Here is a 63,780-nt window from a genome sequence, read left to right as displayed (position 1 = left end):
GTGTTGTTATTGCTTCACTCTTGTTTTATTTTATTTTCCTTGTGTATTCTCTGTAAGTAATAGTATTATCGTGTATTTAATATTTCATTTATATACTAAATATGTGACAAAATTAAAACTCAATTAAACTTCTCATATATTTTTATTTTTTTAGGAGTATTTTTATCTTTTAAATATAATTCTATCTCCATATCTCACCTACCAAATAAAAATAATACAAAGATCTCATCTATTTTTTTTAACATATTAAGTATATTTTTGAAGCTCAATTTTATTTTAATTTTAATTTTAACTATTCAATCATGCCAAATAAGATTTTAGTATTTATTTATAATTTAGAAATGTTGGCAAGTAATTCTCTCGTAAGATTCTACCAACCCCCACCATACGACGGTTACCTGCTTCTTTGTGTGTTCTCCTTGCTTTGGGAATTGGTTTTCCATGCTAATCATACGACCATCCGGATTCACAAGTTTTATTTTATTTTTATTTAATATTTATTAAAATAAAAATTATAAACATTTTAATAAATCTACCTTATCCGCTATCTAGATAATACATATTTAATATGAATAATTTAATTTTTATTTTTGATACAAAAGAATATAATCACCGTTCAATTTAATAATAAAATTTTTATAATTTTTATAAATTTACTACATAGGTGTATGTAGAATAGTTTAAATTTAACATTAAATTTTTTATTTTAAAAATAATATTATTAAAAATAAAGATAATCTCTAAATTGATACTTTAAAAAATTTAGAAAAAAGTTGTGAGTTAAAAATTTTAAAACCGAACCATTCAAGGCAGTACTGTATGGTTAGTTTATAAAAATTTAAAAAACAGTCCAATATTAAATTGGGTCATAAGATTAAATTTATGTTATTCAAATTGATAATAACATAAATTTATTACTTTTTATTTTAATAAATATAAAATAAAGATAAAATAAAACTTGTTAATTTGGACCATCTAGATCTAAATTGCTCATAACACGATGAGCATCACATGCAATTAACACTATTGCTTTAGTGTCAAAGTTTTTTTTTTTTTTACCCACAAAGTTATTATTATAATAGTAAGTAAATATTATAAAATTATTATTTTAATATTTAATAAATAAATAATTTTAATTTATTAAAGATTGACCTGGACAGTTTAGCTATAAATCTTAACCTGAATAGCTTAGAACTATATTGAAAAATAAAAAAATAGCCTGAACAATTTAGGATAGTATTTGGGTTTAGTGAAATAAACTAGTTTCTCATAACGTGACAAATCGGTGTTTAAATTCATGTCAAGAAAAGAGCCTGTATTTAATACTCAATTGTACCTTGAATGATATTACCTATTTACAGAGCTCTATAAATAATAAAAATAATAATAAATTTAAATTAAATCATAATCTAAAAGATGACAATAATGTATCTAGCTAGTCTAGATATCTTATTTCATTTAAAATGATACTTAAAAATAAAATAAAGTCTAAAGTATACATTTAGTCTTTTAATTTTATGCAAAGTTTCATTTTAGTCCATTGATTTTATAAAATATTTTTTTAATTATTTAACTTTAATACTGTAAGTTTTTATATTAAATTTTTAAATATTGATATATTAAGTTTAATTTTTTTAAAATAATGATTGACACAAAAAAATGATCATTTGAAACCAACAATATTAGAGTTGAATGATTAAAAGTATAATTTAATCTAAAATAAATCCAAAATACTGACAAAATAATATCAAATCCAAAATACTAAATCAAATCTTAAATCAAATCAAATATATTTTTTGTTATTACATTTTACATGCACGAATCACAATCACAAGCGCGCACTTAGTAGGAGTCGCCTATAGCATGTTGGCGTGTACAAATCGTCACCCCCGCCCTACAAAAAATAAAAAAATAAAAAAAAATCCACTTGATGCAATCTCAGAAGACCGACTTTTCTGGGGTGAGGAAGCTTCTTTAACGTGTGGAATTGAAATTCCCAATCGTTTAACTTTGTTTCCTCGCGATAACGTACGATATTTGGATACCCATACATTGGTACCATGAGCAACATGCATACACACCTTTATTTATTTATTTTATTAAAATTAGAAAAGCCCTCATTCCTTGTAAAGAGCTAGCAGTGGCGCAAGAATCTAAAAACATTGGTTGCGTTTCGATTAGAGTTTTGCACATACACTTCCAATGCGCACGTCGACGCAGAAGCTTGTTCTGAGCCATTTCTGCGCCAACTTGATGCAACTCCAACCACAGCCTTCGTCTTGGTCTTCGTCGTCTTCCTTGGTTCTGTCATGTAGCCAGCAAGTTTATAAGGTGTTAAGTTGTATGAAAATCACGATAGCACAGCTAAATCTAACACGTTAATACAAGTCAATGCCTGGCCATTGCCGTAGCAAAAGCATGCAGCTGCTGTGTGCGTGTGTACCTGCATGTAATTTAAGTTGTGAGAGCCCCTGGGGCACAAACCTTAAAAACAAGAGTAAAACAGATAGAGGATATATGTGGGAGGAGATGAGGAATAAGGCCGCAAAAGCTGTGTACGAGAAATTTTGTCATACAACTTATTTTTATTCCTGTTTTGAGTCAATGTATATTTACAACTTATTTTTTAAAAAGTTTAATTTGTCAAGGATTTAACTATTATAAAATTTGAAGTTTTAAGATTTTATTATCATTCTCCTTATTTTTAGAGCAAACTCATATTTAAGTTTAGGGCTCTTACTTTTGCTTTCAAATAATAAAACATTTCATGTGAAATGGTAATATTTTATATCATGAACTCTCAACCCAGGACAAAAGCACTCTTGATTCTTCGAGATGATGCAGCCATTTCATTATGCAATATCATTTTTCTTTCAATAAAATATAGCTGAGGGCTCGGTCAATCATTCTTTCATCACTTGTTTTTAAAGAGATTCGTGTATATTTTAATCTAGCAGTTTATATAATACAAACTGCCATCTCAAAAAAAATTATACTCCTCCTTTTAAAAATCTAAAAAAAATAGTCTTTTAAAGTATAATTATTACTTTTTTAAAAAAATTTCCCCCATTAAATAAATTATTTTAATTTATTTTTATTTTAGGGTGAAATACTTTATCAACTAGGGGTAAATATAAAAAAATAGGATTAATTTGTAAATAAGTAACTATTTTATTAGAGGTAAAATTTAATTAAAAATAGATTATATTTTTGAATGAAAAGAGTACTTTGTATCTATAAACACATGTATAATATAAAATGTATATGAAGTTATTGTTGAAATATTTATTTATAGATTTACATTAATCAATAAGCCCAAACAAATTGATCTTTATGATTTTGTGTAGGTCGTGATAGGTGGATCATACAAGTAAGTCTAATGGACAAAAACCCAACCTACAACCTAATAGCTTTCAATTATTTCCTATCTCTTAATTGACTGAGTTAGAGATAATGAAATATAATTAATTAATTAAGTAGTTACTGATTTGGTCCTTATAAACCGATCAGTCAATAACTATTAAATACACGATAGCTTTCATTTACTTCATTATTTCTACACTCTTTGAAGACTACGAGAGTTTAGTGGGTTATGTGTTTGTTTATACTCGAGGTAATCGAAATGCCTTTAGCAAGCGATCATGAATTTTTCATATACGCACATATTACTATACTCAATTTTATTTGATACATGAATTGAGATATAAAATTAGCAGTTATATTATTCATAAGCAAAGTGTTGCTTCCCTTAACTATCATGTGAAGTTCAATCTAATCGGCGAAAGACAAAAAATTATAGGTCATCGGTCAACCATTTATAAACTGACCGATAATATTTCATACGATTTAATCTAAACATACTATTTTATAAGATGAATAATCTCCGTTTTTTTATTAATACAGATCTGATTATGTCACATTCAGGCATGGTTAAATTTATTAATTAGAAATAGCTCCCCGAAAAATGTATTGTTGGCATTCAGACAAGCATAAATTTGAGAATTTATATTTAAGCATCATAATTATTTTTACTAGGATCAATGCATGTTGGTGGATAGTGGCCAACTTAAGTTATATAAGCGTCATAATCGGTATGTGCTTATATATATGTGTATATATAATCTATTCAATGGTCAGTGCTTAATTAAGGCATATACGGCGTGTATACCTTTGCTTCCTCCGAGCCAGCAAGTTGTTAATAAGGTTAAGTGTATCAAAATCACGACAGCAGCTAATTAAATCTAACATTAGTACAAGTCAATGTACTGCATAGCAAAAGCACGCTGGTGTGTATATATACTTGTAAGTTGTGAGCCCCTAGGGAACAAACCTAAAAAACAAGAAAGAGTGTGTGTGTGGAGGAGATGAGGAAGGCCGCAAAGGCTGTATTAATACTCAGATGAAGAAAAGAAAGAGATGAAGAAGCTGTTTAAGATAATGGACATGCAGAGACGGAGATGGCAAGCAGGGGCAGAGCCAAAATTTAAGAATGAGTGAGAGTCAAGATTAAAAAACATATATACTGCAAAGTTTTCATAAATTTTAAGAAAAAAAAGTATACAATATTTATATAATACAAAAAATTTGAGGGGGCTGCGCCCTTGCTAATTCCCCCTCCCTCCGCCACTATTGGCAAGATAAGACTTGCAGAGATGGTGAGGTACACGGAATCCTCTGATCGATGCCCACACACGTGCTCTCTTCAACCTCGCCAATCGAAATGGTGATGGCTTTCTGCAGTTTGACAAGTTATTTCATCTCGTCTTACGTTTGTTCAAGTGGTAGGCCCCTCTGTGATGCTTGCGGTGTTTTTATCATTGGCTTGTTTTTCACTTGTATGCACTGTCGTTTAACCAACTGTTTTGAGTCTCGTGCTTGTGATCATTGTATTCCATGCTGCTGTGAGAGAAAGTTTGAGCATAAGCATACTGAGTTTGACGATAACTACGCGCTCGTACTTAAGATGCAACACTTGCCATTATCTGCACCCCATATATGTACATATACATATGTGTGTGTTGCTCTCACAATCACCTTTTTTTATGTTTATATTCTTAATTTTTATATATAATTGATATGATTGAGTCATCAACAATAAGTCACGCTTAGATACGAAAAAAGATCATTTTCTTTATAACCATGTTAACTAGCCCCTGAGAGGATTAAATAATTTTTAAATGTTGAGTAAATGAGAAGCACTTTATCTAGGATTAAAAAACATTTTTACTCTTTATTTATTTATTCTGAAATATATGATATCCTAAACTTTTCATGTGATGCAATTTTTTCATTTAAGAATGGTGTGTTAAGTACTATGCCATTAAACAAAATTAAAATATTGGTTGACTTAAAAATTATAAAAAAATGACCTAAAAATTTATAAAAAAAAATGACCCATAAAATTACATATAAATATCCTATAAAAAATTAATATTAATTTAGTCCCCTAAACTTCACATGAATAACATAATACAAATGTTACTTCTTATCTACATAAAAGGTCAAAATATGATGTTGATCAACCATTATTTGAGAGACTTAATTGATAGTAATTTTCTTATAATGTAATTATTTGCAATTTGCACGGGTCTCTTTTGTCCTTTTAAAGCCATTTGTTTGTAATATTTTCAGTCAACTAAACTAATAATAAAAGTTAACTCTTTAATGTTAGGATATTCAATACACTGCTTTCAAATGTTGAAGAAAAAAATAGCATCAAATATAAATTTAATATATCAAACACTTTTAAGTGAATAATTGAGTCTGACAAAAATACTTATTAGCCTTTTTGCCTAATATACCATGTCTAAAATTTGCTGTTTTTACGTGTGTGCCATTGTTATTGTTAATTATTAGAGTTTCCTTGTCTGGCAAGTCCTTCACAATCATGTCAAGCATCAACATCCTGTACTAGTAAATGGAGTATTTTTTTTTTCAAATTATTTTTTAGATAAGCAAGAATCCCTCTCTATTAACGGATCACTAATAGAGGAGGGTTTTTGTTCATGCAAAAAATGGTTACAGAGAACAATGTCTCACTTGCTAGTATAAAATATCTAGTGCTCTTTAAAAAAAGTACAAAAACAAAAATGCACTTGAACCCATTTATAAATGTGCTGCCATAGAATTCAAATTGCCAATTATGCATCCTTTCTCTTCTTTAATTCCCTTACTGATATTAATGTATAATTCCGCCTACATAATTCGACCTTAAAAATTAATGACACCAACTGTTAAAAGCTTGATCTTGATGAACACGTTTATATATTAATTACACTTGTTCTCTACTTGCCCGTGTTCAAATTAAAGTATCTTTTGTTAAATAACTCGCAGTTTTTTTTTTCATTTCATTTCTATTGTATCAAATAAATTATATACAAATAAATTATTATTCTTTAGCTGATAAATACAAATTTGGAGTAGTATAGCTTTTATTTTTGAACTTTCTCTTAATTAATTATTGATTTGATAACTCAATCATTGTTCAAATTTATTGAGTTAACCAGATGGGTCATTGTAAAATGTCTTTTGCTTACCACGGCTATTGTTCACTCAGGTAGTTTTTGAACTGATGAATTTAAAATTTAAAATCTTGCATCTAAAATTTGTGTGTTTAAAATTTTTTATTTGAATATTGTAAAAATTTTTGAAGGTAAAAGAGCAACGTTGAAGTAGAAATGAAAGATTGTATTGCAAGTAATGGGCTTATTTCTATTCTTTGATTGGTGAAAAACAAGAACGAGAGATAAGAGAGGCAGCAAAACTAATTGACAGAAATACTCATATTGAAAACATGAAGAAAACAAAAAGGTTAGAGTAGGTTATATTTAAATATTTAGAATCCAAGGAAAATTTAAAATTACAAAAAAGGTTATAATAAAATAAGGATTTATTGGACTTGAATCCAAATTCAAAGAATTTTATGTAACCAAATCAAAAATCTATTTTAAAATTAAATATAAATGCTCATGCATCCAAATGTATTATTATGGTTAACTTAATGTTGCACTTCGAGAGTTTGAAATATGGACGAATTGAAAATTTTGATTCCTGGAGATGATATAAAATGCCAAAGTCAAGCAGTGTACAATGAAAATCTTTCAAAAGCTCTGACCTTCCAATCTTCAGACTTGATTGACACATCAAGAAATTGTTATATTGTGTCGTTAACAATTTTGATCATGGAATATTGCTTTAGGTTCATTTACTTCCCTGATTATCTTGTGTCACTTCACATTATTTCTTTTGACAAATATGTAAAATAACTCGTGCAATGTAGTAGACTGTATATAGCATGTCCAGATGAGAGAACAGAATTAAATAATGGAGGAAGTAAATATAAGAAAAAATAATGATTAAAAAGAATTAATTTTTTTTTAAACTGCTACGCCATAAACTGAAAGTATTTTTCAACAATGCTCCCATTAAAAGGTTAAACCTCTGCATAATTTTAAAGCTCATCAACATCTCCACTAATTGCTTTATCGTATGGTTAATAAGAGGCATTAGTGGAAAAATAGTTTTTAGTTTTATATTTTCATATCTATAACTTATTGTTCACCCTCCCCCTTTGTCAAGAGTAACTCCCTAAGTATTTTTGGTGGAGCGGAAAATGGGACTCTCTTAAACCCATTTACTCAAGCGGATATACATGGTAATACGCCATCATCATGCCTTCCCAATAATCAAATTTTCAAAAACTTAGCATAACGTTCACCCTTAAAATTCAATCCTACAACCTTTTATATTAACAAAGAAGTGAGCATTATTGGTACCACACTGAGTTGATCAGCTCAGTGATATTAATGTTACCTATTTCTTTACTTTATAGGAGAGATTGTAAGATTGAGGAGTGTGTATCACGCTAAGTCCTTGAGAATTTAATATTAAAAAGGCTTTAGGATGACCGTACCATCAGTTTACCTTGTCTTAAGTAAATTATGTTCAAAATGGTCCTACTATCCACCTTGGCAAGGATATCTGAGAGTAAACTTTAAGAAGAGAGGGCGAATACTTATACCTTGAATCATGTAAACAACTTTTCGCAAAGGTAACGTGTGTGCAAACGTGCTTACAAAGATAGGTGTAATAGAACAAGTGTAGAATCCTGTTCGAGCCTCACAGAGATCGTAAGCTAGTGTTTCTTTTCCTCTCTCTATTACTATTTAAATAATATAGTTGATTAACTAGAAATGGTTCTTTAAAAAAAAAAAAAATTGACATCTATACAAATTTAAATTCCAGGGCTCATACTCACGCAAGATTCGCCCTTTCACTGTTCAAGATCCGCAAGCGGACAAAGGCCAACTTGATGTAATGAATTGCTTTTTCGGGCCTAGCTAGCCTGCCACTAGCCAGCCAAAACTCCACTTGATGCAGTCAGACGTCCGATTTTTCTACTAGGGTGGAGGCTTCTCGTTTTTTGTTTTTTGTTTTTTTGGACAGAAGGGTGGGAGCTTCTTTAACGTGTGGAATTGAAAGTCACAAGTCAATAACGTACGATAAATACTCCATTAGTCCAACGAACATTGGCGGCGGAGAAGCCTGTCAACTATTTCTGCGCAGACTTGAAGCTCTCGGATGCAACTCCACCCACCCTTCGTCTCGGTCTTCGTCCTCGCTTGTGTCCCGCAGCCCGCTAGTTGATAATAAGGTTAAGCGTACGAAACGAAAATCACAATAGCAACTAAACACGATAATACGAACTCAACAAACGGCGTGGCAAAAGCAGTTAAGTACACTAGGTGTGTATTTCTGCTAGTTCTATTTACAAATTATTGAAATTAAAAAAAATTAAATCTTATTAACACTATTTTAAAATTTAAAAATACTCCAACTCTACTCCTGATAGAAACAAACAAATTATTTTTAATAATTTTCTGTGCAGAAAGGTAAAGACAAACATAAATTGAAAATAATGAAGTGCCTTTAAATAAAATTAAAATTAATCTTCTCAATTTGTCTTTTAAATAGAATCAAAATTAATTTTTTTATCCTCCATATAAATAAGGCAAGAAGAATATACATACACACATATATATAAATATGCTTGATGTAAGTTGTGAGCCCTAATTAAAGCACGAGCCTGAAAAACAAGAAAGAGTAAGGCAGAGAGAGGATATATGATGGAGGAGATGAGGAAGGCCGCAAAAGCTGTATATGAGAAGTCCTCATATGAAGAAAAGGAAGAGCTGAACAGGCTGTTTAAGATAATGGACAGAGACGGAGATGGCAAGATAAGCTTTGCAGAGTTGGCAAGGTTCATGGAATCCGCTGATGCCCACACACGCGCTCTCTTCAACCTCGCCGATCAAAACGGCGATGGCTTCCTGCAGTTTGATGAGCTTTTCATGCTGTCTTACCTTTGCTCAAGTGGCAGGCCCCTGTGTGATGCCTGTGGCGTTTTCATCGTTGGCCTGTTCTTCACTTGTACGCACTGTCGTTTAACCAACCTTCCTGAGTGTCGTAGTTATGATCTCTGTATTCCATGCTACCGCGAGACAAAGTTTGAGCATGAGCATACTGAGTTTGACGATAACTACACACTCTTGTTCAAGATGCAACACTTGCTATTATCTGCATCCCAGGTACACAGGCGCGCGCGCGCGCGCATATGCATGTCGTATGTTTGTATTGCTCTCATAATCACCTTTTTTATATGATTGTATTCTTAATTTTATTCCATACTTTATTCTCAAGGTTATATATAATTGGTATGATTGAGACATCGATAAGTCACACGTCAGATACAAAAGGAGATCATTTTTTATAGCCATGTTAACTTAATAGTCCTAGAGATGATTGAATAATTTTTAATATCCCGGCTGTCTCTAAAATTTGCTCTCTTTTTGCATGTGTGTCCTTGTTATTGTTAATTATTGGTGTTTCATTTTCAGGCATCAACGTCGTCTGGTGTTGGAAAAAAGGTGAGTAGCAGAACTCTCTCACCTTATTTTAAAATTTGAATAGCTATTCCTATTAATTCATTTCAGCAGTACTAGTTATGTAGGAGTTTTGTTTTATGATTTATTTTTTATGTCAAAGTTGCAAATTATTATTCCAAAAAAATAACTAAATTTCACACAAGCGCATATATCACAAAATGCATGTCTAGCGCGAAACACTGTGAAATTTGTCAAATATGTTTAAATTAAAATAATAGTGTTTTTGTTTTCATGGTGTAATAATCTGTCAGGGGCAAACGGAGGCGTTGGAGACATTAAGTAGTATGGCATCTATTGTGTCATTTATGGGGGATTTGGCATCCGTGTTTCTCAGTTAATCCAAACTGAATCGATCGAATTCCTGTTCGCTTCTGTGCTGTGTCATCCGAACTACATATTCTGTTTGAATGTGATGCTGGGTTGTTTTTGTCTTATGTTTTCTGGTGTGTCTGTTAGCTTTTGATTTGGCAGAGTAGCATCTGTCGACTACGTAGTGACAACTTTATAAACGTGCTGCCCTAGAATTCAAATTGCAGTTATGCATCTTTTCTATTATTTAATTCCCTTACTGATATTAATGTATACGATTCCACCAACATAATTCGACCTTAAAAATTAACGACACCAACTGTTAAAAGCTTGATCTTGATAAACACATTTATATTTTAACTAATATGTGGCCCGTGCAATGCATGGAGCGTGAAAAAATAAAAAAATTTAAATAAATAATAATAGTTAATAATTATTCATAATATAAGATGTTATTTGGTGGAGATAAACTTTTTAGTGCTAGCTATGGACACTTACAAAGGACAAGCTAATTTTAAACTAAAATTTATAAATATCACAATAATGTTTCTTATTAACAACAATAACAACAATAACAACAAGCTTTTATTCCACTAGGTGGGGTTGGCTACATGGATTGCAAGACACCATTGTGCTCTATCATTTATCAAGCTTTTAGGAATATTATTAATTAAGAGATCGTATTCAACAACTTCTAAGAGTGTTCTCTTAGGCCTTCCTCTACCTCTCTTGATCGGACTTAAAGTTATATGTTTCACTCTTCTCATCGGTGCCTCCCTTGGTCTTCTTTGTACATGCCCAAACCATCTCACCTAATTTTCTAACATTTTTTCCTCAATAGGTGCTACCCTCACTTTTTCGCGTATGTGCTCATTTCGAATTTTATCTTTACGTATATGTTCACACATCCATCGTAACATTCTCATCTTTGCTACTCCAACTTTATGCTCTTGTTGTCCCATTAGAGCCTAGCATTTACCACTATATAACATTGTCGGTCTCATAGCAATGCAATAAAACTTTCCTTTAAGTTTATTAGGCACCTTACGGTCGCAAATAACTCCTTTAGCTTTTCTCCAATTAAACCAGCCAGCTTGAATCCTATGTGAAATATCTTCACTGATTTCGCCATCATTTTGAATAATGACTCCCGAATATCTAAACTTTTCCACTTGAGGTATAATTTGATCTCCCAATTTCACTTCCAAATTATTGTCAAATAGTCTCTTGCCAAATTTACAATATAAATATTCTATCTTACTCCTACTCAGACGGAAACCTTTCAACTCTAATGTCCTCCTCCATAACTCAAGTTTGCAATTAACCTCTTCTCTTATCTTTGCTATAAGAACTATATCATCTGTAAAGAGCATACATTTGGGAATTTTTCCTTGAATATATTCCGTCAAAACATGTAGGATCAAGTTGAACAGATAAGGACTCAGAGATGATCCTTGATGAAGTCCAATCTTTATAGAAAAATCCTTTGTTTGACTACTAGGCGTTCTTATATTAGTTTTTACCCCTTCATACATATCTTTTATGGCTTTAATATAAGCAATCCATACTCCCTTTTTTTCCAACGCTTTCCGAAGCACTTCTCTTGGTATATGGTCATAAGCTTTTTCCAAATCAATAAAAATCATGTGTAAATCTTTATTTTTACAACGATACTTTTCCATTAATCCCCTTAATAAATAAATCGCTTCTGTAGTTGATCTACCTGGCATAAAACCAAACTGATTCTCAGAAATACTTGTCTCCAATCTCAACCTGTGCTCAATTACTTTCTCCCACAATTTCATGGTATGGCTCATGAGTTTAATCCCTCTATAGTTAGTATAATTCTGAATATCTCCTTTATTTTTATAAATAGGAATTAATGTACTTCTCCTCCACTCATCAGGCATTTTCTTGGACCGTAAAATCATATTAAATAACTTAGTTAACAATCTCACTTCTTCTTCACCTAAACATTTTCACGCTTCGATAGATATACAATCAGGTCCGTTGGCTCTACCATTTGCCATTTTCTTAAGAGCTTCCCTTACTTCCTTATCACGTATTATTCGATAGAATGACAAATTTTGTTCTCCTTCGCCAGTTACTAAATCCTCCAAGTTATTAGATGAACCCTCTCCATCATTGAAAAGTTTGGAAAAGTAAGTCTCCCATCTATTTTTAATTTCATCATCTGTAACTAAAATTCTTTCCTCTTCATTCTTAATACATCTTACCTGTTCTATATCTCTTGATTTTCTTTCCCTACTCTTGGCAATCTTATAAATATTTCGTTCTCCTTCCTTCGTCTCAAGGCTCTTATAAAATTCTTCAAAAGTTTTAGAATGAGCTTCACCCACAGCTCTCTTAGTTTCCTTCTCAGCCATACGGTATCTCTCCCAATTTTCCTCATTGTTACACAAATGTATGGCTTTAAAACAGTTCTTCTTATACTTGATTTTGTCCTGTACACTATTATTCCACCACTAAGTCTTCTTATCTCTCGGACTAAAACCTTTTGATTCTCCCAAAACTACTTTTGCAATCTCCCGTATCTTTTTAGTCATATCCTCTCACATGATGTTAGTACTTCCTTGAAATTTTCAAATTCCTTTATCCAAAAGATTTCGCTTAAAAATATCTTGATTCTCACCTTTTAATTACCACCACCTAATCCTTGGTGCTACTACTTGTTGACGTTTTTGAATTTTACTCATAATACACACATCAAGGATTGGTACCCTATGTTGTGTCGTTACAGCATCTCCGGAGATCACTTTACAATTTTTACAAAGTCTTCTTTCTGTGTTCCTAACCAAAAGAAAATTAATTTGTGACTTTGAGGCTCCACTTTTGTAAGTGATGAGATGCTCATCTCTCTTCTTGAAATAAGTGTTGGCAATCTTAAAATCATACGCCAATGAGAAATCAAGAAGAGTTTGTCCTTCATTATTTCGCTCTCCAAAACCAAAACCACCATACACCTTCGCATACTGACCAGCCTTCCTCCCGACATGCCTATTAAAGTCTCCTCCAATAAAAATCTTTTCATTCTATGGTATGTGTCGAATCAACCCCTCCAGATCCTCCCAAAATAATTCCTTAAGGCTGGCTTCTGTCTCGACTTACGGCGCATAAGCACTAACAATATTAACAGTCTTACGTCCAATTATTATTTTTAAGGAAATAATTCTGTCTTCAATTCTACTAACTTCTACAACATTTTTCTTCCACTCCTTATCCATAATGATGCCTACTCCATTGCGTGTGCTTACTTTTCCTGTATACTAAAGTTTGAAACCTTTAATATCCTTAGCTTCTTCTCCACGCCATTTTGTTTCTTGCAAGCAAAGGATATTAATTTTCCTTTGAATCATAATCCCTACAACCTCTACAGATTTACATTTTAATGACTTAACATTCTAAGTACCAAATCTAATTTTGCTCTCATGGACTAACCTCTTTAGCCGCGCATGTCCAGAATGACGCGGTAGCCCTTGCTCATTTAACACTACATCCGGACGCTGATGCAGCGGCTCTAACTCATTATCACTGTACTCGAGCCCCGCAGCGCGTTACTTACGGGCAATGACCTAGCATTAACATTATAACATCTATTGTCTATGTTCATGATAGATTCAACAAAGTTTTACATTGGCTGTTGATGGCCTAACACAACCCTCCTCCTTTTCCCGGGCTTGGGATCGGCTATAAATATAGGCAGAGTTAATGTTTCTTATTAACTTTTAAATAAAAATTTTTTTTAGACGCATGATATTTTTTGTATACTTTTTGTAATTGTAATTATGATATAGTTAAGATAAATTAAATTTAAAGTAATATTTAAAATAAGTTTGAAAATGATAAGCCAATAATTAATCTTATATTGATTTAAAAAAATTGAAAATGGTTTAAATAATTTACACCAAAAATTAATTTCATATCGATTTATTTTTCACTAAATTTTTTGAATGATTATTATATTTTATTTGTCTTAAAAAGAACTTGCTACAAGAAAGAATGAATATAAAGAATAAAAGCTCACAATCGTCAAAAAATAATTTAAAAATCTAGAATCTGTACTAATTTAAATACATTCAACTATTTTTATATGTTATATACTAAGTTATTATTTTACTTTTAATATTGACTTTATTTCTTATAATACATAGACAATTAAGAGCATGAGAATTGATTAATTAATATATCTTAAATCACATGCTATGATGAGAGGTGTCAAATGTTATTTAAAGTCAAATTACACTCACATAATTTAAAGCATGTAAAATACATTTTCTTTAAAACATTACATTCTTTTCATTGCACATATAATAAAAACTTGTGACTAAATGATATTCAATAGCAAAAATAAAAGGGGCATCACCTAATTTTCTCACGCTTGTTTTGGAAATAAAATAATCACAATAATTCAACCATAAAAATATACAAAAGAGAATAATATTATAATGTATTTAATCAAAATGGCTTAGTCATAATGAATGAGAGATAAGATATTGGTAGACAGAAGAATAGAGCTAATTATCAAGGTTCAAGTAGATCTAGAGTTTTTATTGTAGGACTTCTGGATTATTCATCATCATTGTCGAAGCAATCTAAAACAACTCTTCCTAAGCATTTGATTAGACACCAATGAGATGATAAATTTAAAAATTTTGTAAGAATTTATGTGGATGCAAGTGAGCACTCTAAAAAAAAGGAAGAAGAAATGTGGGCACAAAAGCTACAATGAAAAAGTAGTTTTATGAATTACAAGGCTTGACTTTGAATTTGAATTACAGTGAAGCGGGAGAAGTGAAGAAAATATAGTGAGGTGAAGATATGGGGTGGGTTATCAAAAAACCCTTGGGTCAGATTTTAGTTTTTCACTTTTCTAGAGATTTTGATTTCTTTTCCATTTTTTTAAAATTGGATACAAATATTTTACTTATTATTTTTAAATTAAAAATTTAAATTTCATTTTTTTATACAATCAAAAACATGAATTTTGTTTATTATTTTTAATTAAATGTCAAGTTATGAGTAAGTTAATGAAAAGTTTAGATAGTGGGGAGATATTTGGAATAAGGTAGTTTTATTTATTTTTAAAAATTTAAAAATAAATAAAGCAAAATAGAATTATGGACGTATGTCATCGTCATCAGATACTATTTGAGTGCATAATTTTCTTATTATTTTTAATTGAAATTTTGAAATTATAAATAAATAAGTTAATGAAAAGTTAAAATAATGTAGAAATATTTGAATAGTGGAGTAGTTTTATTTATTTTTTAAAATTGGAAAATGAACAAAGAAAATTAGAATTAATGGCACTGTTAGATGCTATTTGCAGCATATAATTTCCTTTTTATTTTTAAATTAGAAGCTTGCAAGTGTAAATAAATAAGTTAATGGATGGATAATTTTTTCATTAATTTTAACATTAGAATTTTGAATTTTATTTATTATTTGAAATTATTTTTTGGAGATAAGGTAGTTGTACCTAATTTAAAAATTTAAAATTAAAAAAAAAAGTAAAACAGAGTTAGAGATATGTGTCGTCGTCAGATGTTGTTTGTGGTTCTATCATTTTAAAAAGTTGAGATAATGAGGTGATGCTTGAAGGTAGAGTAGTTTTTTTTATTTAAAAAAATTAAAAAATAGAGTAAAACAAAATCAAGAACATGGGTCTTCATTAGATATTGCTTGTAGCTATAATTTTTTAGAAAGTTGAGATAATGGGGAGATATTTGAGGGTAAGGTAGTTTTTTTCTATTTTTTAAAATTAAAAATAAAAATAAGTAAAATATAATATAATCAATGACATGTGTCATCATTAAATATTGTTCGCAGTTCTACTTTTGTATATATATAGATATAGATTAAACTTGTTCTTTGCTTGCCCATTTTCAAAGTATACTTTGTCAAATAAGTCGCAGTTTTTTATTATTATTTCATTTCTATTATGTCAAATAAATTATATATAGCTAAATTATTTTATTTTTAGCTAATAAATATAAATTTGGAATAGTGTAACTTTTAGTCTCTAAACTTTTTTTAATTAATTATTGATTTAATCACCGTATTTTAATTCAACATAACTCAATCATTGTCCTAATTTGTTGAGTTAACCAGCTAGTTAGTGACTATATAATGTTATCTTTTATTTACCAAGGCTAGTATTCACTTAGGTAGTATATCTTGTATCTAAAATTCATATATTTAAAATCTTTTATTTGAATAATGAAAAACATTTTAAAGGTGTGAGAATGACGTTAAAATAAAAACGAAAACTTACATTACAAGTGATGGTCTTGTCTTTGTTTTTCAATCAGTAAGATGCAGGGACAAGAAATGAGAGGAGCAATAGGACTAATAAAGACACCCATAATGAATATGTGAGGAAAATAAAAGGGTTGTAATATGCTATATTTCAAATATTTAGGGTTAAATGGGAATTTAAAATTACAAAAAGTTATAATAAAATATATATTATTGGATTTGAATCTAAATTCAAAAGCTTTTAGGTATCCAGATCAAGGATTTGGTTCAAAACTAAATCTAAATCCTTCTTAACTTTATGCTATGCTTTTGAGAGATTGAAGCATGAGAATACTACTTTTAGTTTTCATTCACTTCTCTTATTACCTTGTATCACTTCACATGATCTTTTTAAGTCAACGTAATGTGGAGTGTATTTGATTAACAAATATATAAAATAACTTGTGTAATGCATTAGATTGTGTCTAGCATGTCCAGATGAAATAACAAAAACATGGAGGAAATAAATTTAAGAAAAATTGATTAAAAACAATTAATTTTTTTAAACCACTGCGCCATAAATTGAAAGTGTTTGTCAACAATGCTCCTGTTAAAAGGTTAAAATCTCTAACATAAATTTAAAGCTCATCAAAATCTTCACTATCTGCTTTATCACATGGTCAACGAAAGGCATTAGTGGAAAAATAATTTTTAGTTTCAGATATTCATATTCATGACTTATACCTTGAATTATTTAACAACTTTATTCTAAATTCGTCATGCTTTGGAGTTTATGGAGGATGGTTGGCAAGTTGAGGCAAAGCATGTCACTGGTAAAAACAATATGTGTGCAAAATGCAAATGTACTTGCAAAGATGGGTGTCCAACAACAGAGCAAGTGTGAAATCCCGTTTGAGCCTCATACAGAGATTTTAAACAAGGCGTGTCGATACATGGAGGGCGTTTCTTTTCCTCGCTCTAGTACTATTTGAATAATATAGTTTGAGTTTTGTCCAGATTTTTACCCCAGCAAAAAAAAAAAAACACTTTATTCCAAATGACATGCATTCAAAATCAAGGGACGAAGACAAATAAGAAAAAGCTGGAGATCAAGAACATGTGGAAGACAGGTAGGAATGGCCGAACACTGATGTAATTAATTAGAGATGTTAGCGTTTTTTTTAATGTTAATATTTTTATTGATATATTCCGTCGTTTTTAAATATAAATAAATTTTAACTAACTCGGGTAATTTAAGAAATACCAGTCTTAATAATTATATATTTAAAGTTGAAATGTTTAGGCTAAAATACTCTTGTGATTAATTATTCATTTGTCATAATTTAATGATACTCCCATTTAATGAATGGCAATTAAAGCAAGATGTCATGTAAATACTTATTAAAAATTATTGTTTCACTTGAGAAAATCACGTGGAAAGTTTTTATATATTTTAAAATGGGGTAGCATAGCATGTTGAATAAAGCCGGTAATTTAAATTAAACTCGAATCTTGCCTACAAAATTTTAAGGTCAAACTTATAAAAAAGAAAGCTTTTAATGTTTGAGCCTATTCAAGCTATTTAAAAAAAATATATTCCCTCTGTTGAAAAATATAAGGCATTTTTAGGAGTTGAATGTTAAAAATGTAAGATATTTTTACTCTTTTGAGGTGTAATAATTATCTTTTTTCAAAAGTGTTCCTATTAATAAACAAATTTTTATTTATTATAATATTTAATAAGGATAAATATAAAAAGATAGGCTTAGTTTAAAAGTATATAATTATTTTACTGGGGTGGGATTCAGTTAAATATGCCTTATATTTTTGAACAGAAGGAATATATATATATAAAATATAATAAATATTAATTAGTTCTTTAAGTTTTAGTTCATTTTATATTAAAATATCATATATTTGAGTCACATATATCGTTTAAGTATTAAAAAATATATAATTTATATTTTTATAAAGTAAAATAAATTTAAATTAAAAAAATTAATTGAAAATAATTTTAAAAAATTTAAGTATTCAAATCAAGCTTAACTATTCAAACTTTTTAAAAAGTTGGCTCATTCGGATCGTTCAAATAAGCTGAGACTGTCTGAATTCTTAACTTTAGTGACAATTGTAACCTCTTTTGGACATGAACCATGAAAAATTAACTACTACAGTGGTTCAACTTTGAGGTTGCAACTCGTTGTCTAATGGTGACTTGGACATTGAACCCGTACTAGCCATGGTGCGTGTTCTTGCGCGCACGGCGCACCAGCAGACCTTGAAGTTAAAAACCAATGAATGGGGGCCTAAAATTTCAAACAAGTAAAATTTAGGGGCACAAAATGAAATTCATTTAAAATTTCAAAGCAAGTTAAACAACTTAGGAAGTTAAATTAGATTAGAAGGTGTGACGAAGATCTTGAGCCCTGTGCGTGTGGGTGTGCATGGTTGGAATCGCATTCAGTGCTTATCAGTCGCATGCTTCATCACCACTGGACCAATCTAGACATATTAAACAACTTTTTTTATTTTAAATAAAAAATTATAAAATTTTAGATAAATATATTTATTATTAACATATAACATTCATATTTAATCAGATGAGTTTAAATTTGATATTAATTTTTTATAAATTTTTTTAAATTGATCATATAGATTTAATTTGTACTGTTCAAATTTAAAACAATTTAAAATAAATCTGTATCATCAATTTATAAAAATTATAAAAAAATTAATATTAAAATTTGACTGATCTAATTAAATATGGATGATGCTTGTTAATAATAAACATATTTATTTAAAATTTTATTTTTATTCTAAAAAATAAAAAAATAAAAAAATAATTTAGTTTAAATAAACAGTTTAAATTGATTCAAAGTGATGGGCACCGCCCCTATGAACACCGAACGTTGGTTGTATATCCATTAATTAGAAGATGGAGGAGGAGTTAGAGTTCAGGCTAGGCATTGTCTGGAAACCGCACATCGTCAAACAATGTGGTTGTGTTAATATAATTACCAGATAAGGTGGACTGGTCTTATTTCTTAATTTTCGCGTCAGAGATATCTTGAATTTTTTTTTTTTCCATTTTTATCATCTCTCTATTGTCTCTGACCATACTGAACTCAATAGATCTCATACGAACATCATTTTATTTTTGCGAGTACATCAAACATTGTGACTTTGTTCTTATTTCAAGTGTTTTTCTAATATTTCCTATTCATTTAGCCATTTTTTCGGACGCCCTAAAACGTAATCTGACTCTGACAGTCACCCATGTCTTTCTTTCTTTTCTACTTTTTGTATTTTTTCCTCTTTTCTTTTCGATGGCTTTGTGGTACTATGTAGGATGATCCATTCGTAAAGGTGAATGCTTTCCTGTCTGTTTGTCGAATGTAACGTTGTTCCTCGTTTTAGTTTCCCCGTTGTCCTTTTGACACTTGCATTCTGTCACCCTGTGACTGACTGGCGGGAACCTGACCTCGGGGTTTTGATTTCAGAGGTGAGTTCTTGCAGAAAACTCTCAAACCCTAATCTTTACTCATTTAGCCGGAATTGCTATCATATTTCGGGAGAAATCAAATCGTTCATTAAGTATTCCGCAATGTACTGGCTAGCAACCAGAAGCATGGTCGTTTCATCACCTCGCTGGCGTTCCCTTGCTCTCTTCCTTCGCTCTCCGGCGCCCAGATACTGTTCATTCGTCCCTTCACGGGTCCTCCTGTAATGCCTCTCTTTCTCTCTTGTTACTGAACGTGTTCATATGCCCGTAAAAGGTTATGTTTGATTTCTTATATAAAATACCGTGCATTATACGTATCTTTGGTTCTGTTTCATTTTGTGGGAATTCCTACTGAGGCTTTGAATTTCGTTGAAGCTTGAATCTCGCCGTTCTTTCCTACCTTTTCCCCTCTCTTAATAGATTGTGGGTTGAGTAAAATGTTTCTTGCTCAGGCCTGGTCGGGAATATATCTTTTATCTCTTGGAACAACTTGGTGCAGCATTTGAGCTTCTTATCTGTCATTTTCGATGCAACTACCTGGCATTTGGTCCCTAATTACCTGGCGTTTTTGAAGAAATCACAAATTATAGGCTAAATAGATATTTGTAGTGTATTACATGGATCATTTCATGCGCAGTGAATTTTATGAAGTTATATGCACTAGTTCGAGAATTTGAAGTTTTTACAGCGATATCTGCAATGTCAGCTAGAACTATAATGCTTAAGATCAGTTCATGATATAATTTGAGACGGATTGTCTTTTCTACTCTTTCAGCGTTGATAAAATATATTATAAAATCATCAATCCAATTGTAAATATAACGATCCTATTTGTCAGTGTTGGTTTGATTGAATAGTTTCTTAGCATGACAAAATCTTAATAGTGGGAATTTAATGTTTTGCCTTGTATATTACTTTTTTCTTGGTATATCGTTTAAATCGTGGAACTTGTTGAACAGAAGAAATGGATACATTCAGAGGATATCTTGCTTCAAAGATGGGAAGATTTTGAGGGGGAGTGGTAGAGCAGCCAAGAAACATAAATCTCCAAATAATAATTTAGATGATAAAGATCTTTCTCACATATTTTGGTGGAAGGAGGTGCCAATCATCTTCACGTTTAATGAAATTTTTAGATTATGCACAATTTTTTAAACTACATTATTTTTAGTGAGATATTGAATTGAAAGCTATCTTGCATGTCTTTTTTGTACCCCTCCCAAAACTATGGCAGAGGATGCAGATGTGCAGAAAACCTTCAACTGCTCAGCTGGTTAAAAGGCTTGAATATTCCAATTTGCTGGGTTTGGATCCCAGCTTAAAAAATGGAAGGTCTGGACTCGAAACACTGATGACATTACTTTTTCCTTTTTCTTCAGTCTTTGTAACTGCCAGATGAAAACATTGATAGCTGGGTTTTTTCCTTGTAAGACATTTTTTCTGAAACTTTAAATACACAATTTTAAGGCTTTACAATGTACATACGAACCATTCTTTAAGGTCTCTTCATTCAGTTGGTTTAATTGTGTCTAGACATCATGTACAACTTTTGCCTTTAATATGATATAGTGTTATGGTCACATGATTAATGATCATCCTAATTGCTTCATTGTGATATGAATAAGAATAGTAGATGAAAGGAGTGAGTTAAGAAATTATTAGGTTGGAGGCTCTAGATGTAACAAGGGGCAATGAAGACATGTATGTTGGTTAATGGAGATTCTTTTTCTCTAAATCCCCCCTCCCTCCCTCCCTCCCTCCATCTCTCCATCCATCTCTCCCTCTCCCTCCTTTTTCATAACAAATGGAATTAGAGCAGCAATCCACCAACCGACAAATTGCAGATTTGATGGAGAAAAGACTGTCAAGAATGGAGCCAAAGCTGTCAAATTTTCAAGAACTGGCAGAAGGGATGCCAAAACAGATGACTCAGCCAATGCAGTCAATAGAATCAAGTGGAAAGGGCATTAGGCATTCAAGAATGGGTGGAGATTCTTACTCACCTGATCCTTCTGCAAAGGAATTTCTGAAATTCAGCTGTGAGGAAGTTCTTTGCTGGATTTTAAAAGGGGAGATGTACACACTGGCAAGCAAGAGGAGGTTGGGATCAGTACATAAAAATCCAAGGTGAAAATTGACGCAGCCAAGACAAATTGGAAGTTTTCAAGAATATCAAGGAGCTTTTGATTTTCTCTTTTGCAAAGGAAAGATGTCTGAAAATCGAGTGATTGCTTTCCAGCTGAATCAAAGGAAGATATAACTAGAAGTATAAGCCCATCTAGGCAAGATCATTATTGGACACCGTGAGGGGTTTCATTATCTGCATGTTCTAAGGATAATTTCATTGTCTATTCAGTCTTCAAGCCTTCAACTCAAGGAAAAGTTGACTCACTGCTCTTATTAGCTTAAGCCAACTTTATTCTTAGGCGTCCATATAAATTTTTTATTGTTCTGGGAAGATTGAAAAATGTTTTTGACACTCTAATTCTAGCAATGCTATTATTATTGTTAACTTGATTCAAGTACAAATTCTCTTTTTATGCAGTCTTAAAGAAGGAACACTCAACTGGGAGATGTTGCAGTTCAAATCCAAATTTCCACGTGAAATTTTGCTCTGCAGAGTATGTTGTGTTTATCCCAGTTTTTTTGGAGTTTGATCAGGCATTGGTAGGACAGTTGCCTTGTCTAATTAAAGCCTTGTTCATTCTTTCACTCACTTAAATGTTATACATATTTTTCCTGATATTTCCTCACCAATGTTTTCAATGTTTGCTCAGGTTGGGGACTTTTATGAATCCATTGGAATAGATGCTTGTATTCTTGTTGAATATGCTGGTTTGAACCCTTTTGGTGGTATGCGGTCAGATAGTATTCCAAAGGCTGGTTGCCCTGTTGTGGTAATGACTTTTTACTCTTGTGCATGTCACTTGTTTTAGTGACCTTGTGCTTGCAATGTTTTATATTGATAGTCTGGTTGGTTACCTTTATGCTCAAGAAGGTTGGATTTGTTTGTTGGACTCTTTTTTTTCAAAAAAAGTTATATTAGAATGAGAAAAAGATACTGGAGATGATGATAAGAAATCGTTACAAAGAAGGGAAAAACAGAAATTATCTTCCAATAGGAAAAGGGGCAAAAAAAAAAAGAAGAAGAAAATTAAAGCAGATCAATACAATGTCTTAAAACATGTAACAAAAATATACAACTTTCTGCCTATCTGACTGAGACACACATTTTCAAGTCTTTCCATTTTTTCACCCTTAAAACCTTGAAATTGATATAGAATTGAGTAACAAACTTGGCTTTCACCAAAGACCCTACAAACTTTTTTCCATAGTGAAATCACCACTTGATCGGCTAAAAATAAATGAGATATGGATTCCATTGAACCCTTTTGTTTTTGGTGGAGATGATGCTGCTTTTGTGCTTCCACCATCGTATCAAAGAAATTGGTTCACATGTCCAGCTCCTTCAGAAAGGGTCTGAAGTTATTATCTTATCTTTTCTCTTTCTATTTTCTATTTATTTTTGATTTATACTATTGATAGTGAATGAGTATGGTATTATATGTGAAAAAGGATATATATTGCTCTTTGTATGCAGCAATGATTCTTTTTCATATTCGTTCTGTTTTTAAATATTTATGCGATTGTTAGTGAATGAGAATATTATTGTATATTAACAAGGACAAATACTAATCTTTTTGTGCAACACTGATTATTTTTTTATAATTGGTTTATTTTATATTTAAGCATGTCTTTGGTTGCAGAATCTTCGACAGACTTTGGATGATCTGACACGTAACGGGTTTTCAGTGGTGCGTCTACGACTTGCATGACTTCATAGTATTCCATGCCTAGACATGTTGTCTTTTGTTGCCTATGGCATCCATTAGGATGAAACCTGAAGAGACTAAACTTTTATTTATGCATAAATGCTGAATTATCTGGCGATGCAATTCAACTAATTTTATTTTAGATGTTTATTGAATGCCTGCATTTTGGTTGTTACAGTGCATAGTGGAGGAGGTTCAGGGTCCAACTCAAGCACGATCTAGGAAAGGTCGCTTTATATCTGGGTAATTGCAAATTTTAACATTGTCTGAATGCTAGTAGTTTTTCCCCTTTTTTTTTCCTTTCTTATTTTGTTTCATTGACGGAGCCTTCTTTGGTTAAAACTCCAGGAAGATAAACGTCTTTATGGCTAATGTTTTTATTTTCATCTTTTGGGGATATGACAATAACTTATTTTGAAATAAAGAACAAGATTCTGTTGCACATATTTACGAGTAATGGATATGTAATTGTCAAGAACAATTTCAACTCAAACGTTAAAGCTGATAAGTAAAGGCCTGGGCTAGGTGCCATTTGTATCTCTGATATGCTTCTTTACACTAAAGAACTTGGGACTTGAAGGGAGGAGAGAGGAATGCGGGTAACTAGAATCAAGCTCTTCACTTCTTGGACTTGGCTCAAAAGCTAAATTTGTTAAGTCAAGGCCCATGATGGATATTTCTAAGAGTGACTATTTGCTGCAGTAATAAAGACAATTTAACAACAATAAGGGCTTTGATGCTTGACTTAATGCTTGCTACAAATCATCTTGATTTGGTGCACAATTATGAATTGTGGTTGCTCTACATGACTTTCTAGATAGACTTAAATTACATTGGAGATACTATTTGCTACAAGCAATGTCTGTGGGCTCTATTAGAAGATTTGGAACAAAAAAGTCTCTAATAACACTTAAATCCCTCTTGTAGAAGATTTTGGTGCCTCATGTATTAATATGTTACTTAACTCAATCTGGGTTTTCTAGTAGCTCTTTACTGAAGCCAATACAACAACAGTAGTAACAATAACAAGCTTTATCCCATTAGGTGGGGTCGGCTACATGGATTACACAACACCATTGTGTTTTTCATTGAAGCCAATAATTCATGAAATGTTATTATATAAAGAGTTGTGAGGAACTGATAATTTTATCAAGTTTTCTTGTGATGCCAATTAAATATGTTTTAAGTTTTAATCTGAAGGAATTAATGCCACATCTACTTTTGTGTAGATATTTATGTAGTTGCATTTAGCAATGCTTATATCACCTTAAGGTGGTATGCAGGTAGCAGCTAAGGGGAATGAATGATTCCTGACTGAAAAATATTTTCTGTGATGATTTATTTTGGATTTTCAACGTTTGTTATTCCTGAAATCCAATTCTTGTCAAAGTCATTTTAGCTTGTTGATTCAAAATTTCAGGCATGCTCACCCAGGAAATCCATATGTATATGGACTTGTTGGAGTTGATCATGATCTTGACTTTCCAGAACCAATGCCTGTAGTTGGTATGTAACTTATTTTTTTCCTTTTGTTAATATTAGGGAAATGGTCTGGTGAATACTATCTTTAATGATCCTCTGAGACTGTATTCAGTGTGAATAGCTGTTCAGCATGCTTTAACATATTGCCATTTATCTTTATGGGGTTCTGGTTATCTGGTAAATGCTAATTTCTTCATTGGGAAATTAATATTTTTTCATTTATTTTTAGGATAGTGATATCCTCTTGATTACTGGAATAATTGCTCGGAGCTCTGATTATGTTCTATTTGATTGTCATATAAATTTACTGCATATTCAGACTCAAAATTCTTCATTGATATTGCTGTTTTTTTTTTTTGGGTACCACTTTGAAACTTTGAAAGTTTTGATTCTGATGATAACTGGTTGTTTTAGGAGTATCTCGTTCTGCAAGGGGTTATTGCATAAATTTCATCCTTGAGACCATGAAGACATATTCTTCAGAAGATGGTTTGACAGAAGAAGCAGTAGTTACAAAGCTTCGCACTTGTCAATACCATCACTTATTTCTGCATACATCTTTGAGAAAAAACTCTTCAGGTCTGCTCTCTTCCTGTTTATTTAGTGATTTGTTTGAAGGCCAAATTTTGGTGAATCACGAATGCAGTGACATGGCAAAGTCCATTATGATTGCAAACGAGTGTCTTGTCACTCTTGCTTCATTTAAAAATTATAGTATTCTTGAAAGGGTTGTCTGATGAAAATGGAAATTGCAATTGCAATGGGAACATACTATGCGGCTATGAGCATATGGGTAGCTGTTTGAAACATGGATGGTTACCGTGGTTGTCAGAAGTTGAAATGCTATAGATATTGGTTTAAAGTGGATGGTGTTTACACATTTCTTGGAGAATTAGAAGGCTGATAGATGAATGACTTTTGAGACTCTCAAGGTGTTTAAAGTACCTATGTTTCTATTACTAGAATATAGACCTTGGGCATTTATTTCTGGAATGGCCTAATTTGTAGGAAATGTAAAAGTTGATATTATTTTTCTTTATTTCATTTGCATTATTATGTCTGGGGGGACATATGTTGTGGACAGTTACAAGTTATGCAGTCTTAAATTGTATGAGTTACTAATATAAGTATGGTCTTTACAGAGACATTCCGCTGGGGAGAATTTGGTGAGGGAGGCCTCCTCTGGGGAGAGTGTAGTTCGAGATGTTTTGAATGGTTTGATGGCCATCCCATCTCTGACCTTTTGGTTAAGGTTTGGATCTATAAGAGGCCTCTTGTATTTCTAATGCATGTGTGTATGAATGCAAGTGTCATTAGAAATAATCGTGGGTTTCATTTTTCACTGTGTTAGGTAAAGGAGCTTTATGGTCTTGAGGATGCGGTTATTTTCAGGAACACCACTGTCTCTTCAGAAAATAGGCCTCGACCTTTAACTCTGGGAACAGCAACACAAATTGGTTAGTTTAAATTTCAATGAAATTTTTTTTGTTCCTGAATATTTACTTTGCCGATAATTTTCTTGTACTTCATTTTGCAGGTGCCATTCCAACAGAAGGGATACCTTATTTGTTGAAAATACTACTTCCACCAAATTGTACTGGATTACCTGTACTGTGAGTTAGAAATTCTTATATCTTCATTATTTAATTAATATCTTCGGAAATAATTGTGGTTTATTATGGGTCGCCTCTCCCGTTTACTTTGGTGCTGAGTGGTTTGATGACTTTTACATTTTCGTGAGCATGGAAAAACTATTCCTGTTCTTTTTCATTATTAATTATTCATTTTTTATTTAATTTTTGAACTACAAATGAGCTAGGGAAGCATTGTTTCTCATGCTAAATGTTCCATTGTTCTTTTTGTGATTTTTTGCTCTAAAAAGAGTCTGTGCTTAGAAAAAGTGAAGGGAAAAAATCATGTGCTGCCAAGTTATCCAGGCTGTTGAACGGATTTATTTTGTCATGCTGATTAAATTTTTGGATAGTATCCTTTTTAATTTTGACCATGCAAATAGTTGTGTAATTCAGAATTTTCTAGATTGAGTCGTTGAGTTTAAATTGCTCAGTGAAGTTCTTTTTATTGCTCTTTGGTTCAACCTCTCGTTGTTTTTAGTAATTAATCCTGAGTCAATTGCAAGTTTCTTCTGTCTTAATTTGTTTATTTTGGTTCTCAGGTATGTTAGGGATCTTCTTTTGAATCCTCCTGCCTATGAGATTGCATCAACAATTCAAGGTGTGCTGCAATATATTTGATTCTCGTTGGCATCTGCAGTATAACTCAATTTTTTCTCCTGTACATTTTATCTTGTTATGTGCTATAACTTAATCCTTTACTAATCCCTGTCCTTATCTGTTTTGCAGCCACATGCAAACTTATGAGCAGTGTAACATGTTCAATTCCTGAATTCACCTGCGTTTCATCAGCAAAGGTTGTATTTAGACTGCTTCTATGAACTGTAGATGAACCTCAGACTAAGCTCATTGCTCTTAACAGCATTTGCATCTTACCAATAGGATGGAGAGTGATTGTTTTCTTAAGGAAGATCTTGAGCACAATAAGTTTTGATCCTTCTGCAATGGTAAAAAACATGTCAGAAACAAACAATGATTAAATTTCTGTTGAAATGAAGCCCATATCAGTGCCAGGTAAACATGATTCATGGTAACAAATATTCAACAAGCACATAAAACTTGAAAGTTGTGGTAAAATTTAAGGTTAAAGCAAAGGTATGGTTGCAGAACGTAGGGGCTGCAGAGCGTAGGTTAAAGCATAGTACATTAGCATGGTCTCAAACACTGAACCACCATTTATAGCAAAGCTCTCCTTTGGGGCATTATGAGTTTGGCTTTGAGATTGATTCTATATGTCAAGAACGTGGTATCAGGATGATAAGTCCCACAATAGCTGGGTTTCTGACGTATAACTCAAATTTATATTGAAGGTTCTCTCCATTAATCTGCCTGGCTTAGGATTGGGCTCTCCTCTATATTGAGCTTGTGATGTAGGATGTAAGCTATTGGTATTTCTCCAGCAGATGGCCCCGTTAGAAGCCTTAGAATCTCCCAGGACAGAAGGAAAATCCTTGGATATATCCATTTATAACTGAAAACGAATTTTGTCTTATTTTACACATAGGAGGCCCAGAAATACAAAGCTTGATTAATAGGTAAACAGTCTCCTAGAACTTTCTGATCACTGGCTCCTTGCTTCCTATTTTTTGATCACTGGCAAGCTGGAGAGGGAAGAAATAAGTGCAGTTGATTGTATGCATTGATTCTATTATGGGGAATCTGGTGATGAAAGGGAGGAGATCCATGAGGAGAATGGAATGTAACAGGGGAAAACAGTAGTGTGGTGTTTCTGAAAACCATTTGCTTGCTCATTATTAATAACAGTATGGAGACTTACGCAGGTACAATTTTTCCACACAAGGGAAATATAGGCTGTTGTTTCATATAAAAATCAGAACTTAAGTTTGCCTTTGATAGAGCAGTGAAAATACTGTGCTCTTTTTTCCAATTATTCAATTTAAGTAGTCTTAACTCTTGATCTTTCACTACTGTTTTGTTTATTATGCTAATACTCTTGCTTCCCCTTTATTTCAACTATTTTACTGTTTTCTACGCAAGTGCTCTTTCATGTCTGATTCTTCCCTTGTTTGTGCAGCTTGTGAAGCTACTTGGACTGAGGGAGGCCAATCATATTGAATTTTGCAGAATAAAGCATGCACTTGATGAAATACTGCTGATGTATAGAACTCCGGAGCTCAGTGAAATATTGAAACTTTTGATTGATCCCACATGGGTGGCAACTGGCTTGAAAATTGACTTTGAGACCTTGGTGAGTCACCTAATTTGCATGGGTTATTTGAACTTTTCTTTTTTAAGTGGAGAGTAACCATTTAATTTTTCTTTTTTAAGTAGGGAGCAAACAAGCTAAGCCTAACCAAACATGCCAGATGCTAGTTTGTTCAGAGCATGTTGAATTCAAAAGTACTAGGTCTGGGCATGAATTTGAGCTTTTGTCTAGCTAAAATTTATGATCATGCTTGGCTCCTCTAATGAATGAACTGAGCTTGAGCAATTGTGGATGACATCATAAATATGATGACTTTTATGCACATACATTAATTAACATGATAAAGAAGGAATCAAATCAATGCCATGGAGAGTGGCAATCTAGGAAGAAATTGATCCCCTATAGAGGATTGGAATGCGGGAAATTATTGATTTGTCAAAAGGGAAGAATCTTGTGGGGTGTATTATTTATTACCCTGCTTGTTTCCCCCTTTTATTAACTCTATGTGGAAAGTTTCTTGGGGATGAACTATAGTGTTTTTATCCCCAGTTTCCTTGCTGTATATGCTGTATTTAAGTGAAGGAAGGATAACAAGAATGTATATCCCGGTGTCATTGTCCTTTATGAGCAATTAAATTTAAGGCGAATTGAAGTATATACCTCTATCATGACTTTCTGTTTGCCTTTTTGCAATTTTGTTGGCTAGTGAATTTTTGTGATGTTTTTTATTTTCCAGGTTGCTGGATGTGAAGTGATCTCAGACAAGATTGGTGAAACAATCTTTCTGGATGGTGAGAATGATCAGAAAATCAATTCCTTTTCTGCCATTCCTAACGAATTTTTTGAGAATATGGAGTCTTTGTGGAAAGGTCGAGTTAAAAGAATCCACATTGATGATGCATTTATTGAAGTGGAAAGAGCTGCTGAGGCCCTATCTTTAGCTGTATGTATCTGTATTTCAACTTGGCCTGTTCTCTGCAGAATGAAAAAGCCTTGCCTCTAAAATAGTGCATTCTCTTTCCTTCAAGTGGTTTCTCAAATGTTAGATAATTTATGGTTTATTGTGTTTTGTTTTGCATGGTACACGAGTTTTGTTAGTTAAGGAAATAGTTACTTGCAGTGCATCAAAACTTCTAACCTGAAGTGTCATTATGTGGTGGTAGTATTGTACTACTACATTTTTTAATATAAGAGAAACTTCTATGTTTCTCTTTATTTTTATTTATAAGCAAAATTACAAATTCCAATAAGCATTTATTACTTTTTCCCCAAATTGTCCCTTATAAAGTTAATGTTTATTTTCACTAGACAAATTCGTTTCATTAATTGCAGGGATAATTTAGTCCAGTTTTTTTGTTTAGATATAATTATTACACTTGACCAATTTTTTTAAACCATATGAGTTGGTTATTTTCTCTTATATTTAGAAACAGAGGGAGTATAAATAGAGTTTGAGGAGTCAGTGACTCAATGTCACATTTTTCCTATCTGTTTATTCAGTTAATATGTTTTGGTTTCCCCCTTACTTCTCTCTCTACCTTCTGCTCCCCAAATTTTTTCAGCAATTGTTATTCTTGTACCTGTTTCACGTGTATTATATTTGGAGGAGACAATATTTGTGCAGGTAGAGGAAGATTTTGTTCCTATAATTTCTAGGATAAAAGCTACGGCAGCCCCACTTGGAGGCCCAAAGGGAGAAATATTATATGCTCGGGAGCATGAAGCAGTTTGGTTCAAGGGCAAGCGCTTTGCTCCAACTGTGTGGGCTGGCAGCCCTGGGGAGGAACAAATTAAACAACTTAAAGCCGCTTTAGATTCTAAAGGTAGAAAGGTTGGTGAGGAATGGTTTACCACAATTAAGGTAGAGGCTGCCTTAACTAGGTATGCTTAGGAGAACCATAGTCATTTTCTTTAGGTACTCAAATATTTATCTTTTTTTCTGTTAATCATTATAAATGATGATACACCTGTATCAATTCAGGTACCATGAATCTGGTGAAAAAGCAAAAGCAAGAGTTTTAGAACTTTTAAGAGGGCTTTCTGCTGAACTTCAATCCAAAATAAACATCCTTGTATTTGCCTCCATGTTGCTTGTTATAGCCAAAGCACTATTTTGTCATGTGAGGTTTGTAAATGTTTATTATAATTGCTTCTGCTAAAGATATTATATCTTCTCATGGTGCACTCATTTATTTGGAAAGATAAGATGAATTTGATTCACAACATGATTGTTATAATTAGATGTCTTCATTTTAGACTCCATTTCAAATGGAGAATTTCAATGACGATATTTTGTCTGTGTTCTAAAGTGCTTTAGTTGAAACATGATTTTAGGGCTTTAAATTATTTTAAGCTAAAAAGTTTGACTATAGCATTTTGCCCAACCAGTTAACTGGGATACCAAGTGCAATGAATCTTGTAGTGGAGGAATCCTTGTTAGTCTGTGGACTGTCACAGGAATGGTCGACTCCTATGAGAAGGCAGTAAATCATACTTCCAATTTAATCATATATCTTTAATGAAGTTGTAGCAGAAATTTTAACTTGAAATTGATGAAGTCCTTAAATGAGATTATGATACATTCTTTCAATTTATTTTGGAACATGTGTAAAATATCAGATACTGATGTGCTATCTTATTGATCGGATGGATTCTGACCTTGTTCATTTATGACTTACAGTGAAGGAAGAAGAAGGAGATGGGTATTTCCCACACTAACTGAACCCCATGGGTTTGAGGTAGCAATTGATGAGTTCTCCAATGGAGAAAATTCCTTGACACATTGGGTGTTCTATTGATATTTTCAATTTGGTGTAGTGAATGTTCTGTGCTCTCTGCCTCCCATTTGCATGCATGTCTTGCATAATTTGAATCAGCTGCTAGTTGCGATAAAAATTCCAAAAAAAAAAAAGGTACCTTTGAAGATCTGTAAATCTGAACATGTCTTCCTTAAAGGCTTAAACCTGAGCCTATGACTTGAAATTTGCGTAGATATAACTGGAGACACATTATCGTTTTATGCAACATGTTGACACTATTACAACATCCCCTGCATTATACCAGCCAAAATACGTTTGCGTTGGTGTATATGCATGTGCTCCTTTTGGCAGAGAGGCATTTTGATGGAGACTTGGTAGCATGGGATACCAAGTCTCACATTGAATGTGATGGGTACTTAAGGGGGATGGGGAACCTTGTCCCAAAAGCTAGCTATTGAGGTGGGAGAACCAATCCACTTAAATACCCTATGGAGCATATCATACTACTCAATGTAAGACTTGGTATTTCATGTTACCAAGTTTCCATCACATGCTCACACAGCATCTCTGATACACACATCATACATTAGAAAGGAGGTGAACTTCCTTAGTTGTCACTCAGCATATCTTCTTAAAACCAAATTTTATATATGGGATTTCTTGTAGGTGGATCACTAAAAAAGGGAATTTTATGGGTTTGTTGGTTGTGATGTATAAATACCTTACAGTCTTCAATTAAAGCATGAAAGCTAAACCCCTCTTTTTGGTGATCCAAAATCACTGTTTATTATTGAGAACTTGTTTTTAGTAGTGGTTAAACTTTTGCTGCAGAATTCCAAGACAGTGGATGAAGCCAATTGGCTGAAGATAGTTGACCTGTTCCCATATTGGTTCAACGTAGCAGAAGGAGGTGCCGTGCATAATACTGTTGATATGCAGTCATTGTTTCTTTTGACTGGACCAAATGGTGGTGGTAAATCAAGTTTACTTCGATCAGTTTGTGCGGCTGCACTACTTGGGATATGTGGATTCATGGTTCCTGCTAAGTCAGCCCTGATTCCTCATTTTGATTCTATCATGCTTCACATGAAGTCATTTGATAGCCCAGCTGATGGGAAAAGTTCATTTCAGGTTTGGCACTGATTCATACTTTGCACTTAAGAAATATTTATAATTTCAAAGTAACCAGTGTAAAGATTGTGAGGTTCAGCTTCTGGAAAAGACCATATGTGGACTGGGTAATTTACCTACCCCTGCCAACTTAGCAAGACCTACAAACTACCGGAAACCTGTCACCACTAGACTACACTTGGTGGCTTCAAGCCTTCACATACTAGAGTTTTAGCTGCTAATGTTGATGAGTTTGAAAGCTCTCATGTGCTGTGATTAACATAGCCAAATCCCTCTTAGTTCCCTTCTGCTAGAAATTACTGCCCAAATCAGATCCCTAAATAATAGTTGTCATGACAACGTATTCATGGTGATTGGTCTAATTAAAAATCCTATAATGCATGCCTCATTATTTTAAGCCGTTTTCCGTGAATATGTTGGCACCCAGTAAACTTGACACAATGCTAATGAAAATTATCAGTGAGTAACCTCTATTACTGTAGGGAAAATGTAGAGATTACTGATACTATTTAGCATGAAAGCTTTGAACAAGAAAGAACGAAATGAAATACACTACACCAGACTTTCGAGAGGCCAGGCCCTCTCCCTGAAACTGATTCTCCTGCTGCTCCCTATTTACGTTCCCCCCACTGCTCTGACTTGTCAGAGGACGATACTCTAGACCCATTCCCATTCTGCCCTTCTGTGTCGCATCCCTTGGTTGTTTTGTTTCTGTTGGGCATCCTCTGATACACTCCGTCCCATCTATTTGGACGCCCATCATAATATCATCAACTTAATTGCTGCATTCTCCATCGATTTATAATCAATCATTTTTAACAAACTTACATCCTTCTATCTTTCAGTATACATGTGTGACACAAGCTAGGTCATGGTGTGTCCTTAGGCTCATCAGATCAGTTCTCTCATGTCTGTAGGAACATTGATAGTGTTGAAAAAAAGAATAGCAAGAAGTGAACATTATTACTCTCTATAATTAATAGAACTGTCTAGCGAAGAAAAGAAATTAAGATAAAGATTGGGTTAGGATTAGGAGGTTTCAGAGTGATTTAAAGTTGATGTAGGGTGTGATTTCCCCGTTCTTCAATTAATTGTTGATAGGTCATTGTGACAGCGTGCAATTTATGTTGCTAATTTCACTTAGTGGGATAAGACTTTTCATTGTTGATATTCCTCTTTGCCTACTAGTAGTTTGAGGCCAAGGTTAACATATCCTGAACCTGACAATATCTCAGTCTTTCCTTTCCCCTTTCTCTCTTTTTACAGTCAGCACCACCACTTGTTCAATTTTAGATCCATGTTGTCATCTTTTATATTGGTGCCTTAAAGTCTCGCAAAACGCTACTATAATCAGAGTTTGGTGCAGAAGATGAACTAGAAATTTTGATGTTATACTTCTCTAATCAGAGTTTCTTGCAACCTAAATGCTGAGGAAAGTATAAAGAATTAGTAGGTCTCTGTTTTTTAAGATATGGCATTGTAGTTGACTTGGATGTTTCATTCATCTTGGTCTGTATCAGGTAGAAATGTCAGAAATTCGATCTATCATTGCCGGAACAACCAAAAGAAGCCTTGTGCTTGTTGATGAAATATGCCGAGGAACAGAGACTGCAAAAGGAACCTGTATTGCAGGCAGCATCATTGAAACTCTCGATCGAATTGGTTGTTTAGGCATTGTATCCACTCACTTGCATGGAATATTTGATTTGCCTCTAAACACCAAAAACACTGTGTACAAAGCAATGGGGACAGTATGCATTGATGGACAAACAAAGCCAACATGGGAGCTGACCGATGGGATCTGTAAAGAGAGTCTTGCATTTGAAACAGCTAAGAGGGAAGGAATTCCTGAGACTATTATCCAAAGAGCTGAGGATCTTTATCTATCAGTTTCTGTGAAGGCATTGCTTCCTCAGGGAAATTTCTCTGAGCAAGATCAAATTTCTTCACACGCCAATGTTGATAATTCTAATGGATCGCATCTTCACTCTAGAAAGGTTATAAAGAGAGGTGCCAAAGAGAGAATGGCATTAGTTGACCAAATAGAAATTTTACGTCAGAAAGTTGAAAGTGCTATCTCCGCAATATGCCATGAGAGGATAATGGAGCTGCATAGGAAACTAAACACACAAGCGTCCACTGAGATTAAGTGTGTTCTAATTGGTCCAAGGGAACAGCCTCCGCCATCAACTATTGGTGTTTCAAGTGTTTATGTGATTCTCAAACCAGACAAGAAACTTTACGTTGGAGAGGTACTTATCTTGACTCTTCCTCTCTTTGGGTTAGATCTTTATCTTTTTCTGGTGGTGACTGATAGAATGGAAAAATCCAAACCAATGCATATTTAAACTACGCATTGGAGTTTTTTTTAAAAAAAAAAATAGGAACTCTAATTCAACAATTGTGATATACCAACATTAACAATAAGGAATTGTTAGTTGTTGATAAGTGGTTCAGGTGGCTATCCTTTTCTGTGGTAAAGAAAAAAATTTGTATCTTGAAAGATACTATTGCCCATAGTTTCCTTAAGTAGCAATTATAGTTCGTGAATTGGGTTTTAGCATATGCTTGGGCAACCCTTTTTTCTCAGTATGAGGTCTGACATGCCTTGAAGGAGAAATAAATGGATCTATAATGAATTAGTAACTTGAACTTTTGTCATGAATATATTACTGTGAAGGATTTTTTATTATACTTGCACTCTTGTTAATTTATTCTTGCTTCTCACCTAATTCGGAAGCTTACCAATCTGATTGATTGCTGTCCTCCTTTACTGGGATGAACTGGTGACAGACGGACGATCTTGCAGGTCGAGTTGATGCTCATCGAGCAAAGGAGGGAATGCAGAATGCATCTTTTCTCTATTTCCTTGTGCCAGGAAAGAGCCTGGCTTGCCAACTGGAAACTCTGCTCATCAACCAGCTTCCTGGCCAAGGCTTTCAACTAACCAATATTGCTGATGGTAACCATCGGAACTTTGGCACATCTAACCTTTTATCGGAATGCGCCACTTCTAGATAAATGTAGGAAAACCCCACTTAGCGGTCATTTATATAAATGGATGGCTCTTATCATGTGTATATGTTGCTGATTTCTCAACATGAGGCAATTCAGGAAGCTGAGGCTGCAGCATTTTTGTTAGATGTAGTTGCAGCTGCTGCATTACTGATCTTCCCTGCAACATGGGAGGAAACTATTATTTTGATTAAGCAAAGATGGGAAATGTCCATGTATAGTGAGTCTCGTTTTGGCTTGTATTTCTTAGATGTTCTGATGCATTCTTTGTGCTCGATTTTTCTTTTTGAGCCAAGGGTACTCAATTTTCTCCACTACTCTAGCACGCCTTATAGATTAGCAACAGTTATACAGGAAGCACTATTTTCAGATGATGCATATCGCGTCATACAAATCTTCGATTCTGGTCCCAGACGTCCAATACTTAGCATCTCACGAGGAACCCAGAAAGCCGTTTCCTGCTATTGATCGCATTTATGAGTTCTCAGAGGCAAGTACAGGACATTCAAGTGGAAAGCTTGTGATGCAACGTTATGAGCTTGCTCAAAGTTCAAATCCAATACCCATTGAAATGGCAAGCGTTGAGTATACTGCCGTTGAATTCTGAATTTTAGACAATCTGAATTCACAAGTACATTATGATAGTTATATAATTAAATTGAAAGTGAAAGACAATTGACTATCATTCATTGTTTCCATGCCCAAATTAACCGTCCCAACTCACTGGGAACCCGAAGTCGCAACTATCGTCGAAAGTGCAAAATTAAGACGAAAAATGAGCCGGACGTATCAGCAAGAAGCCAATTAATTAGTCAAATTATACAATCTCTATCTACAAGCCACCCATCTCCATGCTGAGTCTCTGGCAGATCGAGATTCAAAGTAACGGAGCCAACAAATCAAGCTATGAGCGAGCTTGCTTGCTTGCTTGAGTTGGAAAAAGCTCAATTAGAACAACAAGAAGAAACTGTACAAACAACAAAACCCAAAAACAGGGAAAGCACCCAGCCACCCATCACCATGCAAAGTCAGAGTCACAACACGTGGCGTAATCCCAGCCACTTCAGAGATCCAACGGATCGCGTCCATTTGCCTCACGTAACTTCCCAGATCCGCTGCCTCAGGATTCATCTCTCCCTGCCATAGGCGTCTTTCCTCGGGCTATCTGAGATCAATCAGATCATTGAATTTCAGCTTTCATATTCCTTTGCAATCCTCTTCTACGGTGATTTTTGGATTCTTTCGCTTACCATCATTTCTCCCATCTCATTTTTATGTAATTCTCGGCCCTTTTCCTATTTGGTTTCGCGGATAATGTAGCAAAAACCCATTTTCGCTTACGCCGCCGGATCACCTATCACCGCATTCATAGGCTTGGGTGAAACTCAACGATTGAAGGCAGAAGGCAGGAGAAGGAACTACGAATGTACAGAATCCGGTCTTAGCAGCAAAGAGTGTGGATGCCGCAAATCAGGTCGTTGCAAGAAGGGCTCTGACAGGCAACCAGGAATCAGCATTGGGTCTCGTGATGGACGAGGTTGTGGAAGAGGTTGAGAAGGTGAAGAGGGAATGGTATGAGACATACAGCAAAACGCAAGAGCATATAAAGGCAATTGGAGAATATGGGAAATCAGGGAGATCCGAGGAGAAAAATTCACTTCCCAGACTCAATGGCATTGCTCAGGATGGTTTGGCATTGCTTTCTTCCTTGCAGTTCAGGCTTGATCTTCTTGCTCCGCAGTTGCCCACTGATGAAGAGGTGGAATCTGCTAACACGGTGCTTGAATCCTGGAAAGCTCAAAGCCAGAGGTATTCTCTCTCTCTCTCTCTCTCTCTCTATAACTGCAGTGTCCGTGTTGAGGGTCTTAGCGTTTTATCTATTTACTTTCTTCTACTTGAAAATAATTGAAAATTTGCTCCTTGACCTTCCATAACAAGGCTTCCTTCTCTATGGTCGGTACCAACGAATCAAGGGAATCATTTTCATTTTCACTTGCGACGATTTCTCGTTTTAACTGTTGCTAGTTTAGACTGTTGCTGTTTTACTAACATTAAAAATTTACAAGCTCTGGTTTACGTAAGAAGTTAAAGAATTGAGTTATGTGATGTCATTTTCTTGTGATTTCCGTTGATAATATCTGTTTGATTATTTCATTACAGTTTGAGATCAAGTCTGAGGAATGCGAATCTGCAAGCAAAGGAAAATATGAGGAAAGCTGCTAAGGAGGAGGCAATTTACTTTATCTTTTCATTTTTCTGTTCATTTTGCTAGCCTCTTTCTTTTCTTGTCTTGAATGAATTGTTCCGATTATTACATTTTTGTACTAGATTAAAATATAATCAACTAATCATCTTATCAGCCACTACTCTACCCTATGTGACGATGATGATAATTTTGTTGCATATTCTGTTCATTATCATGATCATTTATGTGTTAATTTGGAGTTCTCTAGATGGATGTGTTGCACCACAATGTGTGTAACTTGTTCTGTTTCTTCATGATCCAGAGAGAGCTACTTCTAGGAGGCGGAGGAGAGTCCACTGTTCGCCGACGCAACTTACAGTAAGTCATGCGTGTTATTTCAACTTGTGTCAGCATGTGCTTGCTTGTTTTGTATCTTGTGTCTCCTTGTACTGAAAATTTCAATTAGGTAGACTGCCAGCATTTAAAATAAAGTTGTCTAATTTGTTATCTTGCAGAACAAAAGCTGGAATGACAACTGCTGCAGAGAGCATTACAGAAAGTCTTCGTCGAACCCGCCAGCTGATGGTTCAGGTCAGTAGCTAGGTACCTCTTGTTTATCATTTATCATAATCAAAGTAAACTCATATCCTCTTTAAATATTGTATCATGTCATCTTTTATTTATTTATTTATTTGTTATGTGAGAGTATCCTGTTATTATTTCTCTCTGCTTGATCCACATAGCCTTTATGTCAAAATAGATAAACGTGTTCTTTATATTTATACAGGAGGTTGAAAGAAGCACAGGCACACTTATGACAGTTGGTATGTTTTTTTTCCCGTCTCCACCTCCTTTCTTTGATGTATTTCATGAAAAATATTTAATTCCATTTGTATTTTGTTATCTCCCTACTTTATGTTTTACGCTTCAGACATCACATTCTCTCTTTTTCTATTGCTATATATGAAATATATAGTAAGGCAGAGAAGGGAGCGATAGGGTCATGGCAATATGGCATATAACTCCCAAATTTGGTGGAGCGGGAAAAGTGGAGGTTTGAGAGGATATGTATGGAGTGGTTATGCATGACCCCTTACTTCCCCATTTCCTTTATTAAAAGAACGTAGGGCTGTTGGTAACTTACGGGTCTCACTTTTGAGTAACCACTAGTAATTCTTGTGGTATTTAAGCAGCATGGTTTCTCCCCCTTACAAGCCGATGTTTAGCGGTTAGATTCTCATGCTTGCTTAAGTCTTCATAAGTAACCTTAAGCTTTTCTTTTTTTACTTCCATTTCCCTTTGGTAAAAGACAAAATTAAGCCTTCTAAATTTTGCTAGGTTCAGTGAGGTTGGCTTTGTGAATTGCTCAGGGATTTCAATTTAATTGATAACCTTTGAAGATTTTGTGACATGGGAAAAAATTAAGAATAGAAACTCTTGAAGGTTTGCAAATATCCTATTAAGAGGGCTGATTCTTTATATATAGGTTATCGAACAAGAGACTGTGGTCAAACCACTTGTAAACATTTAGAACCTTGAATTAATTTTGACCATAAAATTCTTTTAAGATTAGAAGCTTGAACTAACTGCGTCGCATCCTTTTATTTGGAAAAACTGTCTAAATACACAGAGGAATCAACGGGAGTATTAAAGAAGGCTGAAAGTGAATACAAAGGGCAACGCTCTTTGTTGATGAGAACACGAAATCTACTCTCTACAATGCAACGTCAAGATGTCATGGACAGGTATGGGAAGTAAAAATGAACATGATTTAGTTTGGTGTCCATGTTGATTGGCTCATCACAAGATATAACTGGACAGGGTGATACTTGGGGTTGGCTTTTTCTTGTTCTCCCTTGCTGTGCTTTATGTTGTTTCCAAGCGGATTGGGCTGCTTAAACTGCAGAGAAAGGTTGCTGAAGCTGTGAAGGCTGGTTTGGCGGGGCAGGTGGAGTTGAGACCCCAAGCTGTTGCCGATGATGCTCGTGTTCATAACGCAGAGGCTTTAATGCATGATGAACTTTAAACGTTGTTGCCTTTATTTTTCTCGTCTTTTTTTTTTTTTTGAGAATTAGCTAAAAATAGGCAAAATATAAAGGTTTTGCACTTGTTGATAGAAATTTTTTTCCCTGGCCCAAGAATGAAGTTTTCTTGATACTGTAGTTAAAGAAGAATTCTCAGCAATCTGCCCTTCCTAATGTTTTTAATATTGATCTCCTCACATGAACCATGAAACTTTCGAAATCTCTGTAGCTAGATTATTGTTTTGGATAATAACCACTTACTTGAATATATCATTGGGTTCAAGCAATGAAAAGAAAAAAAGTGAACAGATGTCTCTACTTTTACAAGTATTTGTATTGAAATTAAATTGACTCAATAGTCATGAAAAATACAATTTTTATAAATTATAAATAAATTTTTTAAATATTTTAAAATATAGTTCATTTGCAAAATCAATTAAAGATGATTTTGTTTTAATTCATAGAATAAATATATTATCAAAACACTTTGTATAAACTGGTTCGTGGATATATCTCTTATGACCAATTAAATAATTTTAGCTTTTAATTAATTGAATCAAATTCATGCATACATCTCCATCATATCTCTTTCCCTTTCACAATTATTCTTTCTCTTTTTTAGTGGCGTAGGAATCAATGTAATATTTACATATTGCTTTCTCATTATCCTACCAAGTGTATTTTTTTGCAAAAGATGTCTAAACATAAATAGTTCAATTTTGTGCCTTTGCAATAAGTCTTATTGTCATGCTTCCTTGTGCGAAGATGAATATAAACCCAAAACTTTCATTGCATAAGGGTATTTGATTTTTCATGATAAACTAAGATGTTCAAAACAATTTTAAACTGCATTTAATTTGTTTTGAACAAATAATTATGCTTTTTTTATTTTTTAATTTACAATAGTAAATCAGTGATATATAATTATATATCACTGATAAACTATTATAGTAAGAATTTATCACACCATTTAATCTTGTATATATGAGAATGTTTATTCTCATCATTTCTTATAATGAAAAATAAAATTTATTAATTTAAATATTTGATTATTTATGATAAGCTAAGATGTCCATAATTATTTACGAATTACTTTTAATCTATTTTGGGCAAACAATTCTTTTTTTGTGTTTTTATCTACAATAGCATATTAGTGACATAAAATTATATATCATTTATAAACTATATCAGTAAAAACTTATCAACACCATTTAATTTTATAGATATGAGAATATTAAATCTCATCATTTCTTTTTTTTTTTTAAGAAGGTTAAATGAAACTCTCTTCCATCATCTTCAAGTATTTCAAAAAAAAAAAAAAGGTTTCACCCCAAAACAAATATTTAAAAGAAGAGCATATTACTTGAAAAAAAAAAAATAGTTCTATCATGTAAAGCTTAACTAAATATTAAAATGACAATAATGTAAAATGTAATAAATATCAAACCATTTATTGAGTTTAATTTTATAAAATAGGCTATATATGCAAAAATCCCTTATATTTATTATGTCATTTTTAAGTTTTCATTTCCAATTATAACACACACACACACACACACACACACACACACATGCAAATTATATTTTATTTGGGTATAACAATTAATTTCAACCTAAAATTTCTTAAATCATTCAGCCACTAATCTCTTTTGTCCATATTCAGCTAATAACCTGGCTTTTGCCAGGTTTATGAGTATAGTATTACAAAAACATGTGCAGATCAACAGTAAAACACAGGAGAGCCCAAAAAGCAGGATATTTTATGACACTTAGCATGTGAAAACCACACCTTCATCAGTAATCAGTCAAAACAACTCGATCCAAGGCTCTATTGCGGCTGCCAATTTCTTTCACCGACTTGCAAAGAACAAGCCCAACGTAAATGCATCGCCTACCTTTCTCACTTCATTTGTAACTATTTTCCCCAAACCGGACAATGCAAGTTTATATATATATGAACACCTAGCCCTAGGGTATGCTCAGCAAGACAAGCAGCCCGCTCTAAACGAATGGAATGACAATATTTGTATCGTGCTTAGTCCCACATAATTATGCAAATAGCAATCCATTAGCATCAGCTTGTTGAGTTCAGTTTTTCCAAGAGGATCTTGTTAAGAAGCCCTGGATTGGCCTTCCCTTTAGATAATTTCATAACCTGTTGTTCCACAAAAACATTTGTAGTTACAAATACCAAGATAACCATATGGGCGAAACAAACATACAAAAAGTGGGCTTCCAACTCTACAAGTGAATACCTGGCCGGCAAAAAAACCTTGTAGCTTAGTTTTGCCTCCACGATATTGCTCTAGCTGTTTTGGATTCTCTGCGATCACTTGGTCCACCATTTTTTCAATCTCAGCAGGATCTGTTATCTGTTATTTTCAAAGTCACAGCATGTGCTCACATCTTCTTTTACTCAATCGCATTTTCAAGGAATGCAACTTCATCCATGCATCTTCGCCATCAAGTAAATGGAAAAACACAAGCTCATGGTTCAAGGTGATGAACTGAAAGTTGTAACTAGGACCATGGTTGACAGGTTAGAGTAGCTTATGGCTACGACAACAATTGTTATATACTTCTTTAGGCATCAGCCAAGTTTCTTCTATTGTAACTACAGCTGACAATTTTGAAAGTAAAATGTTATATCGATAAGAAGAGAGAAAATTACTGAAAGGTACAATGGAGAAGAAAGAAATCCTCCCAAACAAAAGCTAGTACAAAGGAAGATAGACCGAGCTAACTCAGAAGAACCAATAAGGCCATTTGCAGAAACCCACAAACAGCCCATAAATGTGATCCTCTCTCAAAGAAGATGTGGTGGAAGGAATTGCTGGGAGAACGCCGAATGCACGAGGCCATAAAACATTTTTGGGGGGATAATTTCAGAAAATAGAATCTATAGGACTTAAAAAGTTTTGCACATACAGGTATGTCTTACTCTGCTTGATTCAAAGCAAGCATCTACTAAGAATATTTTCACTAGCTTTTAAGCAACCAATTTCCGTACCACCTCAATCAAAATCCCAGCCTTTACAATCCACCTTAAACAATAATAAAATTAACGCAATGAATCAAACGCCATAGTCTTACATATTTTGCAACTTACCTGAACCAGATTTTTTTCTTTTATGAGCCCCTCAACAGTTCCACCCTTGGCTAGTAGCTCGAATAATATCTACAGACACATTAGTATAGAGCCAAGTCAATCAAACCAACCAAAAGAAGGAGAAAAAATATGATGTTTGTATTGTAAGTCAATTCAACATGTGAGAAGAGGGAGAAAAGAAGTGAAACAGAATATAAAAGTGTATAGACAAGAAATGGGTGCCCATGAGACAAAATGGTTACACAGGTCAACATATTTTACAAAATAAATGCCGCATATTATCATACTTGGGGACATCGTTGTCTGTCCTATCTGAGTCTCTGAGAGAAAGCAGTGTGGGCCCATATCCCAGATATACAAACACAATTAACTATTACACTATGGTAGTTCTCTGATATTCAAAAGGGTGAAAACATGAGTGTCCAAAGAGTGTGTTTGTGTGTGTGATTAAAATCATGACGTTGGTGGCTGTTAAATGAGTCAATAAGATCTAGAGACAGTGATAAAAATATGGTGTGCAAGCATTAGCAAAGCTGAGACCTTAGATATACACCATTGACAAGGTGCAAATAAAACTATACCTCCTTCCCAATCTTGCCACTGATAACTCCGCCTTTAATGGAAGCTATCAACTCAGACAGCTCTTCAGGTGTAAGCTTAATTTCATTTACTGTCAACTTCTCATTTTTCATGAATGCAGCAATATCGCCCATTATCCAGTTGGCAGCTAACTTTACATCAGCACCCTTTGCAATGGTAGCATCAAAAAAATCTGCAATCTGATAAATCCATCCAGCAAACAGAAAACAAGTCAATCATAAGTGAAAATACTTTCCAGCAGCAACTTCAAATGACTAATAATGTGAAGCATATGCTTCCCATCAAGATTAGCAAATAGAAAATTGCTGGTGACACAACCTTTGGAGTCATAAATTTACAAGCGGTCAGTATAGAACTTAATCCTTGAGAAGGATATGAGACAAGTATTACTTTATATTCACTATCGGAAATGCATTGTTCAGTATAACGACTAAAGATTCATAAAAGCAAATTAATGATGTCTAGAGAGAGAGAGAGATGAGAAGATAAAGAAACACTACCATAACTTTTAGAAACAACAGAGTACTCACATTTTTGTCATTAGCAAGGAAAAGAACATCTTGCATGCTCAGGCCCATATTCTCATATCTTCTACGCTTTATTTCTGGAAGTTCAGGTAAAGAATTGCCAATATCATCAACATATTCTTTGGAAAGAATGACTGCTGGAAGATCTGGTTCTGGAAAATATCGATAATCAGAAAGCCCTTCCTTTTTCCTCATTGTAACTGTTCTCTAAACAGAAGAACAAAATTTCTTTACGTAAATAAGAATGCAGGAAATAGATACTATCTTTTACCTGCTAACCTAAAAAACCACAATAATATCACAATTAGTACTAGCCTGAGCGCCTTCTTCCCATAGACGAGTTTCCTGTACAATCTGGTCTTGATGACCTTGACTATGGAGTTGCACCTGCCTTGAAATTTCAAAATCTATGGCTCTACTCACTGATGAAAATGAGTTCAAATTCTTAATTTCAACCTGTCAATACAATTAATAATATCAGCTGCTAAATTTGTAAAAGATTGTACTATTTCACACAGCATTGCCATAAAGAACAAAAGTCACATCACTTTAAATACTTCATCGAAGTTAAAAACAAGGGTCAAGCCATTTTACATACAGTTTTTCTCAATACATAAAGATATGTCATTTCGCTCATCTACAAGCTTGATTTATAAAAACTGCTCTGCATTTTATCCTTTAAGGTAATGAAAGTCCCCAGTTAAATGATGTCAACTGCTGTCCTGGCATAAATGTTGGCAAGATTAATTATTTCAGATGATATCTTCCTTTCACCTCCCGTATAATAAAATTAAAAAGAGAATAGTTAATATGATTAATGCCTTCAAATGTTAGATCCAGGTAAGAAACATTCAGAGCCTCAGTAAGTTAACCAAAAGGAGCAGCAGAGAATAATGTGAGTACCATTGTCATTATATTATTAATTATTAATATATTTCATCCAGAAGATTGCATAAACATAGCTCAAATAAAACACAGGTCCACAAAAAATATTTAGAATAGGAACAAGATTTACGGAATTGTGAAGTCTTTATGCAATTTTATTATCAACATCAATAAACCTCCCATTAAAGTACCGATTTAAAAAAGCCGAATAATACCTGTGTGCAAAGCGTGGGATGTTACTTAAATACTAAATGTTAAAAGAAACATGAGATACCTTTGTCCCAAACCGAGATTGCCCAATGGGTCGAACTGAGACATTCACATCACAACGAAGAGAACCTTCTTGCATATTGCCATTGCTCACTCCCAAATACCGAACCAGTCTCTGTAATTCTGCTGCATACTCTGCTGCTTCAATACCGTTTCTCATATCAGGCTCAGAAACTATCTCAAGCAATGGTACCCCAGCCCTATTTAAATCAACCTGCCATGATAGACCACAAACTCATGCCATGAATAACAGCTATTAAGCCTTCTATAATTTTTTAAGACCCGAACAATGGGCTCGTATGCGTTAAACAAATCCAACATAAAAATTTGTTCATGTACGACAAAACTGACAGTGCAGATTGTCCAAGTTAGATAATACTGAAGGGTATTTGAAAATTAATTGTGAGTTAAAACGATAGAACTCAGAACTATACGCGTGCTTGTGCTCGCGCGCGCGCGCGTGTTAACATAGCAAAGAAGAAAACATGCTAAACAAGCGACTGAATAGTCAATGCAAAGTTTAGGATAGAAAAGTAAGTGAAGGGGATTGAGCGCTTACCTGAGAGTAGCTTCCATTTTCTGCATGTAGCAGCTTCCCTGCATCCTCTTCCATGTGAACTCTGGTAATGCCAAACTTCCTGTGGCCACCACCATATTCCACTGGAAGATCCACATCAATGTAACCACCGGTAGCAATTGGCACATCAAACTGAGAAATTTGATACCCTTTTGGAAGATCTGGGTAGAAATACTGCTTCCTATCAAACTTGGAGTTCAAAGATAACTTGCAATTAAGAGCAAGACCCAATTTCACAGCAAACTCAATGACCTTGGAGTTCAAAACAGGCAAAGCACCAGGCAAGCCCATGCAAATGGGACAGACGGAGGAATTAGGTGGAGACCCATAATTGTAAGGGCAACCACAAAAAGCTTTGGTTAGAGTGGAAAGTTGAACATGGGTTTCTATACCAATGATTGCCTCAAAGTTTTCTGCGATTTTGTTCAATTTTTTGGATTGGGTACTTGATGGAGAAACTTTGGCTTGGGAGGATTGCTTTTCTTGTGTCGCAGTTTGGGATTGTGCGGCTTTCATTGTGCAATACATAGCCCCATTTTTTCTTCCAAGTAGCGAGACTGGATATAGCAGCAAGGGGTTCAATTGAAAGCTTCTGAAAATTGTGGAGGCCATGTATGTTTGCTCGTCCAAAGAAATGAGCGAGCTTGAAGGAGTTTACCACTCACAGTGTCTTCCTCCCCAACAGATATCCGAATAATTCTTGTGTGGCATCGTTTACTTCTGCTCAACACGGAATTTTGATGGGACTGTTTTTTTCCCCTTATAAAGAATGGGCCTTTAAGATGAGATGACATATACCATTAAAAATCGGAGCTCAAGCCCAATTAGAAACAGAAACACGAAAAATGAAAAATATACTGTCATATTTTTCCATATTTATTTATGACAATATTCTTTACCAAAAAATATATAGACATATATATTTAGTTCATATAATGCTCGAGAAACTTTAGAAAATTATTATTAAATAAAATATTCAAGCACCCATGAGTTTAGAATGAAATAATTTATTTTATATCATAATTTAGTCTCCCTTTGATATATTATTTTTAAAAGAGACGAGAGTAAAATAAATTGAAGCCAAACAATCAAGGATTAAGCCAGTTGAGACTAGTTTTTAGGCCAGACACAATGGAGACTACCTTAAGTGATGAGATAAAGTATAAGTAAAAATGTATATTTTAAACCTTTTTATGTTTTAAAAAAATCATAAATTGAAACACATTAATATTTAACCAGCACAAAGTGGACTTTGTACCTTTAGCCTATTGTTTACAATGCAGATCAATTTTTTAGTGTATTCATAAACCCATGGGCCTTAATCAACATTTTTGTCCAAAGCAATATAGAAGCAATTATATCTCATAAGTTGCACATAATTTCAATTGGGAACCAAACAAAAACAAGCACTTAATGGTACTACAAGCGGAGGTTATAATCGTTTATTTACAGGCAAATTGCTAAATAAAATATTGTTGAAAGTAGAGTCCTCATGGGATCCTGTATCGGGGGAAAAAAAAGGGGGAGTTCTCATAGGATCTGTTCTTTCACAAGCATTTCTATTCATTCGTCCCTAACATTACGGAAAGCAATTAAGCTTCATGCAAGCCGGTCGCGAGTATCATTGCTGTACAAGTAGAGCATTATTTACACAAGTTGATACAGCTGAGTTACATTGTCAAACTTGGCAGTGACAAGACCTGCAAATGCTTCGCCATTCGCCAAGCAGCATAGGCTACACAATTGACATCATCCAGTGGTAGTTGATGACTAATTACAGGAGAGTTCAGCAGATATTGCACTCTAATTTCCAATTTATTTTTCACCATACAGAAGATAACTGTACTGGGCCAACGAGTGTGAGACAGCATATATATGTAAGACAATTACTTGATTCCGCCGTGAGTTCATGTGGCACGAGCAAACACTCCCAGGTAAAATGATGAGGCTGAAACCTGGATTTCCTGCCGCAGCATACGAATATGACATACAAGTCAGCTTATATCTATTGGTTGATTAATATACCAGAACAGGATTTTTTTTCAAATTATGATTGACGTTGACAACTCATTGAAAGCCTACACTGTGATGGAAGCCTGCTCCGTGTAAATCAAAGGCAGCTGTGGGTAAAGAAACAAGCAGAAAGAACCAGGCCATTTACACAATTTGGTATTGACATTCTTCATGGTAATATAAATAAGCAACATTTTCAATTAACTAGACCATAATGCTAACCGTTCAGGGAAAAAAAAACAAACAAACAAACAAACCAAAGAAAGGACAGACCATCACAAAAAGTCGAGAATAAACATTAAGTTCCAGTGCTGGCTTCTTCCTCAACCTTAGCTTTTTTAAACATATTTATTGTCACGATTATGTCAAAAAGTATTAAGGAAATAAATCTAGATTGATATGAGCAAACTTAAAGACTAATTAAACTGCAATGATCCTGAACAAGAAATTTTATGCAGGAAACCTGAGGAAATGGAAAAGGGTGAAACCCAACATCTAACAAAGCACATTTTGAGAGTGCAAATATATATATATATATATTTATTTATTTATTTATTTTCCTAAAAGGAAAAGGAATAAATAAAGCATACGGCATATTAATTTGAATCTCACCGCCATCATTCAACCATTGAGGTACAAATTAACAAATGATGCGCTTGTTATACTAGTCAACAGATCCACGACATGGTAATCTAAATATGATAAAATCTTGTCCTCTTCAGTAGGGTTGGACATTTTAAATATAACTTCTTCAGCTGTTGCAAACACTTGAGTCGGACATGTAGTCATAAAGTCCGAGATAAGTTGTATTGGTCTTGCATAAAGAATAGTATGGCTTACTATAAATTTTATATATTACATTGATACTCAATGTACATTTCATGACAGCCTAGCTACCTGCATGAGTTAAACAGTACGGGAAGAACTAGAAGCCATAGTTCTAGACCAAAGATAACCGCTATAGAACAAACACAAATCTGAGATAATCATTGACAAAGCCTTGTCGTAAGTGTAATTCATTGCGTTGTATTCAATAGCACTGCAACAATGATACAACTTCATAAGTTCACAAAATGTCAACAATCCAAAAGCTTAAGTTATTATTCAAATGCTCAGAATTGGTTTTATTGACATTTTCGGCATTCAAAGCAAAGACAATGAACATGGCCCCAATAATTTGTGAGACTGTATTTCAATTAAGAGTTTTCTTTAGGTTGGAGGTGTCAAACTCCCGATTACTTTAGAAAGGAAGGCTTTTGTCACCCAAATCAATCTATAAGAAAGCAGTCTAGCTTGGGATACAACCAATGTGGGACTTGCTAGTGTAACTACAGAAAGAAGACTAATACTATTCTAAAACAAATTACATAATAAGTTTAAACGCTTGTGATGAGTTCAAGTGGTAGAGAGTGCGAGATAATGGGGTAAAAGCGGATGATTACAGTAGAATTGTGTAAAGATAGATATACTTTTGAAGTCACTACTCACCATCCTATTATTTTGGAATTGCTACATTGATGCCAAAATTGCAACAGCGAGAACAATTCTTGCACATAGTTCAAGCATCCAGGGAATAAAATATTGGCAATACATATTATATTAAACATATAATCTGTTAAAGAAAAGTAGTTTTCCAACCCCGCAACAATTATTTTGTAGAATCAACTAGGCAAGCAAATTTTTAAAAGCACCTTCTTGGTGAGTGCCTCTGATAAGAACTTTCAGCATTTCAAGTGAATGGATTAAGGTGATAAATGATAGACCTTACCTTAACAAATGCTAGAACTGGAAGTCTGCCAAGTGTTAGAATAGTGTAGAAGTCATGCTATGCATTAACAACTTGTGGGTTGAGCCTATCCTAATGTTAGCCCGTTTTATAGTTATAGATAATCATAAGGTTAGTCGAGGAATTCAGACTACTGGAGTCACTCACCAGACAATCCTTTCCAAATTAGTATAGTCAGTCAGTTCATGTCATGTCTACAATACAACAACCACCCCCAGGAGACATTGATTCCCCTAGGCAAGTACTGAAGTACTTGAATAAATCTCCAGGGAAAGGAATATTTTATTGCAACCATGAGTATCCTTCTCAGATGTTCATTAGGCCAAATCTCTAGATGATAGGAAGTCAAGCATAGAATGTTGTGTCTCTATTAGTGGAAATCTTTTGACTAGGAAGAGGAAGAAGCAAATTATAATTGCCAAATATAGTGCAAAAGTTCAATAGCAGGCCATGACCTAAACAATATGTGAGCTTATGCGGGTCCAATAACTTCTGAATGAACTAGCATTGGAGATAATTACATATATATAGTCATACATATTCCAGTGAAGGTATGGCGTGACAAACAAGAAGTCATACATAATTACATAGTCATATGGGAGAAGCTTCAACAGAATTTTTTAAGTAAAACTTTCTTTGGTCATACAAGAGATCAAATAGAAGTTTTATTTATAATGGCATGTAATGGGACGAGAATTGAATTTCTTTTAACAAGCCAGGCATCATATAGGAAGGATGTTAGAAAAGCATGGCAGCTATTATAGCATGAGCCCATTCTACGGCCACAACTAGACACAATGAATATAAGAACAGAGCTGGTGATCCCATTCTCTTTCCCATATTTCTCTTCTACCTTTTTCTCTCGTCATTAGTTACACAAAGAGTGTATTCAAATAGTTATTTCAGGCAAGCTCAAGACAGAAGGTGCACATCAAACACTTACTTACAAGAGATCATCTGTAAATAATCTGTATAAATGAGTAAATATTACCAAATTATCACTAATATGAAGAATCATAGGGCAAACAAAGCAACTTGATGGTAAATATTCAGTTTCATACCATCAAATCAGGTCCTATATTTGCTATATAAGGCATGCTTGAATTAAATCAACCTCACCCAATAGTAAAAAGCAAGCCTCATACTGTCTCCCCCTAAAATAGCAAGCATCCACCTCCAGTAGAAGAAACTTTAAATTCTTAAAAGTCCCCAACTTTGAAGACATGCACTTCTTTCTAAAGTCTCAGCAATAAAATGTAGTAGCTAAGACATTCAATAGTTTCACCAAGCAAGGGCATAATTAATAATACAAAGCACGTTAGTTAAACTAAAAGAAGACAAGGAATAGACCTGGATCCCCTACAAGGATGTGCAGGGTCCACATCAAATTTAGACTGTTCAAACTTTCTGAAAATAAAAAAAAAATGAGAGAAGTTAACAAAATCTAGACTGATTAGTTATATTTCAGACTCCAAATCAGATGCACAAGAGATGTGCAGTTATCCGTTTGCAACAAGGCAAAACACTCACGAAGATATGCACCATTTCTGCAGGCAAGCCTGTGTCATATGCATAGTTTATGTATCATTAGACCATTTATGAAATATTTTAAAGCCATATCTGCATAATATATAATTTCTAGCACAATATTTGTGCTTGTACTAGTGTTATATATCGTTAGATAGGGCCCAGAACTGTTCAAAATTAACTGAGAATCGCTAGGCAGCATGTCTCATGCTATTATTTGAACCTGAGCTCGAACATATATAACCCAGACTACTTTTTATTATTTTCAAATTCTACATCAGTAAGATGGGAAAGGATCCTCTAAAGTGCATTATGCACATGCCACGTATAATGGACAATGGATTGCCATTTGAGTGTTAGATTACAATTTTCATAGGTCTTCACTAGATAACTCAAAACCTTTATGACCAAGCAATCTAGGGTTTGAGCCTTTCTGTATTCAGTTTTCTCGTGGTAAGAAGGCATATTACAGATCATAATAAAAACCATTCATGGGCTTCTAACAAGCAACTTGAGCTTCTAAGTCGAAACAGTCCTTAAAAATAAGAAAATAACAGTTCAGTTTCTTATGATGTATGAGAAACCTCATAACAACCTCATAATTCAATAGTTATCAACAGGTACTTTGCTTTCTCAAATGCCAATAATAATTTGGAGGAGCTGAATCCCAAGAAAAATATATTTAACTACCTGATTTGGGTTCTAGGTCAACATAAGGTATGTTCTTTCACTTTGTAGCAGTTTCCCCTGAAATGTTTTCAAGATTATGGCAGGAACAAGATGTGCTTTGTTTTTTGGCAAAATGTGCAATATATGAAGCTTCCATCCAAGTGTACACCGATAGACGGGAATGAAAATAAATCAAAAAATGTTTCTTTGCCAATATTTTCATTACAAGACAGAATAGTCTTTACAGTTTCTGCTTGCTGCTACTCTCTCCATAGTTATTTCAATCAATATTTTTAACAGCAGACTAGATTTGTTAGTTCAGTCATTCAAACTGTGAGCAGGCTATTTGTCTGGGTCAATCAACCATGAGAACTGGATTTAGCATTAGAAACAGATTGAACAAGTTCTGGGAAATCCAGTACAAGTTCTTAAATCCTATCATGGGTTCATTGCTACTATAAAATTGATCCAATCAAAGGTGGTATACGCCCAGTTAAAAATTCTTCTCAGCACAAAGAATATTATTTCAGATTTTGAAAATTTTGGATATCAGTGTATTGTGTGGATTATATGCAATGACGCAAAACATCAGTGAACAAATTAATTTTATAAAGAGAAAATAAAAGCAAGCGAATGCCAATGTCTTTGTTGTGGTTAAGGGCATGAAGAGGATGTTGCTAGTGCTACTCATGAAAAGGTTGATGTTATGCTTTTTATTTGTTTGACTTGTATGGTTATGTTTTCTTTTGTTTCTTTGATTTGTATGGTTTTATTTTATTTAGTTTATCTGATTTGGAGGTCACACTGTAGGTGTTCTACTTCTGTTCTCTGATATACCTTGTATCCCTCTATGTCTCTGTTTTTCTTTTCATGGCTTCAAGACCTGAACCCTACCCGGATTGCTATCAGACACAGAAGTCTGTCAAAATAATTTTATGTATTCAAGTACACAGGAAGTTTTTGTTATTGGCGGCAACAGCATCATAACAGGAAGCTCATTTTCAATCATTTGTCACTAAATCCATCAAAGAAATAATTTCAAGGGAGAAAAGTTGCACGTGTATTGATGGCAGCTATGTTAGAGATTCACATGAATTATTTTTTTCAAACTGATATGGCAAAACTGTGAGAAAGAAAGATATATAAATTGTGAACCTTGAATGCTCGCTAGATCTAATGCATTTATAGCCTCAATTAGAGCATTGAAATGCATAATAGACTCACATGTTACCTTATCAAGATGGATTATTTGTCATTTGCTAGTTCTAAATAATCCTTTTGCAATGCCAAGGTAACTAACCTTGCCATTTGGTTTTGTTTTTACTTTATAGAGTACAAACCAAGTTAAAACATATTTCCACAACAATTAACAGGGAATCAAGTTCAAACGGTTGAATAAACTTCCTCTAAACTATATCAGAATCAGGACAAAGAGGCTATTTGGAACAAAAGGAGTCATGATTTTCAAAATTATAGTAATACTGTCCCACAAAGAGTGGTTCATTTCACACTTCTTTTGGTGATCGGTTCATTTTGTCCTCAATATGTATTAATAACACGTGTAAGGGAACCTTCAGATATGCAAGACAAAATTTCACATGAAATATAAATGGAGAAAATTGATACACAAGCAAACACATTGGGACTGCTAAAACCAGTAAATACCACAAAGGGCTGGTATATAAGAGCAGCCATGATACTTATCACTTTGAAAAGGCCAACCAAATTAACTGTTAAGATGACAGAAGGCAGTACGTTAATTTTCCTGAAGATATCAATATATGATAGTTTACAGGGAATGATGTAACCAAAAAGAAATAACTAAATAGTTAAAAGATAACGCTTTGGACAAATGGAAACGCGATAGCTGTAGAAACAAATAAGGTATATGATAGAACTTGGCTTTACCTCAGTGTATCATGCCCAAAACTCAGCTTCAACATTTTATAAGGAGTATCAGTCTTTCAAAATCATTCAATTACATATAGAAAGCTTTCCTGTCCATTCATCAGCCACCCCGTAATCAAGGCTGAGCTCCCTCATTGGAGGAATGTTCTCCAATGCAAATAGCATAAGGTGAGGGAACATCAAATTATTGTGATCATACAGCACAAACTGAACCGACACATTAGGAATTGAACTGTGGCTCATATAGCAAGCAACATTCCTCATTGTGGACACATCCATCGCAAAATCCAAAGGAGGAATTGATGGATAAGATGGACGCGCATAATCAGAGAAGATTTGAGATAAATCACCCCATTCTGAGGCTTGCCTATTAGAAAACCGACTCGGATATATCAATGAATCACCATTCATTGACAAAATTTGTGCTTGCTCCATGGTCAGAACAACCCCAGCATATTCACAGATAAAAGCACCGGCATGAATAAGGTCCAATGACCTCACTCCCCAACCTGTTTCCCTTGACCTAAACACCTCCAGTCTATTTTTCAGCCCATGTTGTGTAATCCGATTTCGGCAATGTGGAGGACAACGACAGAAGGGGCCACATTCAAAAATTATAGGCTTCCCTCTCACAAGAATCCCATTTAGATTATAAGGAAATTGGCCGCCATTTTTCATAGCACAGAAGCAGTTATCAGCACAACCATCAACACAGTCACAACCAGTAGTATTCCCAGTTTGATGAAATACAAATGGTGGAAAATTAGTCCGTGAAAGATACTCATAACGAAGCGGCTCATGATCCCTATCTATGTCATTAAAAAGACGAACAGGAACCTTCTCCTTTTGGTTAGAAATATCAAGACTGAGATAAGCCATTGGCTTGATAGACAAAGGACGAGTCCTAAGAGTCTGAGCAAGTCTAAGAATAGCACTACCCATTTCAGGTTGGCCCTCAATTCTGACAAGTTTATACTTGTAAACTCCAAATCCAGATTTACCCACATCAAACCAGCATTGAACAATTCTATACAAGCCATCATAAACGTAAATTTTACTAGAAACACTTCCCTCATATTTGAACCCTCGAATAACACGTACTTCAATCCCATAATGCATGCTTCTTTCCATAGCACGATTTCCTCCTTCTAACTTCTGGTGAACAACTTGCCTTGAATGATTCTTATCTTGGCCACCATGACCTGTGTAAATTATCACATCCCCGCCATCTTCGTCATCCTCGTATCCACCAGAAACTATCACACTGGTTGCTATCGGCTCCCCATTTGTGCTCTGGCTAGAAGGGAGATAATCAATTCCAGCTTGTGGTTGACCGTGCAACCCAACCACGACTAGTTCCATCCTAAAAAAGAACAGGTCGCCAATGTAAATCCCTGGAATGGCACCCACGATCCGCTTATCACGATTAAGCCACAATCCACGATCCCTCATTAGCGAAGCAGCCCTCAAATCACCCCGCAGCCGTCTGGGGGTAGCAAAATCGCATTTCTTCTCCTCATCCACCGTTGACAAAACACGCAACGAATCATAAATCATCCTGGTCCTTCTAGTAATGTCGCGAAAATACCTGTCATCTTCAATTCGAAGATCGTTGACCCTTACCAGCTCCTTCAACCGCGGCGTCCGCCGTGGAGTAACTACCACCGGAGGAACCTGGTTTTCCTGCGGCACAGGAACAATTGCTCGCGAATCTGGTCCTAAAACGTCGCCATGTCCCTTTGAGTTTAAACTCTTAGCTAACATATTCCTAAACTGCTCGGAAAATCGATAGAACTCCGCATACAAGTTGTCCCGTTCCGTCGATGCGCCCCGGGTGTCAGCGGAAGCCAGGCTATTCTCGCAAAAATTATTGTGCTGCGCTGGAGAGAGCCCGTCCAGGGCGTGATTCGAAAACATGGTCCGCTCCACTTCTTGGGGTTCTTGGGGACGATGGTTCAGACACGGCTCGTCCAACGGCTCGAGCTTCGGTTCCAATTTCGGGACCAACAAAATGGCGGGGGTAGCAGCACCGGCATTGATGGGATTGGTGCTGCCACTGGGCATAAAGGCGGATGGGTCGGGTAAGTCATTGAGGTCTTGAAATGGCACAAGAGAATCCATGGCTTTGCCGAGAAAGATGAAGGTGTTTAGGGTTTAAGACATGGGAAGGATTTCAAAATCTAGAGAGAAGGGAATAGATGTCTAGATTCGAGTATAGAAGCATCGAAATAGAAATTGAGAGAGAATGAAATGTGGAAATGAGGAGAGAGAAAGAGAGAGAGCACTTCGTCCTCAAGACACACTACCTGTAATAAAACTGTAGCTCAAGAAGGCTCAGGCTCTCTCTCTCTCCATATTTGCTTTTTGTATTTTTCGATCCTTTTTCTCGCCTAATTAAAAGAAAAAAGAAAATTAAAAATGGTTTGGGTGCAAATGCAAAATTTGCTTAAATTTTGAACTGACTTTACTTTTGAATCTCCCTCGCTGTGGGAGATGTGAATAGTTCAGATTTGCTGGGAAATTTCTCGCGCCCTTTCTTTCCCAATTTTATGTGCTCATCCTCCACCATTATTACACCTTACTTACTTGCAATCTTACCTGGCCTAGCTGGAGAATCAGAAATCAGAATTCGGGCAAATATGTAGTCTTTATCATTACATTTTTAATTAATAGTGGTATATCATTCATTTTATCCATTACCCTCGTATTTAATTTATAAAAGGCGCAACCAAGATATTTAATGAAGTTTATGACAGTTGAATCACACTTAAATACATTTGATTTATATGTACAAATTAAATATTAACCATGTTCTAATTTTTAGTCCAAGAAATGTTTTGATTTTTTTAAGTTTATAACAAGATATGTTACTTACAAATTTTTACATCTTTCTAAGCATGCATTTGGGTTAAAATAAATATAACATTTAATTTATTTAAAGTATACTTTTTATTTATTTAAGTGAAATATAATAAAGTAAAAGTATAATTGAAAATATAGATATAGATATATATTATGATTTGAGATGGGTATGAATCATAGCAATATATTTTTTGGCACGTGAATTGTAGCAATGTTTATTGATATGCATTGGTATTTACTTTGTATTACTGCCCCATCCTTTTCTCGATCGTTTGCATTTTTGAGTCGCGCAAAATTTTTGAATTCAACATGGGAGTGCAACTTTTATAGTTTGATTTTGCAGCGAACTCCGTGCACACTATTTTTTTTTCCCTATATTTTTTTATTTAATGCTTCTTAATATAATATTATAATGCACGATTCAAATATGTCACTTTTTAAAAGATTTTGATTATCATTTTTAGTGAAAATCTTTTTATTTTCATTTTAATGAGTTACTTTACATAAAAAAGATGGGCATTTAATTACTTCCTTCTAATTTTATCGTTTCACAATTTTAATAATTAAATTAAGATGTCACATGTAAAAGAAATTTAAAAAAAATGATGTATTTATTAATGTAAGTAAATTAAAAAATTTCTTCTTTTTCTGGACAACATTATTAGCTGCCACCCCTCCCAGATTCCATTGCTTTTTACTATAATATAATATTATAATGCATTGTTGCCAATTCAAATTGATATGCTCAATCTCATGTCACTTTTTGGAAGATATTGATGATTATCATTTTTATAGACTTCTTTGCATCAAAAGATGGATACTTGATCATTTTGTTTAAATTTTATCATTTCACGAATCTTTAAGATTAAATAAATAGATTATAAGATTACATGTGAAAGAAAAATTGTTTGAAAAATAATATATTTAATAAGAATAAATTAAGAAATTTCTTTCTTTTTCCAGACAATATTAATAATCATTATCTTTTTTTTTTATTTCAGTAAAGTGGCCAGAATAACTTGTATATATACAAGAATGGAGGTATTCAGTGAATAAAAAAAATAATGCTGTGTGATCATTTTTTTTATAATCCTGGGTGCAAAAAAATGCCTTTTTTTTTAAATGACAAGAATAATTTAATAGTTTATTTATTCTAAACTAGAGGCAGATACATGTATGGTTCTCAAATTTTTAAGTTGACTTTTCAAGTTAATATTTTTATATTTCTAACTCATAAAATCGTGTTAATTCACACGTAAACTCGAACTATATATAAATTCAATTAAACTAGCGAGCTTGCTTCGAATGTACTATTTTTACATTTTCAACTTATAAAATTATTTTAACTAGTTTATAAACTAGATACAAGCTTGTTAAACTTGTCAAGCTCATTGATTTATTTTTTTAGTTGAGTGAATTGAGTATATACCATGAAAAATTTGATTCATAAAAATTATAGAACCTAATTTAAAGAAAAAAAACTTAAAAAGTAAGAAACTAATATTAATAAAAAATAAAAAATACAAAAAATAAGTTTCCCTGTTTCAAAATTTCTATATTTTATATAAATATTTAAATTAAATTATGATCATATTTTATATTTTAATTATATAATAATAAATTTGTAATGTTTATTTATTAATAGAAATAAACTCTTACGCATTTATGATTTGAGTTTGCGATTCGAGTCTATATTCTTATCATAAATTTATTTAAACTCGTGAGTGTAACAACCTTCGATGCATGGTATTGATTATAATTTGGTCAACAAGAATTTCTCTTATAATTTGTATTATTATCCTTTTTTTCCTGAAATTTGCACTATTATCTCAATTTTTTTAAAATTATCTTGTTTCTTTCATATACAAGTGTGTGAGAGAAAATCTAGTTAATTGCATAGTTATTACATTCGTATGATACAGCAATATAGAATTAGTCAACAAATTACGCCCCTTCCATTTCAAATCACGGTACACTTTTGGAATAGATTTAATATTTTAAAATATAAAATATTTTAATAAAAATAATATTTTATTGATATTATTTTCTTAATATTATCCTTCTTGTAATATTATTTTTCTTTAATTTTATTTAATAGATTGAGTTAAATGAATAACATTTTTAAAAATTTATATTTTTATTTTGCTAACATAGAATTATAAAATGTATTTAATTAGTTTTATTAATTTGTTCGTACATATAATTTTGTCTTAAAATATCATAAACATTGGGAGGGTGGAGTATTCTACTAAGTCATTAATGCATTATGAGAGAGGCATTTATGGTTAAAGATATAACCGGGACAATTACTCCAAGTCCCACATAAGAATTTCAATTATCTCGAAATCTTATAAAATGCGCATATTATAGTTAAATCTCAACCTTTTTGATTGTGAATAAGTTTTTTTTAATTACAAAAAATACCATTTCATTGTTTTATTTTTAAAAAAGGTTAAGATGTTTTTTTATCCTTAAAGTATTTTTCGAGTAACGCCAAACACACTAATATTTTTGTTGGAACAATTTTATCCTTAAAGTTATTAAAATGAAATATTTTTGTCCTTTCCGTCAAGATTTTAATATTGAAATCAAAAGTTTACTATTAGAAAATTTGACATAAGGGGCAAAAAAGCTCCGTTTTAATAACTTTGAAGATAAAATTACTCCAGCAAAAATGTTAAGATGTTAGGTGCTCCTCAAAAAATACTTTAAAATAAAAATATATTTTTATCCTTCTCAAAAGAATATATAATTCTCAATAACTAAGGGTGGTCTTTGGAAGATTGGAACTAAAACCACATGACTCCTAATATAAATGATAACCATTGGGCTATTTATACTAACTAATATAAGAGAGCAAAATAGTATGTATTTATGCATGCATATAAGCAATTAATAACTTGTGTCAAGAATAAGGAAATAATGACTTTAGTATGGTGTTGCTAACCGTAAGTGCACGACTCGAAGCAAGTAATGTAATAAAAGTAAAGTATCGTTTTCTCGAAAATTTGTTCAAAAACAATGGTCAAATAAAAGATTAAATAAATTCAATCAAGTTGAGCCACACAAAGTCAGGTGAAAATGATTTTGCAAACTAAACTAATACTGGAAAATAAAGAAAAGTAATTGATTCACAAACTTCAAACATGAATTAAAACCTAGGATTACTTATTCCCTCTGCATTTCATGACACCAAAATTGCCTCCTCTTATAAATGCTTTTAATGAAAATAAATGCTAATCTAGAGTTTTAAAAATACTTGGACAAGCTCTCTCAAGTTATGAACAAGTATTTAGTTAAATTAATTGCTGAATCTCTTATTACAATTGATAAAACTCAATTTTAAACACTAACCTTAATGTGGTTATGTAAGGCTAGTAAGTATATCTCTATCTTACTAGCAAAACCATCCATTCAACATATAAATATGAAGTTTTTATACTATTTTATCCAAGTTTTATACTCAATCGAACCCTCTCAAGCATCAATTAAGCGAGCCCAACATCTAAATGATGGCCAATCACTTAAAAGTATTAAGGAAAGAGTAAAACAAACAAATATATATTCTCAATCACAAAAAGAGAAGAGAAACATAGTGTTAATCTATACAAGGGTTTAAAATAATTCTAGAGCAAAGAGTTTAGCTACTCATAAATATCAAAAAGCTATAAATACACAAGATATTCATAGCTATTACAAGATTACAAGAAGAGAAATGGAAAAGAAACAAAGGAACCAAAGACATAGATTTTCAAATCTCTTCAAAGCTTCAACTCTTAGGCCCAACTCATCTAAAGCTCAAACCCTAGCACAACAAAGCTCACAAAGTGTCTTCAAATGTGTAGAATAACTTCTGGGTCGAGCTCTCTAAATATAAGTGTCCTACCTAACTAATTTCAAACCTAATAAAATGTATCGTTTTCTGACAATAGCGAAAGTCATGACTTTAGTAGTTTTACACTGTTTTTGCAGCTAACGAAAATTATTTACTCTGTACTTGATTTCTTCATCCAAAAGCTTTTCAAAAATATTCACAAAACTCTAAAAATGCTTTAATCAAATCTTCAACCAAAAATAACACAAATTTAGGCCAAAAAAATATTAAATCAAAGCTAAGAATACATAAAAAATGCACATTTTCCTAAATTGGGTAATACAAATATATACAATTAAGCTAAAATAGATTATAATCTAAGAAAAATGTGATAAAATAACATGAAATTCTAAAGGTTAACATATGGAAAAATGACGACTTGAATGTAGAAAAATAACAATCTAGGTATAGGTGAATAAGAACTTGGGCATAAGGAGATGACAACTTATACACTGGAAAATGACAAATAAATTATAGGAAAATGACAACATAAAAATAAAGAAATGATAATTCAGCAAAAAAAATGACAACTAGAGTATAAAAAAATAACAACTTAAGATTGAAAAATGACATCTTAGTATATGAAAATGACAAAAAAGAGCAATGAGTATAAGAAAATAATAACTTGGGCATAATAAAATGACAACTTAAGGAGTAATAAAAATATGAAACAACAATTTGGGATAAGAAAATGACAACTTGTGCATTATAAAATGACAAGATGCCATTGTCCTGTATGCCCCTAGTGTCCTTTTCCTTTGGCAAATTGTCATTTTGCTATGGTTAAGTTGCTATTTTCCTACATTCAAGCTATCATTTTCCTATACCTAGGGTTTGATTTTTCTTTGCCCAAATTGTCATTTTCTAATCCCAAGTTATAATTTCCTTATGCTCACATTATCATTTTTCTTTGTCAAGTTGTGATTTTCTCGTGCTCAAGTTGTTGTTTACTTATACTAAAGTTGTCATTTTCTTTGACTCAAGTTGCCTTTTTTTTTTTGTCAAGTTGTCATTTTCTTAACATTTAAGTTGTTATTTTCCTATACCTAAATTGTGATTTTCCTTTGCTTAGGTTGTCATTTCTCAATCACGAGTTGTCATTTTCTTATATAAAAATTGTTATTTACTTAAACATAAGTTTTTATTTTCTTATATTCAAGTTGTTATTTTATTATGCCCATATTGTCATCTTCCTTTTTTTAAGTTATCGCTTTCTTATGCCCAAGTTGTCATTTACATAAGCCTAAGTCGTTATATATTCTTATACTCAAATTGCCATTTTCATTTGTCAAGTTTGTCAATTTTTTATGTCCAAATTATCATTTCCTTTGCCAAGTTGTCATGATACTGTTATCCATGTGATTTAAACGTCATAATATCCTAGGGTCATAGTACTAACCATGTGCCCTTAATATTAATATACATGATCAACTCTACTCTTATATCTTTTTAATGTCTTTAACATAAAACCATGGGCAATTTATCCGAAGGGGTTTGTCCATATGGTAATACGACATGAGCTATCCAATTGTGAGAGACTATTTGGCCAAGACTATTATGCTCACTCATGGTTCACAATTTGTCCTAAATCACACATTGCGAGGTGTCGTGCCTTTAAACTAACCTCCTCATAGAACATGAAAACTAATTAAGTTTGAATCTCTCATTAAACAAGTAAGGCAGTTCATCATAGAACAAGTAGGATGATATATATAAAAAGTAAACCATTAACCTCTGAATGGTAGCCATATCATATGGATTTAAAACTTCTACTCTTTTCTGTAAATAACTGTCGCCTTATGTGATCATGCAATACACACATACTCTACACGTAGTGACATTTTCTTCACATCATAGTCATCACTTTTTAGAAACATAAATAATTTTCTCACAGTTTGCCAAGTCACAGTCACACCTTGTATCACTTATTTTACACTTATAACACTAACATGTTTCATAGTTCCTTTTCCAACTCATTACGATCTTGCTCGCATTATCATCAATTATAAATATCAATATAGGCACATTCAATTTGCCAAAATCATTTAAAAACATGTTTCATGTCACACTTGTATTTTTGTACAAATTCAAAAGCATAATCATATTTCAAAACAATCTTACAAACAACTATAATTAATTAATTAACAAGCAAGGCATAAGCCAAATTTTTTTCAATTGCCTTAAACCTTTGAAAGGTAAAAGGTCTATCCCTCAAAACAAATTGCTTTCAAAGCTATCTCATGCCTAAATTGTGCCAAAAATGATTAATCTATAATTAATCATGCTAAAGATTATTAATGTCTTCATTAACAAAATCCCAACTCTTTATCCCCACACTTAAGCTACTCAAAAATCCAAATCTATTGCATTTGAGCATACTCATTAAGTTTATTTACTCCTTTTATCTCACATTAGTTTGAATAACTCCTAAACCATCATTAATGGCTTTTAACACTTCCAACTACCACATTTATTATAGATTTTTAGCCATTAATGAGAGTCAACTATAAAAAATGCATCAATCTACCAACCTTACATTTAAATAGCCTGAACAACTTCCATTAACCCTATAAGTTTGAAATTACTTCCCTGGCATAAAACCTAACTCCAAAATCTCATAAAATGGAAAAGGAAGGAAGAAAAAAGTTTAGGAAGCTTACTCCAAGTGTATATTGCTTCAAAATGTCCTTAAACCTCTAAGAATGTAAGCCATAGCAGAGCCCTTAGCGTTCTCCTTTATCCTTCATGTCACACATTTAGTACAAAGAACATCCCTTCATGTTAATTTGATCCAAGTGCCACGGTAGACACTGCACGTGCCACAACATGTGGTACAAAGATGCACCCTCAATGTTTTCTCCTTTTTTTAAGGCTCAGGTGGCCTAACTCCACTCTAGATTTAATCCTAAGGCTACAACCACAACTTAGTTAAT

At 33.4% G+C, this 63,780-nt stretch overlaps 5 protein-coding genes across 14 annotated transcripts; 3 read left to right on the top strand and 2 right to left on the bottom strand.

Moving 5' to 3' along the window:
- The first annotated feature begins 9,054 nt into the window (after positions 1–9,054).
- Positions 9,055–10,504, top strand: LOC129307740 (uncharacterized). Its single transcript, XM_054948616.1, has 3 exons — positions 9,055–9,587; positions 9,897–9,926; positions 10,196–10,504. The coding sequence occupies exons 1-3, from the start codon at positions 9,123–9,125 to the stop codon at positions 10,280–10,282; spliced, it is 582 nt and encodes a 193-aa protein (XP_054804591.1). The 5' UTR covers positions 9,055–9,122; the 3' UTR covers positions 10,283–10,504.
- An 8,917-nt stretch (positions 10,505–19,421) lies between these two features.
- On the top strand, positions 19,422–36,345 carry LOC129309188 (DNA mismatch repair protein MSH1, mitochondrial). Of its 9 annotated transcripts, none has more exons than XM_054950600.1 (23): positions 19,610–19,877; positions 20,012–20,234; positions 20,973–21,114; positions 21,248–21,345; positions 22,559–22,634; positions 22,791–22,910; positions 23,781–23,828; positions 24,025–24,089; positions 25,267–25,352; positions 25,743–25,907; positions 26,471–26,580; positions 26,680–26,785; positions 26,866–26,941; positions 27,502–27,560; positions 27,689–27,756; positions 28,995–29,168; positions 29,863–30,069; positions 30,751–31,007; positions 31,108–31,251; positions 31,807–31,864; positions 32,717–33,016; positions 34,537–35,268; positions 35,810–36,345. In XM_054950600.1, the coding sequence occupies exons 2-23, from the start codon at positions 20,116–20,118 to the stop codon at positions 36,035–36,037; spliced, it is 3,438 nt and encodes a 1,145-aa protein (XP_054806575.1). In that variant the 5' UTR covers positions 19,610–19,877; positions 20,012–20,115; the 3' UTR covers positions 36,038–36,345. The 9 variants fall into 9 exon arrangements, with proteins under 9 accessions (XP_054806580.1, XP_054806574.1, XP_054806575.1 ...); XM_054950603.1 differs by having other exon boundaries at positions 19,872–20,013; positions 20,129–20,234; positions 20,976–21,114; XM_054950601.1 differs by having other exon boundaries at positions 19,872–20,013; positions 20,129–20,234.
- A 148-nt stretch (positions 36,346–36,493) lies between these two features.
- Positions 36,494–40,460, top strand: LOC129309190 (uncharacterized). The gene is made up of 7 exons (XM_054950606.1): positions 36,494–37,840; positions 38,192–38,261; positions 38,539–38,594; positions 38,732–38,807; positions 39,004–39,040; positions 39,847–39,961; positions 40,038–40,460. Exons 1-7 carry the CDS (start codon positions 37,560–37,562, stop codon positions 40,240–40,242), a joined length of 840 nt encoding a protein of 279 aa, XP_054806581.1. The 5' UTR covers positions 36,494–37,559; the 3' UTR covers positions 40,243–40,460.
- Positions 40,461–41,842: 1,382 nt separating this feature from the next.
- LOC129310103 (glutamyl-tRNA(Gln) amidotransferase subunit B, chloroplastic/mitochondrial) lies at positions 41,843–46,948 on the bottom strand. 2 transcript variants are annotated; one of them, XM_054951956.1, is made up of 8 exons: positions 46,191–46,947; positions 45,636–45,845; positions 44,792–44,932; positions 44,480–44,683; positions 43,931–44,128; positions 43,350–43,418; positions 42,496–42,612; positions 41,843–42,395 (listed from the first exon to the last, which is right to left on the bottom strand). In XM_054951956.1, exons 1-8 carry the CDS (start codon positions 46,818–46,820, stop codon positions 42,315–42,317), a joined length of 1,650 nt encoding a protein of 549 aa, XP_054807931.1. In that variant the 5' UTR covers positions 46,821–46,947; the 3' UTR covers positions 41,843–42,314. The 2 variants fall into 2 exon arrangements, 1 of the variants encoding a protein (XP_054807931.1); XR_008593017.1 differs by having other exon boundaries at positions 42,364–42,395; positions 42,496–42,695; positions 46,191–46,948.
- A 639-nt stretch (positions 46,949–47,587) lies between these two features.
- LOC129308465 (histone-lysine N-methyltransferase family member SUVH9-like) lies at positions 47,588–56,453 on the bottom strand. Its single transcript, XM_054949575.1, has 2 exons — positions 54,112–56,453; positions 47,588–48,172 (listed from the first exon to the last, which is right to left on the bottom strand). The coding sequence occupies exon 1, from the start codon at positions 56,230–56,232 to the stop codon at positions 54,178–54,180; it is 2,055 nt and encodes a 684-aa protein (XP_054805550.1). The 5' UTR covers positions 56,233–56,453; the 3' UTR covers positions 47,588–48,172; positions 54,112–54,177.
- Positions 56,454–63,780: the final 7,327 nt, after the last annotated feature.

This window comes from Prosopis cineraria, unplaced genomic scaffold (genome assembly GCF_029017545.1).
Source record: "Prosopis cineraria cultivar Desert tree isolate PC_DT_omini unplaced genomic scaffold, ASM2901754v1 PC4, whole genome shotgun sequence".
Lineage (NCBI taxonomy): Eukaryota > Viridiplantae > Streptophyta > Magnoliopsida > Fabales > Fabaceae > Prosopis > Prosopis cineraria.
Note: the sequence above shows the minus strand (reverse complement) of the source record. Positions and strands in the feature narration are given on the sequence as shown.

Excerpts from the sequence above, each read along its gene's own strand:
- LOC129307740 (XM_054948616.1), top strand. The coding sequence starts at position 9,123 with ATGATGGAGGAGATGAGGAAGGCCGCAAAAGCTGTATATGAGAAGTCC. Across the intron at positions 9,588-9,896 it reads TGCTATTATCTGCATCCCAG|GCATCAACGTCGTCTGGTGT; the intron begins GTACACAGGCGC and ends TTTCATTTTCAG. Across the intron at positions 9,927-10,195 it reads CGTCTGGTGTTGGAAAAAAG|GGGCAAACGGAGGCGTTGGA; the intron begins GTGAGTAGCAGA and ends ATAATCTGTCAG.
- LOC129309188 (XM_054950597.1), top strand. The coding sequence starts at position 19,882 with ATGCTTTCCTGTCTGTTTGTCGAATGTAACGTTGTTCCTCGTTTTAGT. Across the intron at positions 26,942-27,501 it reads TGTACTGGATTACCTGTACT|GTATGTTAGGGATCTTCTTT; the intron begins GTGAGTTAGAAA and ends TTTGGTTCTCAG. Across the intron at positions 31,252-31,806 it reads GCACTATTTTGTCATGTGAG|TGAAGGAAGAAGAAGGAGAT; the intron begins GTTTGTAAATGT and ends TATGACTTACAG.
- LOC129309190 (XM_054950606.1), top strand. The coding sequence starts at position 37,560 with ATGGACGAGGTTGTGGAAGAGGTTGAGAAGGTGAAGAGGGAATGGTAT. Across the intron at positions 38,262-38,538 it reads GGAAAGCTGCTAAGGAGGAG|AGAGAGCTACTTCTAGGAGG; the intron begins GCAATTTACTTT and ends TTCATGATCCAG. Across the intron at positions 38,808-39,003 it reads CCCGCCAGCTGATGGTTCAG|GAGGTTGAAAGAAGCACAGG; the intron begins GTCAGTAGCTAG and ends ATATTTATACAG.
- LOC129310103 (XM_054951956.1), bottom strand. The coding sequence starts at position 46,820 with ATGGCCTCCACAATTTTCAGAAGCTTTCAATTGAACCCCTTGCTGCTA. Across the intron at positions 44,684-44,791 it reads TATGGGAAGAAGGCGCTCAG|AGAACAGTTACAATGAGGAA; the intron begins GCTAGTACTAAT and ends TCTTCTGTTTAG. Across the intron at positions 42,613-43,349 it reads AAGAAAAAAATCTGGTTCAG|ATAACAGATCCTGCTGAGAT; the intron begins GTAAGTTGCAAA and ends TGAAAATAACAG.
- LOC129308465 (XM_054949575.1), bottom strand. The coding sequence starts at position 56,232 with ATGGATTCTCTTGTGCCATTTCAAGACCTCAATGACTTACCCGACCCA.